General features: G+C 54.5%; 1 protein-coding gene across 3 annotated transcripts; it reads right to left on the bottom strand.

Moving 5' to 3' along the window:
• Positions 1-16,091: 16,091 nt before the first annotated feature.
• GYPC (glycophorin C (Gerbich blood group)) lies at positions 16,092-52,637 on the bottom strand. Of its 3 annotated transcripts, none has more exons than XM_008159445.3 (3): positions 52,148-52,637; positions 18,160-18,210; positions 16,092-16,738 (listed from the first exon to the last, which is right to left on the bottom strand). In XM_008159445.3, the coding sequence occupies exons 1-3, from the start codon at positions 52,182-52,184 to the stop codon at positions 16,542-16,544; spliced, it is 285 nt and encodes a 94-aa protein (XP_008157667.3). In that variant the 5' UTR covers positions 52,185-52,637; the 3' UTR covers positions 16,092-16,541. The 3 variants fall into 3 exon arrangements, with proteins under 3 accessions (XP_008157667.3, XP_054579077.1, XP_054579078.1); XM_054723102.1 differs by lacking the exon at positions 52,148-52,637 and adding an exon at positions 47,273-47,277 and having other exon boundaries at positions 18,160-18,211; XM_054723103.1 differs by lacking the exon at positions 52,148-52,637 and adding an exon at positions 24,554-24,588.
• Positions 52,638-70,171: the final 17,534 nt, after the last annotated feature.

The following is a 70,171-nucleotide window of genomic DNA, read 5'->3' as shown; positions in this document are numbered from 1 at the left end:
GGCAGCCGGGAGAAGGAAGGCCTACTCTTGCATGAATTTTGTGCATCTGGCCTCTAGTTTACAAAATAAAAATACCAGCCTTTGCTGTCAGATTCCCAGTATCTAAATCCCAAGCACAGCCACTTACTAGCTGTGTGTCTGTGGGCAAGTTACTTAACCTCTCTGGGCCTCAACTTCCCCATTTGTAACATGCAGATAGTAACAGCGCTGTCCTCAGGTTGCAATGATATTACAGGGTTCATGCATGTAAAGCACTTAAGAGTGCCTGGCACACGGCACACACTGGCCGGGTGCTGGCTCCTGCTGTTCGTGTCTAGAAGATGAGATCATAGCAACTAAGCAGGTGAGATAGGGAAATTCTCCTGGAGGCGCTCCGAGCCAGGACGCCTGTGGGATGTGAGCCGTGCCGGGAAGGCACCCGGTGCCGGGCCCCAGGCCCCACCTACACTCAGCACTCATCTGGGAGTGAAGGTGCAAGGGTAGCAGGACCAACGTCCTACTTACTGCAGTTCTGCCGAGACCCTGTGTCTGTTTCGGACCAGGACAGAGGCCAGCCAGCTGGCGCATGCTGGTCAGGAAGGTGCTCCCCCAGCCCGCGGGGGCGAGCACGGCCCCTTTGCCAGGCCTGAGATGCAGGTGATGCGTTTGGCATCTGAGGGCACGCGTGGCACTATCAGATGCCCGGCTAGCCACTCGTCCCTGGGCAGCGCAGAATGGAGCCTGCACTGTCTTTGGGTCTGCACCATCTAGCTGGCGACCCCAGCTTCAATTTCACCACTGAGGGGGACCAAAGTTTGCCACCCCCAAATATGTCTTTTAGATTGATTAAGAAACAAAAGACTCAGAAAGGACCTTTGACACCCCCCCCCCCACACACACACACACATGCACACACACCTGCCTAAAGGGATTCAGGTAGAAGAACCTGCTGCAGGAAGGGAGCAGTGCCCGCACACTGCCCTCCGCACATGGGAACCGAGCGCAGGCGGGGAATCCAGCAGCGCCGGTCCCTCCGTGGCCCATGTGCCTGGCGGCCAGCGGGGTTGTTTGCCACGTGACGGCTCTTTCTCACCTGCCTGGCACGGCCGGCTTTCCCCTTGGAGCCCCAGCCCCGCCTCCCCTCCCTCCTTAGTCCAGAATGGCACGCGAGCCTCATGCCAGTGTGTGCTGGGGTCTCCTTTCCTCGTGGAACCCCGTGTGCACATACGTAGTAACTTCGGGCATTTCCTCCTGTTAAGCTGTCTCGTGTTAATGCGCTTGTTAATTTCTAGAAAGGTGGGAGGTAGTTGCTTTTTGCACGCCCACGGTCGGAAGGTGCTGCTTGCAGTGAGGCCTGTGGAGGCATTGTCGGTGCGTGGCAGGGAGGAAGGGCAAGCCTGTCCGTCAGTGTGGGGGTGGGTGGGAGCGCACCTGAGCCCTGGACACCTGCAGCCCTCGGCTCCCCGATCTAGGGCTGCTCCCAGAGCACGTGGTGCCAAGGGCCTGCCAGCCGGAACTGCCATCCCGCCCCGGTCTGCTCAGCTCTGCCGCCTGCTTGTCTGGATTTGGGGATGGAAGAACCAGGCCTCATGCCCTCAGGTGAGTCAGCAAAACTGGCGCCCTTCCCGCAGGTGCTCGGTGGACCTCAGAAGTTACACTACTGCCAGGCTTATCTCTGAGGGGAGGGGAGGGGAGGGGAGTGGGGAGGGGAGGGGAGGGGAGGGGCAGCTTGGGTCTGGGCTGAGAGCCTCCAGGTTGTCCGTCTCCAACCTGCCACCTACCTTGCAGAGGTGAGGCCACACGACACTCAGCACGCATGCTGGCCCACCGGACTGGTGGTCAGTCCTTCCTGGCCCTGCAGCACTCACCAGCAGGCCAGGGTGAGGCCAAATGGAACCACTTGTGTACTTTGTGGCCTCAAAAGAGTAACTAACCTCTCTGGGAACTTTTTCTCTAAAAAGAAAATAAAAAGGGGAAAAAGGAAAAGAAAGAGGTGGGATAAAAATATTCAGAAATGAGGAAAGGGTTATTATCAGTAATAAGAGCCTAGTCGTTATCCCCACAGGCCTGGGTTGCATCCTGTCACCTCTTACTGGCTGTGTGACCTTGGGCAATTTAATTAACTCCTCTGGCCTCAAGGGCCTGTGTCTAAAATTGTATTACAGCCCTGATTGCAGGAGGTGTGGGGTCAGAAATGAATACTTCTCCTGCCTCGTAAGTTTTTCTGGCTGGACTAACAATCACATTAACACGAAACAGCTTAACAGGAGGAAATGTCCGAAGTTACTACATATGTACACACGGGTTCCATGTTCCAGGAGGAAAGGAGACCCCAGCACACACTGGCGTGAGGCTCGCGTGCCATTCTGGACTAAGGAGGGGAGGCGGGGCTGGGGCTCCAAGGGGAAAGCCGGCCGTGCCAGGCAGGTGAGAAAGAGCCGTCACGTGGCTAACAACCCCGCTGGCCGCCAGGCACATGGGCCACGGAGGGACCGGCGCTGCTGGATTCCCCGCCTGCGCTCGGTTCCCATGTGCGGAGGGCAGTGTGCGGGCGCTGCTCCCTTCCTGCAGCAGGTTCTTCTACCTGAATCCCTTTAGGCAGGTGTGTGTGGGGAGGGAGGGAGGGAGTCAAAGGTTTTTTTGGAGTCTTTGCTCCTTAATCAATATCCCACATTTGGGGTGGCAAAGCTCTGGAACTCCTCACTACTTTCAGTGTGGCCGGGAACAGGTGCTGCTCTCCTGGGGTCATCGTCCTCATCACCTGTGGGGATGGGCCACGCGGGAGGTCTGCCCACCAGGACCAGGGCGCCTGGCCTGCCCCCATGCAGACCGCCCTGCTCCCACTCCCCTGCACTTCCCCTGGGTCCTGCTGCTAAGAGACAGCTCGTCCTGGTCAGGGCCAGGGAAAAACGGGCCCCAACCGGTAGGAAAATTGCCCATTTACTTGAAGACTTTGGAGATACAGTAGAACCTCATTTCTTGAACTTAATTTGTTCCAGAAGGCTGTTCGAAAACCAAATCATTTATTCCCATTAGAAACAATGTAAATTAAATTAATCTGTTCCAGATCCCCAAATGATTCCCTGTTTTAACCTTTCTTGTATACGGGACATGTCTATTGTACTGTTAATCTATAAATAAACATTTTAAAAACAAAAAGGACATGAAATGTAAATGAAAATTTAACAAAAAATAAATGTGCAGTAAAAAATGAAAAATTTACAATAATTATAAGCAGCAACTAAAGCAAAAAAACACGAAAATATTCACACCACAGTATCCTGAGATTGGAACAGCGGTGAACTGCCTCATCTTTGAGCATTCTCTGTTGTTTGTCACCGGGAGACGTGTGACTGATCATACAGTATCAGCATGAAAGGGTTGTCAAATTGAGAAGCAAAGTGTTCGAGGTGCGAGATGTTCGAGAAATGAGGCTCCACTGTATTTCTTAAGGGTGAAGTGATTGACACTCAATCAAGCAATCAAGCCAGGGGAGCAAGCCCTTGTGGACTGTCAAGCTGCTTACTCCTCCAGTCTTACCTAGGAGGAAACTGAGGCTTGGGCACATTAAGTGGTCTGCCCACAGCCATCCATTAGTAAGGGGACCCCAAAGTCTATGCTCTTTCTGTGGGGTGTAGGTAGTTAGCTAGTGATTAACAAAGAGGGGGAGCAAACAGATCTAGACATTATTAAGCATAATCAACTGGGGAGCATGAGCCTGCTTGCTTCCCCGGCAGCTGCAGCTCTCCATGGGACACACTCCAGGGCCCCATCGGCCCATTCCCTGCAGACCCCGGGGAAGGGAAAGAACAATAAAGGGGCAGGTAGGCGCATGCGCAGTAGGAGCCAAGATGGTGACACAGAGGCCTGTTGTTCTAGCCTTGGAAAAAGGATTCAATTGGATAAGAGACACAACCCCGGAAGGTCTAGGACAGTGGTCGGCAAACTCATTAGTCAACAGAGCCAAATATCAACAGTACAATGATTGAAATTTCTTTTGAGAGCCAAATTTTTTAAACTTAAACTTCTTCTAACGCCACTTCTTCAAAATACACTCGCCCAGGCCGTGGTATTTTGTGGAAGAGCCACACTCAAGGGGCCAAGGAGCCGCATGTGGCTCGTGAGTTGCAGTTTGCCGACCACGGATCTAGGAAGTAGGCTGGTGGGGTGGGCCCATCAGAAGCCCATGGAAGCCTGAAAAAGTGCCTGTCAGGACCAAAGCCTGAGGCAATGTAATCAGCTTAACAGCGGACTCGCTTCTCTCCCCCTGAGTAACAGGTCTGGCCCTGGTCACCGTCCATGTTCATCGGGTGTCCGCTCTGCAGCAGCCATGTGGCCTGAGCAGCCGCCGGGGCCTGAGGCAGCGCCAGCCCGGAGCCGACCACGCCAGCCGGAGGGGACAGGAGCACGGACTGACCCTGGTGCCAAGTGTCTGGACACTGGCCCTGTTTCTGGGCCTGATGAAGAAGGCTGGACTGTTCCCATGGCGGCGGGATGGCAATGGGCACTGGGGACTCAGGGGCACGCCTTTGTCTTTGCATCTGGCGCCGCAAGTAAATCTTATCACCAGCCCTTATCCTTCCTTGCGGCTCTCCGGGAATGCTTTCCTGGCCACACCACCAGGTCTCCACTTCCCCCGGCAACATTTCCACATGGCCTAGCAGGCATTGGCTGGGGAGCTGGGAGGGGTGGAGAGAAGGTACCCGCATCCTCCGCCACATCTGAGCCCAGCAGGAGGCCCAGGAGGGGGCCGGAGCTCAGCTGGCCGCGAGGAAGATGCTCCCACACGTAGAACTTCCCACAGCAGTGACCTCCCTCACTGGATGACCTGCGCAGCGGCCAGCCGGCCAGGTGTGAGGGATCTACAAGGAGCCGCACCCACAGAAGCCCCTGGGTTGGAGAGGTGGCGTGCCCGTCCTTTATATTCTTGTGAGAACTCGCTTATCAGGCTGCTGCTGGCTTTCCCTCCTCAGTACCTCTTGCGTCTGTCCTCCTTTTCATCTCCACGCTCTGCTCTGCGTGGAGCGCCTCCCCGCGGTGAGGGTTAGTCTCCTGCCTTCTGAGTGGCCCTCTCCTTCCCCATCGTTCTCCAGCCGCAGCCGCTGTGATGCTCCTGAATGTGTAACTACGCATGTCCCTCTGCCTTCCCTGCACAGCCTCCTTGCTTGGCTTTTGTCACTCCAGCCCGGACTACAGGCTCCTGAGGCCTCATCCCCTGCCCTCGCTCACCCCGCACCTCCTGCCGTGCCGGCGGGACAGCTGGTCTGGTGCCATCTCCCGCGGCGACCGTGTACGTGCTGGCCCTCCGTCTAGAGCGGCGGTCGCCAGCCGGTGGTCCGCGGACCACTGGTGGTCTGTGAGGTCCGAAAGGTTGGCGACCACTGGTCTGGAGAACTCTCCACCACCTGCTCCCCTTCCACTTCTCTTAGTTAAGTCCTGCCTAACCCTCAGCCCTTAGCTCAGGCACCACTTTCTAGCGAAACCCTTCTTGATGCCCGGCCCCATTCTGTCCTTACTAGTAATCACGCTCTGTTTTGATCACACACTGTTTATACGACAGTTCCTCCCTCGCACGTCTGCTCTTCCTCGGGTGTGAGCTCCGTGAGCGCAGGCACCAAGTTTGCTTTGCTCACTGCCATCTCCAGATGCCAAAGCTTAGTCCCCCCCCACCCCTCCCCGCCACTTACCGCAGGATTACCTGGCGGGTCCTGACAATGGGCCCAGGAGCGGGGATGCGGATGCGGAGCGCCGGCCGGCCAGCTGCCCCTGCTGGCAGGAAGCTGTCCGGGGGTCTTGGGGTGGCCTGCCCCAGCCCGTGACGGCAGGAGGCCAGAGGGACAGCTCTTCCCCTGGGTGCCTGGTTCCCTGGAGACGGCTCTCACCTCTCTTCAGTGGAGGGTTTGTGACCTGTTTGGGGTGAAGTCACAAAAGAGAGGGGTGGGTTCAGGGGCCAGGCAGGTGCTCCGGACTCGGCACCCCTCAAGTGGCTCAGGCCCTGGAAGCAGTGTTTGTTGACCCCCGAGGGGCTTTCACTCTCCCCTGGTGTCCTGTGTGTGTAACCACGACGGCCCTCACGTGCTTGGCCGCAGTTCATTCCTTCCTGAGCACCACGCATGCGGAGGAGGGAAGAGCTGTGTCAATTGAGACAACTACTCTGTAGGTAACATTAATTTGGGTGAATGTTCTTGTTTTCTCATAAGAATAAAGTAATCGTTTACTTTTTCTGAAGCTGGTTTGATCCGAAGCCATAGGAGAAACCAGAGAGCTTGCTCACTTGTCCCCGTAACTCCGATTACAATCTAGTCCCAACCCTTTTTCATTAAAGGGCTTTCCTACAGAGCAGAATGCGGGGTGGATTAAGTAATAAATGCAGGGCAGTGCTTCTCAGCGCTGTCAGCCCCAATACTCCTTCCTGGGACATGTTTTGTAACACTCCTCACGGTACCGGAATAAAATTCAAAGAGAATGACTCACCTGTACACATGGTTTTGTAAAAAGTCAGTAAAGCCCTGACCATAATAACTGGAGAAATAAAAGGAAAGCAATCTATATTAAAGTGCTATCTATTAGACTATGTAAATGTCAGGCCCAACTCTATTAGAAAATATAATGAAGTTATCGGATGTTTGCACCTACTTAAAACGAATATATGTGGATGGAGAGAAAAGATTTTGTTAAAGGTTTTTCTCAGTGTTTGATGTTTTGAAGTAAGGTCTATAGAATACTTATTCATGGAACATGCTTATCCACGGGTTGCCGTGACAGCCACAAATGCAGATGTATCCAGATGTTTGTGCTGGAGATGACTGGAACACCTCCAAGGGCATTGCCATTGTGAGAGGATTTTTCTGGAAGAAGAGCAATTTCACTTGATTCACAGGACTTTGCATTTAAATGTTCAGTATACATATATGACACTGGGTAATATACTCTGTGTTCATATGTAAAGTGACATGAAGTTCAAATAGAAACAGGTCTGTCACCTCCCCAGTGCTGTGAGTGGTGGAACCTCCCCCAGTGCTGTGAGTGGTGGAGCCTCCCCCAGTGCTGTGAGTGGTGGAGCCCCCCCCAGTGCTGTGAGTGGTGGAGCCCCCCCCCAGTGCTGTGAGTGGTGAAGCCCCCCCAGTGCTGTGAGTGGTGGAACCCCCCCAGTGCTGTGAGTGGTGGAACCCCCCCCAGTGCTGTGAGTGGTGGAACCTCCCCCAGTGCTGTGAGTGGTGGAGCCCCCTCCCCCCCAGTGCTGTGAGTGGTGGAACCTCCCCCAGTGCTGTGGGTGGTGGAGCCCCCCCCAGTGCTGTGAGTGGTGGAGCCCCCCCCAGTGCTGTGAGTGGTGGAGCCCCCCCCAGTGCTGTGGGTGGTGGAGCCTCCCCCCCCAGTGCTGTGAGTGGTGGAGCCTCCCCCCCCAGTGCTGTGAGTGGTGGAGCCCCCCCCCAGTGCTGTGAGTGGTGGAGCCCCCCCCCCCAGTGCTGTGAGTGGTGAAGCCCCCCCAGTGCTGTGAGTGGTGGAGCCCCCCCAGTGCTGTGAGTGGTGGAGGCCGCCCCAGTGCTGTGAGTGGTGGAGCCCCCCCAGTGCTGTGGGTGGTGGAGCCTCCCCCCCCAGTGCTGTGAGTGGTGGAGCCTCCCCCCCCAGTGCTGTGAGTGGTGGAGCCCCCCCCAGTGCTGTGAGTGGTGGAGCCCCCCCCGCCCCAGTGCTGTGAGTGGTGGAGCCCCCCCCCAGTGCTGTGAGTGGTGGAGCCCCCCCCAGTGCTGTGAGTGGTGGAGCCCCCCCCCAGTGCTGTGAGTGTTGGAGCCCCTCCCCCAGTGCTGTGAGTGGTGGAGCCCCCCCCAGTGCTGTGAGTGGTGGAGCCCCCCCCCCAGTGCTGTGAGTGGTGGAGCCTCCCCCAGTGCTGTGAGTGGTGGAGGCCGCCCCAGTGCTGTGAGTGGTGGAGCCCCCCCCCCAGTGCTGTGAGTGGTGGAGCCCCTCCCCCAGTGCTGTGAGTGGTGGAGCCCCCCCCAGTGCTGTGAGTGGTGGAGCCCCCCCCAGTGCTGTGAGTGGTGGAGCCCCCCCCAGTGCTGTGAGTGGTGGAACCCCCCCCAGTGCTGTGGATGGTGGAGCCTCCCCCCAGTGCTGTGAGTGGTGGAGCCTCCTCCCCCCCCAGTACTGTGAGTGGTGGAGCCCCCCCCAGTGCTGTGAGTGGTGGAGCCTCCCCCAGTGCTGTGAGTGGTGGAGCCTCCTCCCACCCCTGTACTGTGAGTGGTGGAGCCTCCCCCAGTGCTGTGAGTGGTGGAGCCTCCCCCAGTGCTGTGAGTGGTGGAGCCTCCCCCAGTGCTGTGAGTGGTGGAGCCCCCCCCCCAGTGCTGTGAGTGGTGGAGCCCCCCCCCAGTGCTGTGAGTGGTGGAGCCTCCCCCAGTGCTGTGAGTGGTGGAGCCCCCCCCAGTGCTGTGAGTGGTGGAGCCTCCTCCCCCCCCAGTACTGTGAGTGGTGGAGCCCCCTCCCAGTGCTGTGAGTGATGGAGCCCCTCCCCCAGTGCTGTGAGTGGTGGAGCCCTCCCCCCAGTGCTGTGAGTGGTGGAGCCCCCCCCCAGTGCTGTGAGTGGTGGAGCCCCCCCCCAGTGCTGTGAGTGGTGGAGCCTCCCCCAGTGCTGTGGGTGGTGGAGCCTCCCCCCCAGTGCTGTGAGTGGTGAAGCCCCCCCAGTGCTGTGAGTGGTGGAGCCTCCCCCCCAGTGCTGTGAGTGGTGGAGCCCCCCCCCCCAGTGCTGTGAGTGGTGGAACCCACTCCCCCCCATCCCCCGAGCTGTGAGGGTAACCCCCGCCCAGGGTTACAGGCTGGCGTTCACCTCGCAGAAGAAACATCTCAGGGCCCACAGTTCCTGACAAGCTTGTGTCCTTGGTAAATTTCATATTCAAAACACCCTAAAATTCAACTATTGTATCTCCATTTGGCTGATGGAACTGAAGCTGAGAAGTTAAGTAACTCTTCCAGGGGCTCAGAGCTAGCCAGTGCCAGAGGGGGGCTGCTCAGCTCCGTCTGCTCCCAGGACCATTCTTTCCGATAACGTGGACGTGTTCACCGCAAGCACGGCGCTGTCCGCAGTTCTCGTTAAAAGAGGGCACACGCTCCTTTGCACTTACTTGAGTTGTGGCACGTGCCAGGTCACCCTTGTCTCCAGCCCTACCTTTTGGTTTCTGCTCATTGGAGCTTATGTATCTGTTAAAAGTGGAGCATTTCAGTCCGCCTTCGCCATTGGCTTTCTAAATGCAGCCAGCGCGTCCGGGCAGCAAGCCAGGCGTCATGAGAGCTGTTAATATCCCTCACGACAGAGCCTTATACATTTTATTTTTCAATTACAGTTCACATTCAATATTATTTTGGATTAGTTTCAGGTGTACAGCGTAGTGGTCAGACAATCATATACTTTACAAAGTGTTCCCCCCACTATTTCCAGTGCCCACCTGGCGCCATACAGTTAATACAATGTTACTGACTCTATTCCCTGGGCTGTACTCTACATCCCCATGACTTTCTGTAACTGCCTACTTGTATTTCTTAATCCCTTCACCTTTTCACCCAGTCCTCCAGCCCCCTCCCATCTGGCAACTATCGGTCTGATCTCTGTACCTGAGTCTGTTTCTGTTTTGTTTGTTCACTTATTTTGTTCTTTGGATTCAACATGTAAGTAAAATTGTACGTGGTTTGTCTTTATCTGACTTATTTGATGTAGCATAATACCCTCTAGGTCCATCTATGCTATTGCAAATTGTAGGATGTTATTCTTCTTTATGGCCAGGTAATACTCCATTGTGTCTGTGTATCACATCTTTATCCGCTCACCTATTAATGGGCACTTGAAAGTGCCTGTAGTTAGTTCTATTTTTGGAACTGGGCCGGTTAAAATCCTGTTGTCCTCTAAATCTTCCATGCTGCTATGATGATAAAAAAATCTCAGGAAAAAATGAAAACAGCTGAGCAGTGTCTCCTCCAAAGGAACATAAACAGGATACACTCATGAGCAGTTCCTTCCTCTGAAGGAAAAGTTCTCAAACACTCACAGAGCGGTCGGCGGGAGCCTGACCTACTGCCCTGCCTTCTGGAGAGGATGCGCTCTCTTCACAGCAAGCAGGAAGGGCGGGGTCATGGGAAATCCAGACTAAAGGATGCGGAAGCTACAGGGAGGGGCATCCCTGCACCCCAGGGTGAGCGATGTCTCTACCCCTTGGCAGGGGCCCCGCCATGGTAAGCCTTTAGAAGCCCCTGGTACATCCCCACATGCATTTCCATCTGTGTCTTCTTTAACTTGGCTGATGCATGCTTTTATGATAGAGATGGACCTGTTCCTCCGGTGGCTCCCGTGGGACAAAGTCCCATTTCTTAGTCTGGGGCCCAAGACCCTTGATGATGCCCTAGTCTCCTGTGGGATGACCCAGGCCTCCCTCGCCCTAAGTCCACCGCACCCCAGGTAGAACGCCTTTCTAAATGCAGCCAGCGCGTCTGGGTGCTCCCCACTGATCTGTTCTACTTCTCTCACTGCACCTGCACCCCTTTAGGGCCGTGAACTTGACATGTTTGCCTTTTCCACCAAGCACAGACCCCTTGAGGCAGGGCCTGTTCTAGTCAGTGAGGCTGTCCTGCCCTGGGGTAGGTACCTAATTCCTGTGTGTGGCCTGCAGTTGGATAATCCGACAAACATCTGTCTCTGGATCTGAAAATTCGTCATTAAACATTTTTATTTGGGGTCGAGCAATTTTAAAGCACAAATCACTCAAGAAGGGTCAGCATGTCAGCTAGCCAATCCTTTCCTCTTTGGTGAGAGTGAGTGGGCGGCCAGCTTCCTGGGTGCTTGAGGTGTGGATGAGGTGTGGATGAGGTGTGGATGAGGTGTGGATGAGGTGTGGATGAGGTGTGGAGGAGGTGTGGGTGAGGTGTGGGGGAGGTGTGGGGGAGGTGTGGGTGAGGTGTGGGTGAGGTGTGGGTGAGGTGTGGGTGAGGTGTGGGTGAGGTGTGGGTGAGGGTGAGGTGTGGGTGAGGGTGTGGGGTGAGGTGTGGGTGAGGTGCGGGGGAGGTGCGGGGGAGGTGCGGGGGAGGTTGCGGGGGAGGTGCGGGGGAGGTGCGGGAGAGGTTGCGGGGGAGGTGCGGGGGAGGTGCGGGGGAGGTTGCGGGGGAGGTGCGGGGGAGGTTGCGGGGGAGGTTGCGGGGGAGGTGCGGGGGAGGTGCGGGGGAGGTGCGGGGGGGGTGCGGGGGAGGTTGCGGGGGAGGTGCGGGGGAGGTTGCGGGGGAGGTTGCGGGGGAGGTGCGGGGGAGGTTGCGGGGGAGGTTGCGGGGGAGGTGCGGGGGAGGTGCGGGGGAGGTGCGGGGGGTGCGGGGGAGGTGCGGGGGAGGTGCGGGGGAGGTTGTGGGGGAAGTTGTGGGGGAGGTGCGGGGGAGGTGCGGGGGAGGTGCGGGGGAGGTGCGGGGGGGTGCGGGGGAGGTTGCGGGGAGGTGCGGGGGAGGTGCGGGGGAGGTGCGGGGGAGGTGCGGGTGAGGTGCGGGGGAGGTGCGGGTGAGGTGTGGCCCAACTGAAAGCATTTTACCTGCTAACCATCCCGAGGGCCAACTGCCCGGGACCCTACAAGGGCCCACTCAGAGCCGCCTCTGCCCCAGCCGGCCCTCACCGGGAACGGGGATGTTGGCGTGGGAGTCCAGGTCACCGCTAGCCGGGCCTGGGGTGCTGAGCCAGCACTGTCGTTCCGGCACCCCTGAGTCCTGGGGCGCCTGCTCTGCCCCACAAAGAGCTCCCACTGATTCACCTGCGCCCGGGGGAGGAAGAGGCTCCTCCCACGGGTCTCTTGGTCCCGAGAAGCTATGTGACCTCCAGAACCCACCAGTCTTTCTGAGCCTCAGTTTCTACGGGTCTGAAGGGAGGACGAGGCATCCGCCCATGAGGGCTACTGAGAGGGTGAAAGGGGACCAGGTGCGGGGAAGCTGGGGTTTCACACGGGTGTGCCAGTTCCCTTTCCTTCTTCCTCCAGCCTCCGTCCCTCCTCTCCCCTTCATCTCCCCTCCTCCTTTCCTCTCCTCTCACTCCCCTCCTCTCTCCCCCAGAGTCCTTGGAGCTTGGAGGTGTGGTTTGTGCATAGTTATGCATAGGTGCCCCTCCCCGGCCCCCCAACATCCATTGCAGGCATGCCGCTTAAAGACTTCAGCGCACTGTCAGGAGATTTCAAAGACGAGGAAAGTGTGCTTCCTGGCCTGAGGGGAGGGGCACCATTTATTTGCACACTAGTGTGTACTGCATGCCCGTGTGTGTGTGCATGTGTGTACGCATGCTCCTGTAGGAATGTGCGCATCTCACTAAGTTGCTTTACTGGCTGGCGTGCTGGCCTCGCCTCTGCAGCAGCCAGGGCCAGCGCCCTCCTGGTGGCATCGGGGCTGGTCACCTTGGACAGCCCAACCCTGCAGTGTCCATGTCACACTGCATCTGACAGATGGGGCCTGGGGACCCAGTGGGCTGCAGCAGGCTGTTCTTCCCTAGATTCTCCAGGACAGTGGGCAGGCCAGGGGAGGACCAGGGCAGGTGAGGGAGGAGGCGAGGGCACAGAGCCCACCTCCTGGCCGGTGCTCAGCCAGCAGCCAGTGTGGAGGGCCGCTGACCAGCAGAGGGAGGGGAGAGTGACCAGCGCTCCTCCTCCCCACGCTCGCACCTGCCAGGGCTCCGGGCTCACCTCTCTCCCTAGAGCCTCTGTGAAGCAGGGCGCGCCTGCGTGTGGGTTCCGGGGCACTAGACGGCGACTGTGCTTACCACCCCGAAGACCAGGCCATGGGCCCACACGTTCTTCAAACCCTGAGGCGACGTCACAGCAGGAAGCAATGCTAGAAGTCGTCTAGTGCTTCCGAAACGGGTTCTGAGGAACTGTTGGTGCACTAAAGTGTGGGCACTGAACATGTGGGCATTGAACATGGGCACTGAATGTGTGGACACTAAGCGTGTGGGCACTGAATGTGAGGGCACTAAACGTGCGGGCACTGAACGTGCGGGCACTGAACGTGTGGGCACTGAACGTGTGGACACTAAGCGTGCGGGCACTGAACATGCGGGCACTAAACGTGCGGGCACTGAACATGCGGGCACTAAACGTGCGGGCACTAAACGTGCGGGCACTGAACGTGTGGGCACTGAACGTGTGGGCACTGAACATGTGGACACTAAGCGTGCGGGCACTGAACATGCGGGCACTAAACGTGCGGGCACTGAACGTGCGGGCACTGAACGTGCGGGCACTGAACGTGCGGGCACTAAACGTGCGGGCACTGAACATGCGGGCACTGAACGTGTGGGCACTGAACATGTGGGCACTGAACATGTGGACACTGAACGTGTGGGCAGTAAACGTGCGGGCACTGAACGTGCGGGCACTGAACGTGTGGGCACTGAACGTGCGGGCACTGAACGTGCGGGCACTGAACGTGCGGGCACTGAACATGCGGGCACTGAACATGTGGACACTAAGCGTGTGGGCACTGAACGTGTGGGCACTGAACATGTAGACACTAAACGTGCGGGCACTGAACGTGCGGGCACTGAACGTGCGGGCACTGAACATGCGGGCACTGAACATGTGGACACTAAGCGTGTGGGCACTGAACGTGTGGGCACTGAACGTGTGGGCAGTAAACGTGCGGGCACTGAACGTGCGGACACTGAACGTGTGGACACTAAGCGTGTGGGCACTGAACGTGTGGGCACTGAACGTGCGGACACTAAGCGTGTGGGCACTGAATGTGCGGGCACTGAACATGTGGACACTAAGCGTGTGGGCACTGAACGTGTGGGCACTGAACGTGCGGGCAGTAAACGTGCGGGCACTGAACGTGCGGGCAGTAAACGTGCGGGCACTGAACGTGCGGGCACTGAACGTGCGGACACTGAACGTGCGGACACTGAACGTGTGGGCACTGAACGTGTGGGCAGTAAACGTGCGGGCAATGAACGTGTGGGCACTGAACGTGTGGGCACTGAACGTGTGGGAATGTGTGGACACTGAACGTGTGGGAATGTGTGGGCACTGAACGTGTGGGCACTGAACGTGCGGGCACTGAACGTGCGGACACTGAACGTGCGGACACTGAACGTGTGGGCACTGAACGTGTGGGCAATGAACGTGTGGGCACTGAACGTGTGGGCACTGAACGTGTGGGAATGTGTGGGCACTGAACGTGTGGGAATGTGTGGGCACTGAACGTGCGGGCACTGAACGTGCGGGCACTGAACGTGCGGGCACTGAACGTGCGGGCACTGAACGTGCGGGCACTGAACGTGCGGGCACTGAACATGTGGACACTAAGCGTGTGGGCACTGAACGTGTGGGCACTGAACGTGTGGGCAGTAAACGTGCGGGCACTGAACATGTGGGCACTGAACATGTGGGCATTGAACATGGGCACTGAACATGTGGGCACTGAACATGTGGGCACTGAACGTGTGGGCACTGAACATGTGGGCACTGAACGTGTGGGCACTGAACGTGTGGGCACTGAACATGTGGACACTAAGCGTGTGGGCACTGAACGTGTGGGCACTGAACGTGTGGGCACTGAACGTGTGGGCACTGAACATGTGGACACTAAGCGTGTGGGCACTGAACGTGCGGGCACTGAACATGTGGACACTAAGCGTGTGGGCACTGAACGTGTGGGCACTGAACGTGTGGGCACTGAACGTGCGGGCACTGAACGTGTGGGCACTGAACGTGTGGGCACTGAACATGTGGGCACTGAACGTGCGGGCACTGAACGTGTGGGCACTGAACGTGCGGGCACTAAGCGTGTGGGCACTGAATGTGTGGGCACTAAGCGTGTGGGCACTAAATGTGCGGGCACTGAACGTGTGGGCACTGAACGTGTGGGCACTAAGCGTGTGGGCACTGAATGTGCGGGCACTGAACGTGTGGGCACTGAACGTGTGGGCACTGAACGTGTGGGCACTGAACGTGTGGGCACTGAACATGTGGGCACTGAACGTGTGGGCACTGAATGTGCGGGCACTGAACGTGCGGGCACTGAACATGCGGGCAGCCTGCACTGCTTCACTCGGCTCAATATGCCATTTCCCAAGCCTGTGTGCCCGGGCGCGCCCTCTGTGTGGCTGTCTGGCACCTGGTGCCAGTGGTGTTCTATCGGGCACAGTTTGGGACATAGAACTAGCCAACCCTCATTTCACAGCTGAGGCGGTGGAGGGCCAGGCGCTCGGGCCGCCCGGGGAGCGGTCGCACGGGGGGGGGGGGGCGCCAGGGTCCTCTTTTCTCTGCCTCTCCCCCACAGCCCTGGCTTCAGCTCCGAAGGTGGTGGCCGTTCCCCACTGCGTGGGCCCCATTAGCTGCTGGGGAGAGTGCCTGGGGCCCCGGCTGCACTGGTGCCGCCCTCCGGACCCTGGGCCCCGGAGCGCCCGGTAGCCAGGGAGCAGGCTTACGTGGAGCTGCTGGGTTTGGGGTGACTGCCGAGCTGCTGGGGTCTCAGAGGGATTCCTGGGAAAGAGGGTGGTTAGGATTCATCTTCCTTTCCTGCTGCTCACTAAGTGCTGACTACTGTTCAGGAAGCATTTAGAGGTGGTCAATGAGGCACTTTTGTTACCTTATCTGTACACACTATACCCCGGTACCACGTGTGCGCCAGGACACAGCACCGAGCACGTGGCATGTTTGTCATGGCGCTCAGCCCCCTGGCGGGAGGTCCTCTGGAGGGACAAGAACGGTGAGGCCAGAGGTCAAGCAAGCCGTCCACGTTCCCGGGCCGGGAAAGGGGAGCCAGGGCGCACACCCAGGAGCTTGTGCAGGGAGGACGGGTTCGCCCAGTGCCTATGGCCGTGTTTCCTAGGCCCCGCTTCAGAGAACAGGCCGTCAGCCAGGCGGTTCCACCCTCGGATTGGTTTCTGAAGCTGGCGCCCCTTGGGAAAGGAATGCTGGTAACTGGCCCAGGACCCAGGCCCCAGGCCCCAGGCCTGTCTGTGCTGGGGCCGCAGTGCAGCTGGAAGAGGGCGGCCCAGCCCCATGCACCCACCGGCACGCAGACTCTGACAGGGACACGGTCGCCGTGAAAAGCCGCCCTGGGTGGCATCTACGCTTCCCCAGACAGTGATGCTAATGCTGTTTGACTCTGGAAGGTCAGGTACGTTTCAAATTTATTTCCTGTCACTGAGAGGGGGATCGATGGAAGACAAAGCCGCTTCAGCTCAGTCACCTGCTGCTCCCCGAAATGTCAAGGACTGACATCGGATGCCATCGTCCCAGGCAGCACAGCCTGACTCTTCTTGCTTCCACAGCCCCCACCCCACTCACACCCAGCAGGGACTTACACGTGCCCTGATGACAATGGCACTGCCCAGAGGACCCCGAATTTCCCCTACAGACAAAGGCTGGCATCTGGGGGTCACCGTCCCCGGGAGGGGCCTCCCTGCTGGGCTCCTCCTCTCCTCCCAGCGCCCCAGCCCAGGGTTCCCAGGCCACGCGTGTGGCTTGGGCCGAGGGGGTGCCCCGGCGGTCTGCTTGGTGGCACGGGTGGCGGTGTGAAGTCCTGAGTAGGAGGAGGCGTGGGGGAGGGGAGGTGTGGTGCCCTCAGATGAAGTACTCCTTTCTGCTGCTGTCCCCAGCATCCTGGAGCGACGGGTCGCCCTGCAGGGCCGCGTCTGCGCTCTCAGCAAACTCCGTGCCCTTGTCCTCGTGCGTGCGGTACGTGCCCTTGTGCCGGTACATGTAGTGCAGAATGAGCAGGAGCAGGCCGACCAGGAAGACGGCCACGGCGGTGATCACTCCTGCAGGGGGCAGACACAGCTGTCTGAGAGCAGAGCGGGAGGTCCCAACACAGGGTCCTGGCAGGACCGAGCTGGCCCATTCCCGCCACTCTCCTCCCTGCCCCTGTCGCTCACCCCTCCTCTGTGCCCATCTGAGTTGACCCCTCTCTCCTCCCCGCACCCGCCCCCTCTGGGCACTTTGCAGACCTGTGGGCATGGTTTGTAATTCGTGTAAAACAACTCTGCGGGTTTGCCTGAAGCAGAGCGGTTCAGGGGATCAGAACTTTCCGTTTTAAACCAGGGCTCCTGGGGCTGGGACTTAGAGGCGCTGAAACCGTGGAGCTGGCTGCCCTCTGTGCACCATGGGGGTGGGGTATGGCCAAGGGGATGGACCGTGCGAGCTGGGGCCTCCGGGACACTTGGGCGAAGTGTGGTTTCACTGCTCCAGGCCCTGCCCACTTGCCCTGAGCCCCTGGGAGGTGGGATCTGGGAAGAGTCTGCAGGGAGCAGGGGTTGGCCAAGCAAAAGCCCGAAGGGGCGGGATCTTGGGGGACACGTGCGAGAGTGCGGGGTGTGAACCTCATTTGGAGTCAGGAGGGGAGAGAGGAGGTTTGAGGGCTGGTCAGCAGAGCCAGGTCACAGGGGTCGTGGGGTGACAGGTAAGCAGAGCTAATGGGGCCCCGGGGGTGTGAGTCAGGCATTTGTTCTGAGGCCACAGAGCAAGCCTCTGCTTGGCCTCAGAGGCAGGTTCATTCCTGCCCCTTGGGGGGTGTTAGAGGCTATGGGGAGGTTCCCACCTTGAGGAGCAATGTCCTAACCGCCCTGCTGCCCGCGGGACAGCGCTGCTGTGCGTGGAGCTGACAGCACTGTCCAAGGAGCGGGAGGGTCAGGGTCAGTGGGCGGGTTACTGGAACTGAGAGCAGCTGAGGGCGGCCTTCACGTCTTCCTACCTAGGTGTCAAGCCCCGAGCTGTTCACGAGCGGGAGATGTGTCAGGAGGAAACGGCACGCACCTCCCAAACCCAGTCCTTCCTGAAGCGGTTTGGGGTCACAACTGTGCCCAGTGGGTCACATCTTTTTAAGGATGGAGGGATGGGGTGTGGACCCAGGACAGGGACTGGGGGGAGATGAGGTCACAGAGAAGAGTTCAGGGAGCCCTGTCCAGACAACACCACCGCCCCCGCCCCTCAGAGAAGCTGTGTCCAGCCCCTGATCTCCGTGACTCTAGGGCCCTGTGAGCACCCTGCCACCGTGCCCTCCCGCCCTCATCTCCCCCTCACCACTGGACACCTGTTGGACATTTCCTGATGGGCCAGGCTCTCCCAGTCTCCACGCAGAGCCCCTGGGAGAGGGAGAGCGCTGCCCCGCCTGAACCCTCAGCTGGTTCTCCTGCAGACGCCGCCTCCTACCCTCCTGCCCTATGGGAGGGCCTGGGCCACTCACCTGCCATGATGGCTATGTCCATGGTGGTCCACGCCATCCAGGGGCCGGGCTCTGTGAACAGAACAGAGGAGCCCAAGTTGAGAGAGGAAGGTCCCCCACACCAGCGGCGTCTCAGCCCAGCCCGCACCCCCTGCCCACAACGCAGCAGCTCCGTGAAAGGCCGAGCGGACCGGAGACAGCATGTTGCACGGGCCTCCGGCCAGGGGCGCACAGAGCCATGCCAGGCTGTGCTTGGCCACTGACGGTGTGGAGAGCACAGCAGGAGCCATCGAGCCAGACCCAGGGAGGGCACCTCCAGGGCTGTGTGAGCGTGTGAGGGCTGTGTCTCTGACCGCAAGGGTGCCTGCACCTGCCGATGCTCAGCACACATCTGCAGGGGCGCGGAGGTTGGCCCCCTGCTGCATTCGGTACTTCAGCACCTCAGCTGTTCTCACAATGAGGTCAAACCAGACCATCTGCGGCGTGTCCGCACACACACAGCTCACCTGCACCGGTGCCCTTGAGCTGCTTTCTGTCTGTAATATAACGTGCTCCTCACAGCAGTCCCACACACATGTGGTGCTATGAGCCCACTTCCCAGGAAGGACACTGAGGCTCAGAAAGTGACCTGCCATGCTCGCACAGCTCGTCCAGTGGCAGCCGGGACTGCGGGCTCTCACCTCTGGGGTGCACTCCCTTTTCTCTCTCTGGAAGCCCTTCCCCGAGGCTCCCATCGGGAGATCCCTCCCTGAGACCCCTCTACAGGTCTGCACCCTCCCCCCCCTTCCAGGGGAAGGGCCCCCTGCGGCGCTCTCCTCGCTGCTAAGTGTGCTTCTCTGAAGCTCAGCATCCGCAGAGGGCTAGGAACCTGCGTGTGTCTCCAGCGGCTGCGCAGAGGTCTCCTCCCTCTTCCGGGCCACGAGCGAGAGGAAGATTCGTTAGAGCATGGAGATATCAGTGCTAACGTGGAAATCTCATCACAGCAATGACATACATCAAAACAGAAGGCTACGTCATAACAGTCATTTCCGCTCAGATCATCATTTTAATTCGAGTGCAATGAGGCCATTTGTTTGCTGGGCTTCTTTGATTATTGATTCAATTTCATTAGCAGCTATGGGTCTGTTCCATTCTGTTTCCTCCTGATTCAGTCTTGGAAGCATGTATATTCTAAAAATGTATCCTTTTTTTCCAAGTTGTCCAATTTGTTGGCATATAATTGTACGTAGTATTTTCTTATAATCCCTTGTATTTATAATCTCTTATAATCTCTTTCATGTCTTATTTTGTTTATTTGGGTCCTCTCTCTTCGTTTCTTGAGTTTCATTGAGGTTTCGTCAGTGTGATCCCGGGTGAGCTGGGTAAGCAAGCAGCAGAGGCATTTGGCTTGGATCATGTGGGAGACTTCTCCTGGCTCTGCTTAGGGGCCGAGTACTCAAACCGATGAACCGGAACACTAGCCCCCGGCAGGCCAGCCGGCTGCGGGCTGGAGGGATCGCCAAGTGAGCCTCCAACATGGGCTCCTGCGAGGTCTTGTCCAAGCGGCATGGTGGCAGGGGAGCCGCTCTCCGTGCCCTGCCCCTGCGGCTGCGCAGAGCTGAATTTGCTCCGGCTGCGTAATGTCACTGAGCCCCGGGTGGGGACACTTCAGCATGACCAGAACTGCCACAGGTCGGGACTGGCACAGGGAGGAAGCCGGCCCGTTGGGAGGGTGGGGATGGTGTAGGAGACAGTGGTTCCTAAAGTGCGGTCCCCGGAACAGCAGCATTTCCTGGGGGCCTGCAGACATGCACACTTTCGGCTCCACCTGCTCTACTCTATCAGAAGTGCTGGGCTGGGCCGCCCTCCCTCCGTGGGCACAGGCCTTCAGGTGCTTCTGACGCGCGCAGGGCTGAGACAGGCGCAGGGCTGAGACAGGCGCAGGGCTGAGACAGGCGCAGGGCTGAGACAGGTGCAGGGCTGAGACGGGCGCAGGACTGAGACAGGCGCAGGGCTGAGACAGGCGCAGGGCTGAGACAGGTGCGGGACTGAGACAGGCGCAGGGCTGAGACAGGCGCAGGGCTGAGACAGGCGCAGGGCTGAGACAGGCGCAGGGCTGAGACAGGCGCAGGACTGAGACAGGCGCGGGGCTGAGACAGGCGCAGGGCTGAGACAGGCGCAGGGCTGAGACAGGCGCAGGGCTGAGACAGGCGCAGGGCTGAGACGGCTGGTGGAAGAAAAGGCTTCCCGGGATTGCTAACAGATTGGCCCTGGAAGGACGAATGGGGGTTTGCTGCACAGACAAGAGTGTAAACAGGCCAGGCAGAGAGCTCGGCGCTCGCACCAGTGCTCACCGATACCTGCTTCTCAGCGTTCTCCTAATGCTGCCCACTGTCTGTGACACGCGGCGGAGGGGGTGGGGGGGGGGGGAGTCGGGGGTCGGGGGGGAATCACCCTTACTCAGCCGAGCACCCCTTGAAAGCCCGAGTGAAAGTCAAACCCCCTGGACTTGCACTGGGTGGAAGGTAGGTGTGTGCTTGGGATTAGAGTGGTACTGAGCTCAGGAACTCGGGCGGGTTCCAGGGGCGGCCGTGCGAGGTGCGTTTACAGTGGAGCAGGGTGTCATCTATGGCCAAGTGTGGGTCAGGCATCAGACTGAGGCACCGTCCAGCCCTGAGATTGGACAGGCACGAGACGCCTCACCCTGACCTTCTGCGGAGACCCACAGAGCCCTACATCTCTCCTTGCTGCCCCCCTCCCGCCCCCCAGAGTGGAACTCCACCAATCCCAGCACCACAGGAGCCTCGCCACAAACCCACACCCAGCGTCGCACAGGTGCCCCCGGACGGCAGTTGTTGACTGCTATTTGAAAGCTGTCCTTTCTGAAGAACTGAGGGTCAGATGGCGCCACGTCACCGTGGTGGCAGCTCGGGTTCAAACTCTGGCTCAACCAACGTAATCGTGGGGCAGTCAGCCAAGTGTTTACTGTCGACTGCCTTTAGCTTCTGTGTATGTGAAACAGGGCTAATGGCACCCTGCTTGTCCCAGGGACGAGAAATGAGCAATGCTTTGTATGCGATGTGGACATGAGAACCACATGGTACATGCCCAGAACAGGGGTGCTCAGTTGTGGGCACTGTGTCTTATGAATGCTCCTGGTTGCATCGCAAAGCCGTCACCTAAGCAGCCAGCTGACAGGTCTGTGCGTCCACACAGGGGCTGGACGCGGTCAGGTTCCCGCTGACCGTGAGACAGCACCTGGTGCCTGGGGCCCTGGGTCCCCACGTGGCTGCAGGGACCAGGGCAGGTCCCAAGGAATGGGCAGTGAGCCTTTGACCTCAGGGATATGCTCTCCCTGGCAGGTGCGACTGTGACATATGAGCTTTATTTAGGGCAGTGCTCTAAACCCACTCCTGGGTCATAGACAGAGAGAGAGAGAGAGAGAGAGAGAGAGAGAGAGAGAGAGAGAGAACGGGGAGGGAGAGGGACACAGAGAGAAAATAGCTTAGAAAGCGTGAGGACCCTCCCTGCGGCGGGGGACTGTTAGGTAGAGCTTTGATCTTACTTGCACACACACCTAGGGACCCGAGTCACAGTGTAAAGGGTGTTTCCCAGGGTCATGCTCACCATCGTGTTCGGGACATTAGCACTATAAGAGGAAATAAATCAAATCCTTAGCCCTTCAGTGTTTTGTTAAAAGAAAACTCAACTAAGAGATCAAATAACATGCAGGCAGGTGGGGAGCAAAGCAGAGGGAAGCTGATGTGGGTGACTGAGTTGTGCCACACTCTGGCTTCCGAACCCCCGAGGTGGACACCAGCGCAGCCTCGCCACACGGCCAGGGCTGGGCCACACGGCCAAGTGCAGGGACCCCCGAAGCTTCCCGCGAGCTGGTGGATGAGAGGGAAAGGGAAGGGCTGACCTGCTCCTACATGCACACCTCGCACAGGGCGCAGGGGAAGCGGAGGCAGGCCGTCAGTCATGGAGGCCTCGGGAAATCCCAGGTGTGGGAGAACATACCTAAACTATGGCCGTGATGGGACGGGTCCTGGAGGAAGAGGAGGAGGAGGAGAGAGAGGAAGAGGAGGAGGAGGATGAGGAGGAGGGAAGGAAGAGGAGGAAGAGGAGCAGGAGGAGGAGGAGAAGGAGGAGGAGGAGAAAGAGGAGGAGGAGCAGGAGGAGGAGGAGCAGGAGGAGGAACGGGAGAAAAAAAAGGAGGAGGAGAAGCAGGAAGAGGAGGAAGAGCAGGAGGAGGAGAAGGAGGAGGAAGAGGAGGAAGAGGAGCAGGAGGAGGAGGAAAAGGAAGAGGAGGAAGAGGAGCAGGAGGAGGAGCAGGAGGAGGAGAAGGAGGAGAAGGAGAAAGAGGAGGAGGAGCAGGAGGAGGAGGAGAAGGAGGAGGAACAGGAGAAAAAAAAGGAGGAGAAGCAGGAAGAGGAGGAAGAGCAGGAGGAGGAGAAGGAGGAGGAAGAGGAGCAGGAGGAGGAGCAGGAGGAGGAAGAGGAGCAGGAGGAGGAAGAGGAGCAGGAGGAGGAGCAGGAGGAGGAGGAGGAGGAACAGGAGGAGGAGGAGCACTGTCTTGGTTCTCTGTGTATTTCCTGGAGAAGGCCCTGGGTTCGGCTGCCTTTTAAGCTCCTCATTTAAACCTACAGCAAGCCAGCAGAGGCAGGGTAGTCCCGTCTCTAAGCTACAGATGATGAAGTGCTTGCCCAAAGAGCTCAAGCAACTTGTGGAAACCTCACGGCCACCGAAGGGCCGAGCCGCGGTCAGCCCCGGTTCCCCAGCACAGCAGCAGCGGGGCCGGGCACGCTCTCCCTGTGCAGCCTGCAGTTTGGCTGCAGCCCCACCCCTGCTGGCGCTCCCGTCCACAGGCGGCCACCGCCCATCCTCTGGTCAGAGGCAAGCAGTCCCTGGCGGCGGAGGCACACGGGGCTGCCCTCCGTGCAGGTGACAAACCGCTCTAGCGGGCAGCCTGGGCGCAGCGGACAGGATGCACTTTCGCAGCTGGATCCTGGGGGGAGGGGGTGCTGTTTCTCAGATGCTGACAGAGAGCAGTGGTCAGGCCTGCCCCAAGGACACAGCCTGACCCTTCCCTTGTGTTTCTATCCTCACACCCTCCCCCTCAAATGGCTTTTCCTTGGGCCTCAGGGGCAGCGGAGAAAGCGCCCACTCCCCTTTCCCAGCCCCTGGTCCTGAGCCAGGGCGAAGGCTCCGGCAGCGAGCGCCCGGGGGTTGAGAGTGAGGGGGGGCCTCAGTGAGGAGGTCTGGGGGTTCTGGGGAGAAGACACCCATTAGCCGTGAAACCATGAAGGGAAACAGGGTTGTGGTGGAACCCTTGGAGAGTGCCCGCCATGATGTGGTGCCCAGGAGGGCTGAGCGGCGGCCACCTGTCCGTGAGGCTCTGCGAGGAAGGGCCCGGGGTCTGTGTGGTTCGGGAGGACCATGGCTCTGGGGTCCGGGCCGGGGAAAGTCCTCCTGGACTCTCACTGAGTTTCTCGTTCCTGCTCTCGATTCTGGCCTTGAAGTTCTTATGAAAGTGAAGTAGAAATCACTTGACATTTGAAGTTTATTAACTGGCTTTTCTTCTTGGTAGAAAAAGGTCAAATACATTTTCTTTTCTTGCATGGTTTGTTGTTATCAGGCCCTGAAAAGAGGTAGCATTCAAGCTGCAACTGGGAAAATCGGCCTCAGGCTATAACGGTCCCAAAGAAAGAAGCAAATGGCTATTGTCCAGCCGGCCACCTCTCCGGCAAGCCAGCGGGAGTGGAGCGAGCAGGGCGCACGTGCCCGCCCCAGGCTCTGGGACGGGAGAGGACGGTCGGTCCTCAGGCAGCTATGACTCGTGGAAGGGACACAGCGTATCTACTGCCAGCACTCTCCTCCCTGGGTGATAAGGTGCCAAAGGAGCGGACAGAGCTACCTGGGTGTTGTGGGGGTCTCAGCCATCAGCCTGGGCTCCAGGAGGCCCGGGCTCTGGACAGTGAGGAGGCGCCTCGTTGTGCGCGTTCTGTCCTCGGCAGCTTTCTCCAGCACCTTCTCCGCCCCAGCAGTGTGCGCCCAAGGCCACAACGGCCCTGCCTTTGGGAGCTTACTGTGACGCAGACAGAGACCCAGATATCCCTGGAGAAGCTCCGAGGGGCGTTCTCCAATGTTCTCAGGAGAGGAAGGCTTCTCGGAGGAGGAGGTCCCAGGCTGGCCTGCTGAGAGCTGGGGTCAGCAATGTCAACAGGAGAGCCGGGAACCGTGTTAAGAGAAGGACGTGGAGGAGTCCATAGGGGAGTGGTCGGCAGGGCTCCTGGGCCTCACTGCCATGTGCCTGGTCATCTCTGCGGGGGCTGGGCTCCAGGCCGGGCCGGCTGGGCGCTGGGGAGCTTAACCATCTGCACCCTCCCGCACGGCCACCCACCCCTCCCTTCTGCAAAAGCGTGTGTCTGCTTACCTGGTTAGCTGACTGAATTCACAGGGCCAGGAGAATTTGACCGCCTTGGGCAGAGTGTGCCTTCCAGTCTCAAGGTCAAATGCTTGCCCTCATCATCACTATGTGTCACTTTGTAACCCGCCTTCCCGTTCCCGGGACCGACAGAGTGCTGTGCGACGTGATGCTGCTCCGACACCATGCAGTGCCCTCCCCCAGCCGTGCCCCGTCTTCCCTGCCGCGCCGTGCCTGCAGCTCCTGTGTGAACAGGACCGGTGTCTGGCAGGGACCAGAGCCTGGCAGGCTACCACCCACCCCACGTCAAAACGCCGAGGCCCGCGAGGCCAGGTGGCCAGGAGAGGTGCCTCTCTGCTCCGGGACAGAGAGCATCGGGGTGGGCAGTAGGGAGGGCAGGCACTCGGCACTGAGGAGTGGACTGTGGGCAGAGCCAGTGAGGGAACCTCTTCCCCGCGCGCACCCGGGCCTGCTCAGGAGGTTTTCACGTCTAGGAGCTTGTTCTGGGGGAGGGGGCCAGGGAGAGGGGAACTGGAAAGGAAGGTGAGGATGTGTGGTCACAGCCCGAGTGTCGGGTCCAGGTTTCTGCACCTGCATCTCCCTGCTTTTGTCCTGAACGTGTTTTTGTTTTGTTTTGTTTTGTTTTTGTTTTTAAGAGAGCCTTATTTAAGCACAAGGACCAGACTGCCTCATTTGAGCCACAGGGTCTACTGGGAAGTAAAGGAAGGAATGCTTCGTCTCCACTCTTGTTCAGAGTATAAAACAGCGGGGCCAGGGCGGCATCTGAAGCTTGTGCTGAACTACGGCTAAGGAAGAACAGATGAACGGATTTGCCTTCACTGAGCACAAGACGCAAGGCCTAAGGAGCAAGAATTAAATGCCCCTGAGCGGTCTCCTCAGGTGGCACGAGCTCCACCTTCCCCAGCTCGAGGCAGATTACACCTCTGGTGTCAGGGGAACTTCTCAGGCAAGTTACCTCCACTCTGGAGCCCCCTCTCCTCCGGTGCAAACAGAGAAAGAAACCTCCAGCCTCGTAGGGTCCCCGCGGGTTAGCGACTGAGCTCCACAGCACCCTGGACTGTCCTGGGGAATGCTCGGCCCGCAGACCTGAGCTTGGTGGCATGACCACTGGGTAGGCTCCCTGGGAGTATGTGTGGGTGCCCAGCACGGTGGCCACGAAAGCTGGCTCTCTGAATATTACTTATTATCACTGTTGACATGGCCTCTGTCAAAGTGGGAGTCTCAAAAATGGGGACCTTTACTGCTCCTTACACTATTTGCCAAATGCGTCACCCTGAGAACCAAAAGCTCTATTTCTATTAATTGATCCTAGAGAAACAATCTGAAATGGGAAGACAAGTTCATGCTCAGGAAAGTATATCGCAAGATGGTTTGAAGTAGAAAATAAAAGGAGGAGAAGAATCTAAACGGCCCTCGTTAGGGCACTGGCCATGTAAATTACAATGCACCGACACGATAGAGTACTGTGCAGTTACTGAAGAGACGCACGGGCGTCAGTGACAGGAGAAAGTGCTTACAGTACAATTTGAGGGAAAGAAACAGGACCTTGTAAATATAAATTATGTCAATTACTAGTGTTTTTAAAAGCCTTAGAAAAAGGAATGAAAGGAGTACATTAAGATGTTGAGGTGGTTGCTTTTGCACAGTGGATGGGATTATGGTGGCATTGTTTTCTTCTAGGGTACAGCTTTATGCACATTTAAAACCATCTACAATCAACGTGTGTCACTTTAAAGGGCAAGGAGTGGGAGCGGGTCTTTGGAACTGGCTCTCAGAACTGACCTCAGACTAGAAGTCCATGAAGGTCCCTCCCGGCTGCACCTGTTGGTCCAACCCCGTGCCTCATTGGGTGTCTTGTGACCCTCCACAAACCAGCCCCCAATTCTAGCTCTTTCCAACCATGCTGGGCCATCATGGGCAGTGGGACTGTGGCTGCCTCCTCTCAATGACCTGAGTCTTGTGTTCCCACACCTGTGGCCTGACCTGGTAAAGAGGTGCTTCAAGTAGACGTTTTCAATTCCAACCACAGCGCGCACACGGGACAGAGCAGGTGCACTCACCGCCCGAGCTCCTCACCTGCTTCTGCCGGCTCGCCTGTGGGTGAGGAGCTGAGCGGTGGTCTGACTGCAGTAGTCCTCACCCAGATTCTCATTTCTGCGGGTGGAGCAGAGGGAGGCTCTGGCCTATCAGGGCCGGGTCCCCGGTGCATATTAGAAATCCCAGGGCTGGTGGCCACAGGCTGGCTTCTCTGTAGCTCCTGGAGGTCACCATGGCCTCTCTCCCCGCTGGCTTCTCAGGACCCCGGGATTGAGTATCTTCTACAGACACTTCCCAGACTGCTGAGACGCTCTGGCTAGAATTCTCTGAGGGGAAGCCTCATTTGTTTTGATTACATTCTCAGGGGAAAGAACCTTATCATGGAAATACACCGACTCAGTTTTTCTCCTCTTGGCCTCTTCCTTTTTTTTTTTTTTTAATCCATGTGACCATCTTCAATCTCTTCATCCTCATCCAGGTAGGGGTTCAGACTCAGTCATTCCAAGATGTGCCTTTTTGATGTGCAGATTATTACTGAGCCAAAGGCAACCCAGGCCCTGCAGGCTCGTGAGAAACTTCTGCCCCTCTTAATTACCCAGGAGATCTTAAATTAGGGGCCTTGCCCATAATAAGAGATTATCAGAGATAACCTATTTTTGACCTATCTATAGGGCAGGGCAAACTCCTCATTACTGAATATCTGCTAAATAATTGCAACGACTTCCTCCTCTTTAGCTCAGAGTGCCATGTACACCTAACTTTCCCTCTCTGTCTCTGAACCCCCCATGTAGGCGGGGTTCCCATATGTACATACGTAGTTAAAGTTGGTTGTTTTGTTTTGTTAATTTGTCTCAGGTAGATTTAATTTTTAGAAGGTCCAGGGGGACCTTGAGTGTAGAGAAACGTTTCTTCCTTCCCTATCCGTGATTTGCCCTACCCTTTGGAGTCTGTGTCCATGTCCATGCTTGTAGAGAAGTGGTTGGGTTTGGCCTCCTGGAGCAGTGATGTCCGGGTTTGCCTTGCAGAGAGTGCACTCAGCTGAGGGGGTGTCAGAGGGGTCAGGCTGGAAAGTCCTTCATTTCCGTCCTAGTCTCCTGCAGTCGTGCCTGCAGAGGGCGGTTCTCAGATGAGCAGGTGCAGAGAGGAGGGCTCTGTTAGAGGAGCAGCCGAGGAAGAGGAAAGGGAAGAGGAAGAGGCCCTGCAAGGGGGCATAGCTCCTCTCCACCTTCCTCGTGTCAGAACACTCGCTGTGTGTCTGTCCTCAGCAGGGACTGCATGGCGGGTGGATCCCTCACCTTCCAGTCCCTTCCAGAAAGAGAGAAGTGTAGTTGCAATAAAAGCTTTGGTCTCAGTCCATTTGCTAGCTCCTAAGTGACACAAGCGAGTCACAGAGGCCAACGCTGCAGGGCTGCACGCAGAGGGGAAGTCTAAAGTCGTCAAACCCACGGAAGCAGCGAGGGTGGTGGTGGCAGGGGCCGGAGGTGAGGGACAGGGTGCTGGTGGAGGGCGCAGAGCTCGGGAAGCCCGGTGAAGCTCTACAGACCGCTCCACACGCAGCCCATAGCCAAACACGGCGGACTGTGCAGTGACACAGGTAGGAGGGTGGATCGCACCGTAAGTGTTCGTACTGCAATGAAACAAAACCAAAGAACCACAGCGCCCCTTGTGCTCAGCCTGTCCAGCAGGGGGAGGGGGCCGGCCGGCTGTCCTCTCCTCATTCCTGCCTCCGCGCCAGCTCTGAGCGCAGGCCCCCCTGAGCAGCAGTGGGAAGGGGAAGCCAGGGGAGAGGAACCTCCTTTCCACTTAACTGGTGACGCGGTTGCTCACTGTGGTGGGAATGCCCCCGGGGTGCAAGCTCTTTCTAAGGGCCCAGGGGCAGCCTCGGGGAAGGACTGGCCTAGGAATGCCCACCCGCACCGTCCCCGACCAGGTGTCTGTCCTCCAGCTGCTGGTCCCTGCCCAGCCTGGTCGGGCCGTCGAGGGGGCTGCTTTGAAGATGGCTCACGCCGGGCCCTCTGGGCCTGGACCTGCATGGCGGGACTGCGTAGGGTGTGCAGCAGCCGCCTGACAGTCTCCTCGCATGTCCTGAGACCCTTTGCCACCTTCTCCCGGGAACTCCCGCGCAGCAGGGCTCTCCTCGGGGGTGACAGGAGCGAGTGCGCTGTGAGGGGAGCCCGGCTCCACAGACGGCACCATCCCTGCCTGCCCAGGGCTCTCCCGGGCCCTCTCACTTGGGCTGAGGTGGAGCGAGGGCCAGAGCGGCTGGAGAGGAACAATGCAGCACTGTCTTCTCCCACAGTTGAGCTCAGGGACGCCCGCGTGGCCGCTGTCTAGGACAGTTTTCGGCGGGATGGCCTCCCCCGGCCAGTGTGGACTCCACTGAGGACGTGCCTAGGGTCTGTTTTGAATGGGAGGGTACTTATTGCTCATTTTCCTCAACTTTGAGTCTTTCACTGATTTCCTACACCAGAGGAGACCCATTCACTCCCAGCCTGTTCACATACACATGCACACATGTGCACACACATCCATCCATCCATGAACACCATGGCCTTCCATGTCCTGCAGCCTTGGCCACCCCTGCCCGGCTGAGGCAGTGCTCCTCTAAGGCACAGCCCTGGCATGCCTGGTAGGACTCAGCGCCCCGGGTCCATGACTGCGGTGCCCAGCACAGGCAAGGGCAGGCGCGATGGAAGACACTTCTGCAAGGAGCAGCGGCGCCTCGCGGGGAGGTGTGGAGGCCCAGGAAGTGCGCGGGGCCCCGAGATGGGCTGCCGTGCTCTCCCCACACAGGGTGGGAGGAGCCAATCTCTCCAGCCTAGAACAGGTCAGTGTTGTTATGCCTCTTCCCGGGGTGACCCCGGGCATCTGGCCTCCTGAAGCTTACCCAGAGAGAACGTCACCTGCCCCAGACGACCACAGAGCAGGCCCTCCAGCCTCTGGGCCGCCGGGGTGGCCTTTGCTGCTCTCCCACTCACAATACCCGGAGGTCTGGGCCGCTCTCTGGCCTCCACTTCCCCTTATAGCCTGAGGCTCTCTCTTCCCACTGAACCCCCCTTTCCTCGTGTGGATAATGATGGAATTGCTACCATTTGGGGCTCACTTTGTAATTACATGTATTATTCCAATTTCTCAGAAGGATCGATGAGGTGGATGTTGTAGTTGCCTGTCACTTTACCGTTGAGGAAGCTAAGGCCCAGAGAGGTCGGGTCACTTGCCTGAGGTCACACACAGGCTGTGGGTAGGATTGGAATCAGGTCTGTCTGATTCCAAAGCTCATTCTAGAATCATCCCTTCAACAAAAGTTCGCCAGAGACCGCTTGTGTCCCGTGTTTTAGAGCCTGAAGATCTAACAATGGACAGTGCGAGGCCCTGCCCTCAGGGGCTTCATCTTTAATTTACTTTGTTCCATTCCTGAGGATATAAAATAAAATGTGGGATATAGTCAATTTGCAATAACTATGTAGGGGCTTCCATTTCTGGAGGAGGGGCAAGCGACAGGGAGCTCAAATGTGGGCCCATGCGGAAGGGCAGTGCTGACCCGGGCTGTGGCGCGTTAGGAGAAGGGCTGGTGGCTGGAGCGCCCATGCAGCACACGGCCGGGGTCCATTCCCGGTCAGGCACACACCTGCTGGGGATTCGCCCCTGGTTGGGGTGCTTACGAGAGGCAACCAGTAGATGTTCCTCCCTCATGTCGTCGGTGTTTTTCTCTCCCGCTCCCTCCCTCCCTCTCTCCCTCTCTAAGTATGAGTAAGAACATATCTTCGGGTGAAGATTAAAAAAAAAAGAGGGAGGAGAGGGGGCTTGCTCTTCAGAGGGCCAGGGGGGCCTCTTGGAGGAGGCAGCTTCCGGGCTGGGCTGCAGACTGAACATTTGTGTCCTCCCCAAGTTCACGGGCGGAAATCGAATCCCCAGTGGGATGGAGTTGGGCAGCCTTGGCGGGTGGTTAGGCCAGGAGGGTGGAGTCCTCATGAGCGGACTGTGGCCTAGAAGAGACTCTGGAGCCCCCCAGCCCTTCCACCCGCGACGACCTGTGAGACGACCCGCCCTGCACCGGCAGGAGGCCCCTCCCCAGACACCGACGCTGCTGGGCTCTGATGTGGATTTCCCAGCCTCCAAAACTGTGAGAAATAAATGTCTTCCCTTCCGCCGCCCAGACCACAGTGTTTTGTCACCGCAGCCGAAAGGACTAATGCGGGCTGAGCTAAGGGAGAGAATGAGCCCGGACCTGCGGAAGAGGAGCCTTCTGGGAGGCGGGGCGGGCGGGCTTGTGTTCCAGGGGAGCCAGGGCCCCGTGGCCGAGGCAGCCGCGAGGGGCAGCGTGCTCGGAGGGGCTTGAGAGCACAGCGGGCGGAGGCCATGGCTGGGCACGGCGGGTCAGCGCTTCACGCTCCGGGGGACGGAGGTGGGGGGTCCAGCTGCAGCAGCGCGAGCTGTGTGCCGGGGCGCATCCCGCCGGCTGCTGCGCAGAGACCAGTGGGGGTGCGGATGGGAGAGACTATGGCGTGGTCCAGGCCAGCGGCTGGACGGGGCTGTGGTGGTGCCGGTGATGAGGAGCGGCGAGGTGTGGGGTATCTGGAAAGCGGGCCAGTAGGAGTTGCTGGTGGATTAGACGTGAAGTGCGCAAAGAGAGCGTCAAGGTTTTGTCCCGAACAAGACGGATGGGGTTGCAGTTCACGAAGAGGGGAGGAGGTCCGCTGGGGACACGGTGGGAGTCACTGCCGGTGCAGGACATGTCACGCTGGGAGCCCATGAGATGCAAGCACAGGCACAACGCAGCCACTGGATACAGGGTCTGGAGCTGTGTGTGTGTGTGTGTGTGTGTGTGTGTGTGTGTGTGTGTGTGTGTGGCGGGGGAGTGGGGGGCAGGGCAGAGGGTCTCTAGCATCTTGATGGACCTCACAGCCTCGGGCGGGACAAGGCCCCGGCTACTGAGTGGAGAAGAGGCGCGGGGAGGCTGAGAGCTGGGCCTGTCACGCGGGGCCTGGAGAGGAGGAAGGACCAGGGAAAGAGGCAGCCACCCGGGAAGACAGGGGAACAGGCTGCGTCAGGGCCGCGCGGAGCACCCCACAGCACTGGGGGGCCGGCACAGCTTCACTGCCCGCTGCCTGTGCCGGGGCCTCTGTGCACGAGGCTCCACCTCCTCTCTCCAGCATGAACCTCGCCACTGAAGCGGCCCCTCTATCCTGCATCGTCATCACACTCGCCCCCCTGCAAGCAGGTGACCCGGATAGCATGCTATTCTCCCAAGTTAAAGAAAGGAAAGCCTCCCTCCACGACCTCCCTCCAACTCCTGGCCCCTCTCTCTGCTCCCCTTACAGCAAAGGCCCCCAATGATTCCTGCACCTGCTATTGTTTCACATGCTCCTGCAGTGAAAGGAGCTGACAGGATGCCTTCTCAGAATGCAGGTGCTTGAGAGAGGGGAGTGGGGAAGGCATCGAGCAGAGAGAATGGCGATTTGCTGGATGGCGTGTTTGGGTGTGTGATCATGGCACTGAGGTGGGACCCGTCAGTGAGTGTGTGCGCGCGAGTGTGCGTGGGGTGTGTTTCCAGCCACGGTCAGCTGTTTGAGTAAAGGTGCACAGGAGGAGAGAGATGCATTTACTTATCCAAGCCTGGGCCATGAGGAGAGAAGGAGAAATGGTTAAGTGAGTTCAACTACTTACTCTCCCTCTCTCTCTCTCTCTCTCTCTCTCTCTCTCTCTCTCTCACACACACACACACACACACACACACACACACACCCTGGCGAGATCTCAGAAAACAAAGAGCTGCACGCCGGTCCTCCTGCAGGTGACAACCTAGGGAGGGGATGCAGACAATAAAAGGAGAGACCCATGAGCTGTGGGCATGCTGGACAGAGCTCAGACAGGGCGCAGGGACTGTGGTGGGAGCTGTGCGAGCTGTCTGTGTGCTCTTCTCTCCCACCCCATTCAGTTCACAGAACACGCCACCTGCTGATTCAAGGGCTAAAGTCATCGACATCGAGGCCACCCGGTGCCTGACACGTGAGTTGTCTGTCCCTTCCCACGGCCTCGGAGTTTCGGGGCAGGGCAGCCACTCTGGCCGCAGGGCTGTTGGTCCTTCTGCTAAAGACCTAGTCCAAGTTCCAGAACCTTAGGACTCTCACAGCTGTCATTTCAGGCCTCCTCTAAGCTGCTCTGGTGTTGTTTCTCACGTGTGGGGCAGTTGGAGGAAGCTCCCGGCAGGCAGTGGTGCTTCGCCCTGCCACAGGGACTCTGGGCCTTTGCAAACTCCTGATCAGCCATCGCGTTCCGGTGACATCACCTCCTCCAATAAGCCTTCCCTGACTTGTGCAAAGGTTCTTCCCATATTCTTTCAGGAGCAGCAAGATTTTTCACAAATAATGTAGGCTTTACAGGCCACATATGGTCTCTGCTGTATATTCTTCTTTGTTTAACTGTTTGTTTGTCTTATACAATCCTTTAGAAATGTAAACAACATTCTTATCTAGTTGATTGTACCAAAACAGGCCAAAGGCTAGATTTAATCTGCAGGCTGCAGTTTGCTGAGCAACTTGTTCAAATCACCATTAAAATGCTTTGCACACTGATTTTTTAGCTACTAGAGGACAGGGACTGAATTTTATGCCTCAACACCTGACACGATGCGAGGGGCGTGAACTAGTGATGCGGGATAAAGGCCCTCTGACATGTCCCGATTAACTCTTTTACCATTATTCTTTTCTAGACACCTGCATCTCTCAAGTTCAATAAATCACCGCCCCACGACTTTCCAAGTCATCCGTCAGATGGTCACGTCTCAGATGTACACTGAGCTCCCAGCGATGTCAATGGCTCTCACTCATTAAGCCCCATATATAGCAGGTCTACTTAGAATGCCAAGGACACAGAGGTAAAGCTGACATCATGTGTGTGTGTTGCATACGTGCGTGCATGTGTGTGTGTGTGCATGCATACAAGCCTATGCATGTGTGCTCATACATGTGATTCAAGTGCACACCACTCGACCTCTGTGTAGCCAGGGTCACATTGACATGCCTTCTGTGATCCCTGCTCTCCAGTGGGATCACGTGGGTTAATCCTGACCTCTTCTCTGGAGGAGGGAATTCACTTAAACAATCATATAATTACATTTTCAGCACCATTAGGCACCTAATTACATGACTAACTGTCCTCGATCAGGCTGCACGTGTAAATAATGATGATTTAATTAGCCATGCTCTGTTATTGGATTTCCAGAAGGCTCATCAGTTGGCAAACAGGAGGCGGAAAATGTTTTCTTCTTCCTTCCCGAGTTTGACAGGCAGGCTCTGCAGAGCCCTGTGTCCTGCTGGGAGGCCAGCGTGGAGGTGAGGGAGTGGAGGTGGGTTCGGAGCCTCCGGGAGCCCAGGGAGGCCTGAGTGCTCGCATCCTGAAGACACAGCAGCAGCGCGTGCCCAGCGGAGGCCGTGACCCAGAGACCACAGCACCTCCCGTTTAGGAAGGACGGGGAAGGGTCCTGGCAGGGAGGAGAGCCACCGGGGCAGGGAGCCAGAGGGAGGCCACAGGGATGCTGCCGTCTCCCACCCGGGGCAGGGGTGCTGAGCCTCACTATTCCTTCCTGTGCAGGGGACCCCGAGGGGCCCACCCCACGGGCGGCTGTGAGGATGACATGGGAGGGTGCATAGAGACAGGGCAGCAGTTCATAAGCAACATGGGAGTGCTGACACTGTGAGGTACTACTATGACTTGGTTTTGCTGTTGGAGTCATGTTTGGAAAGGGTGCTAGCAAAGAGAGGGGGCATTTTAATGTGAATATTGGGGGTATATTGCTTGGGGGGGTGGTGACAAGAAGGGCAGATGCACATCAACCAGCTGCTCTTTATGGAAATCATCTTAGCCCACTCCAGGGCATCCTGCCGTGCAGCTCAGGGAGCCTGGGCTGTGACACAGAGACAGTGCGAGTCCTGGTGTCCCCAACCCCCTCCACACACCTCACACAATACACCCCACACATACACACCACACACATACACACCACACATCACACAATACACCCCACACATACACACCACACACATACACACCACACATCACACAATACACCCCACATGTACACACCACACACATACATACCACACATCACACAATACACCCCACACATACACACCACACACAAACATACCACACACAAACACACCACACACATACACACCCCACACATACACACCACACACATACACACCACACATCACACAATACACCCCACATGTACACACCACACACATACACACCACACAATACACCTCACACACCCCACACATACACACCACACACATACACGCTACACACCATATGCCACACACCACACACATACACACCACACACCACACACCACACACATACACTACACACAGCAACATCACGACACACAGCACACACACACGGCACATCCCGCCGTCACCACCACCTTTCCTCACACAGGGCCTCAGGTGGGGAGGTGCCTGAGGCCAGTTCCTGGGACTTGGGTGAGGGACGTGCTTGCTCATTGCTGGGCAGTTGGGCTTCCTGAGCACCCCCTCTGTGCTGTTAGCCTCCCCTGTTCTCTGGGTGTCAGCACAGGGAAGGAGCGTCAGGAAATCACAGATTCACCTCATCTTGCATCAGACAACAGAGCCAGGAAGTGGCCTGACCCTGGCGCCAGGCCCTGTGCTGCCTCTGAGCTTGGGGAGGAAAAGCCATGTCTCTTTCACTACTCTGCCCCAGGACCCTTTGACCCCCCCCTTCCCTGTTTTCCTGGACAGCAGCTTCTCTATGACACCCATGTCCCAACATCACCCAGGCACACTGCTGCTCCATCTCCCCAACCCCAAGCCCCAGCCCCCAGCTCAGGTCTAATGAGGGATACTTCCCCCACATTAATATTTCAAAAGCAAAGACGCCACAAACACATTCATAACTCTTCCTCTGTCAGTTTGAAATCCCTTGATGCAAATCCACTGCCATCTAAATTAAATGTTTCTTTCATCGAACACGACAAACGCCCTGGTGACTAATCGGAAAAAGCCAACAAGCTCAGACTTGTTTCACCTTAGAATTCTGTAGGGGCGTGGTTGAAGCTGGACAGCTGGTGGGTGTGCAGTGACCAGCAGGATGGTGAACTGGCTCATCACGCCCCAGGTTTCGGTGAGTCCTATACCCAGGAGGCTTTGCCCACCTTCCTCATCATGATCTCAGCACTTCAAGAGCAGGTCTGAAACCTAACACACAATTTTAGGGGCAGGAGGGTAAGTACAAACACGGTTTTCTATTCTGTCAGACTGGTGTCTAATTGCTTAAGCAGGTCAAGTAACAGAGTGAAAACAGAGTGAACAAATAGACATTTGCCAGCTGTAGGGTTAGTTCCATTTGAGTATCAGGATTAAGGTCTGCCAGATAAACCACATAGTCTAACAGATTTCAAATAATCTTATTATTTTTAGTATGAATGCTTTTATATTGAAACAAATGCAGGTTTTCTTTTAATTTTACACCTTTCAGATAACTATTTTGAATTGTGTTTTGGGAAATAGAAAAGCTACAGTTTCAGTTAAAGGAAGGAAAAAAAAAAGAATAACTAAATCCAGTAGCTATCTTGAGTTTATTTCCCTCTCTTTTTTTTTTCTCTTGTCTTATTACTTCTCCTACCATCACTACCTCATTCAATATCATTAATAAACTTTACTATTTATCTGCTTGGTGAATAATGGGCAATGAAGAGTCTTAAAGATCAGGTTAGAGAATCTGGGTCTTCTCCTGTGGGAAGTGAGCAGGTGAGAGATTACAGAAAAAGAAAAAAAAAGGATTCTCTAGAAATTCAGGGATGAAGAGAAGGAAGGCTTCTCTCTTCCAAGATTAAAAAAACATTTGAGACCTGCCAAGAATGAGAGACCAACAGAACTGCGGATAGTAGACATGGCAAGGGAGGTATGGCGTGAGGTCAGGGTTCCAGGAAGGCACACCTGGTAAGGCTGGTAGTCTTGAGGTTTAGAGAATTCGAGGTTCTGGCAAGAGTATAATTACAAGTTGATGAAAGACATCAGTGTGATGGGAGTGATAGAAGGGTTATGAATAATGATTTATTATTTTGTATTTAAATATATTCAGTTATTAAATTACACACATTATTTAAAGTAATTTTCAAATTATTTAACAATTAATGTTTCAGATTTTCAAATTTATGTAAAAATCGGTTTTCAACCATCGTGGGAGACCTCTGTGAGAGGGGTGGAAGGGATGAGTGAGCAGGCAGTCACGCAAGCTTCCCGGGAAGGCTTTGTGAGACTAGCAATGCCCCATCCAAGCAGAAGTTTTTGCCGCTGGGCGCCTGCATGAGACTCAGGGGGGTGGGCCGGCTACGGCAGCAGGAGCCACTTGCTCATGGCTCTCAGCTCCGGCTGTCCATTCGCATCACATGGGACCCTTTAAAAAACACCCGTGCCCCGGGCCCCTCTTCCTGGTGCTACCACATAAAATGCAGGAACCCAGTTCTATCTGAGGTGGAGAGAAACAACAACACTTTAAAATTTATTTATTTTTTAGTATAAATATGTCCTAAAATTTACATGCCAACTCCACAGACTGTTCAGTCCTTTCGTCAACTCACCAGATAGACTGCGAGTTTCCCAGTAGGGGCACACCAGAGGACAGCACTCCCGGGCAGGAGCCAAAGCCACAGGCACAGCCAGTCTGATTCCCACATGTCATCTCACATGTTCCCATCCCATCTGCCCCCCAGGAGCCCCTGTGGGTCACACCCATGTAGATCACCTGGACTCCCTCTATTTCACATTCCCGGCTGCTGGCTCATGCCGTTCCCTTGGCCTGAAATGCCCACTCCGGTCTGTCTGGTGGATGCACACACATCAACCCACACTGGCCCAGTTCCCACCCACAGGGGGTGTTTGTTCTGACCTTCCAGGAGGAGTGACCTCCTGTCACTGCGGACAGACTCATCCAACATGTGTGGACGAAAGGAGCCACATGCTAACCTGACAAGCTCAGGGGAGGCCTGCGTGGCAGTCTTGCAAACTCAGAGACCTGAAATAACCACAAAGGATGGTCTGAAAATTAAATATTTAACTACAAACAGGTTATAGTGGGTAGTCATGTCCTAGGCCAGTATCTTCTCTGACAAAGATCAACTTAGATCTTTACTGAGCCCGTTTGCCTTTTTGCCTCTAAGATAACATATCTGTGAGATGTCTGGGTAACTTGTAACTTCCCTTTTTTCCAGACCCCTCAGGGCACAACAAATGGCACCTGGACATTCCCTCATGGTTATTGTTATCAAGTTAATTATCAGCTGTTAATTATGTAAAGCTAACCTGTATCCATCTCTGTAAAAGAAGCACATGTCCACCATTTCCCTTTTTACCCTATCCCAGAGGTTTCCCCGCTTTGCTTTATCCCACCTCCTTAATCTATCACCAATGGATTTCATGTAACTCCCCTACATCCCTTTCCTTTGATTGCAATGTACAAATACAGATGTAACCCTCCATTCTCCGGAGCATTATCTCAATTCATTGAGGTTCTGCTTCCCGGCATATGTCGACAGTTTGGCTCAAATAAACTCACAAAAATTCTTCACAGGTTTCAATGTTTTTTTTACGTTAACACATGTCAGAGCGGACTCCTGTCATTGCGGGAAAGGCAGTGGCATCTTCCTCCCGATGTCCTAGCATTTTGCAGTGTGGCCGGCACATAGTAGGTCGTCATCAAAAGCTTACTGAGTGAAAGCTCCCTCAGTTCAGGAAAATGCAGCAGAAAAGTCATCCAGACATCTGCCGTCATCGCTAGACCAATGCACTTGAGCACCTAGTAGGTGCTAGGTGGTCAAAACCACCTCCGGTGCTTACCTCGCACACTGCAGTGTGTTACACGCGCTACTCCCGCGACTCTCATGACTCAACGACGCTCTTACTGATTTCAGGGAAGGGATGTGAGAAGCCCCCTTCTGCCTTCCCAGCCACCAGCTCACCTGAGCAGCGCCCTGGCTGCCCTCTTGCCCGCCCTCAGTCGGCCCTTTCTCTGGCTTCTGCATTTGCCAGCCTTGGTGCCTGGGAGAGTCACATTTCTCGTTATTTCAGTTGCAACCACAGGCCTGGAGATCAGTCTCCTTCTCAGGGCAGACCGCCTGCGTGGTGCTGTTTGGGGGTTTGAGTCAGAGATGCCGCCCTGGCATGCCGCTGGCTTTTCCCGCAAGGTCTGGGCCCTCCAGCAGGTCCTCTGAAGGCAGGACTCAGTCCCGGCACCATCCTGTGGTCACCTCTGGGTGGCAGCACCTTCCAGGAAAGGCTCCAGTCACTGGCCAGGGTGCCCTGCGGCCCTGCCTGCCCTGCCCTGTGGGAAGGTTGCTGTCTGGAGGCCCGTGGCCTCTGTATGCATCTGTGTGCTGGGCGGAGGGCAGCCAGGCGTCGCTGGGCTCATGCTGGCTGCTTTTCATGGGTCTGCTCCATGCTGGGGCTTCCCTGCACCTTATCACACTGATGATGCTTCTCAGCAAACCTGCTCCCGTGGGGCAACGCGGTCTGTGGTGCCTCTCATTAGCTGAAATCCCAGGCAGCCCTGCCAGCAGGTCCTTCCACCCCTGCTTTTTACAGGAGAAGAGTCAGGCTCGGAGAGAGCATCACTTTCCCAGGACAGAGTGAGGATGCAACCCACACCCGAACCCAGGCCCGCTGCTGCCCACTGCGGCCCAGCCCTGCCCTGCCCCCCGGGGTGAGCTGAGCTGGTGATGGCGTCCTGCTGGCCAGCGGTGATGTGCCCTCCACCTGTGGTTTCTGGGGTGCACTGGGCACAGCTCTGTGAAGCAGGGATGAACAGCCCATTGTACAGACGGGATAACTAAGGTCAGAGAGGCCCATTGTACAGATGGGATAACTAAGGTCAGAGAGGCCCATTGTACAGACGGGATAACTAAGGTCAGAGAGGCCCATTGTACAGATTGGATAACTAAGGTCAGAGAGGCCCATTGTACAGACGGGATAACTAAGGTCAGAGAGGCCCATTGTACAGATTGGATAACTAAGGTCAGAGAGGTCCATTGTACAGATTGGATAACTAAGGTCAGAGAGGCCCATTGTACAGACGGGATAACTAAGGTCAGAGAGGCCCATTGTACAGATTGGATAACTAAGGTCAGAGAGGCCCATTGTACAGATTGGATAACTAAGGTCAGAGAGGCCCATTGTACAGACGGGATAACTAAGGTCAGAGAGGCCCATTGTACAGATGGGATAACTAAGGTCAGAGAGGCCCATTGTACAGATGGGATAACTAAGGTCAGAGAGGCCCATTGTACAGATGGGATAACTAAGGTCAGAGAGGCCCATTGTACAGATGGGATAACTAAGGTCAGAGAGGCCCATTGTACAGACGGGATAACTAAGGTCAGAGAGGCCCATTGTACAGACGGGATAACTAAGGTCAGAGAGGCCCATTGTACAGATTGGATAACTAAGGTCAGAGAGGCCCATTGTACAGATTGGATAACTAAGGTCAGAGAGGCCCATTGTACAGATTGGATAACTAAGGTCAGAGAGGCCCATTGTACAGATTGGATAACTAAGGTCAGAGAGGCCCATTGTACAGACGGGATAACTAAGGTCAGAGAGGCCCATTGTACAGATGGGATAACTAAGGTCAGAGAGGCCCATTGTACAGACGGGATAACTAAGGTCAGAGAGGCCCATTGTACAGATGGGATAACTAAGGTCAGAGAGGCCCATTGTACAGACGGGATAACTAAGGTCAGAGAGGCCCATTGTACAGATTGGATAACTAAGGTCAGAGAGGCCCATTGTACAGATTGGATAACTAAGGTCAGAGAGGCCCATTGTACAGATGGGATAACCTAGCACCTACTAGGTGCTCAAGCGCCCGCTAACCCAGTCTGTCCTACTCTAAGGGGAGGAAGTTCACAGTGACCCAGGCCTAAAGGAAAAGGAGTTAACTTTTGAAGGTAGGATTTCTGCCTTTAAGTAGGGTGTGTGTGGTGTGCATGGTGGCGAGCGGGGGATCAGTTCTTTGATCTCCTTCCAATCGGAGCTCCCAGGAGGGAGGGAGGCAGCCAAGGGGCCAGCAAACCTGGCTGCAAACCTGGCCACACGTCGGACAAAACGCCCGAAGCCCTACCATTTCCGAGTCGCAGCGTCCTGCCCATAAAACGCAGTGGGTGCCTCGCAGGGCACCTGAGCGGGTGCAGAGCCCACAGGAGTCCCGATACACGGTGGGGTGGGAGGCTCAGCGCCCCGCCGCGCTGCCAGCCCGAAGGCCCCTGTAGAGACCGCTGCCCCATCAGCCCTCCCTGCCAAACCGTTGTCCCCAGTGACTCCGCAGTCCTATCGCTATGGCCACCAGAAGCCTGTCTTGGTGTCCCAGGCAGTGAAGCTCCCTGGTCTCCCGGTCCCTATTCTGAGGGCTGGGCTCCAGGTGCGGGCCTCAGAAATCAGCTGTGAGTGGCTGGGCCCAGGACCCCCTTATCAGCACCTGACCTGCCAGCGGGCCCGGGTCCCCTGCAGCTGCCTGATAAGAGGTTTAGCTCTGCCCTCGTCACTCCTGGGCCTTATCAGAGGCAGGCCCGGGGGAAAGCCATTTCCAGCCGCGGAACGAAGGGGAGGGAAGAAATACAACGCCCTTGCACCCGGACAGTCAAGCCGGGCGGCCGCCTGTGAGGCAAAGGGCTGACCTCAGCCAGCGCTCAGGGCAGGCACCCATGCACCCCCCATCCCCCCAGCACGTGGAGACCCTCCACGTGGGCCTGAAGGGCACAGCTGAGCTGAAAGTGAAGGCTGGCTTTTTAAGGGCGCTGACATTCGGGCTGACATTGGGGCGCCTCCGTGTGTGTGTGTGTGTGTGTGTGTGTGTGTGTGTGTGTGTCCATACCCACGGCTAAGCCATCTCTCAGGCACTCCTCAGGAGTCCTCCACCATCTCTTCCTCCCCCTCCGCTCCCACCACAAGGCGGGCCCAGGGCCCAGCTCGCAGCCCCTCGCTAGAGGTTAGCTGAGATGCTGAGGGGCTCCTCTCTCAGGGTCACGAGCCTCCCAGAGGTCATGAACAGGGGCGTGGAGGACCCACAGCGCAGGAGGAGGATGGAATCCCAGCAGCTCCAGCAGCTGAATGAGCTCTCTGCCACCTCACTTGTCTGACTTCATCTCCTGGTTTCCTCTTTCCCCCTGCTCCCCCGCCACATGGCCTCCTCCTGACTCAGGGCCTGTGCGCTGGCTGTGCTCTCTGCTCCCATGTCTTCTCTCAGAAAGCCTGGTGTTGGCTCCTGGCTTCCTTCCGGTTTTTCTAAAACATCACGTCCCCGAATGGAGGCTTCTGTGGCCGTGCTCTGAAAATGAGACCCCTCGCCCCCCGTGGCCTCCTCTGTCTCCCTTCCTCGCTTGATTAGCACCAGCTGACAAGTGCGCATTACACCCACATCTCTGTGTCCACCTGTCCCTCCCACCAGAACGTGCGCTCCCCTTCGGGACCTCAACCAGGACTGACACGCAGTTGGTGCTCAATAGATGTGCATGGGCTGTGACTCCTGGGCCACTAGCTTGCTGGTGCCAGGGGCAGAGGCAAAGGACGGGGCACAGATGCAGATACACCAGGGTCGGACTCAGGGCCCACCATTTTATAACTGGTCAAATCGGACACACTTCTTCCCACGAGTCTCCATCTCCAAACCCGAGAAGAGGGGGGAGGGCCCAGTGGTTAGGTGCGGTGCCCTGGCCTGACAGCGCCATGTGGGGTGGGATATCCCCTTGCCTGGACTCCGGGTGAGAGGCCCGGCTCTTTGAAGGCACGGTGAGCAGGCTGGCTCTCTAGCTGAAGGCCAGGGAGAGCCTGTCCCATGAGTGGCTATTCTTCCCACCCTGCCCGGCTGAGGTGAGGGCTCTCTGCTGGTCAGCAGTGGGGCCCCAAGTGCCTGTATTGCAGAGGCAGTGACAGGAGGTCAAGAGAGAGACTACAAGGAGGACCCTCCCCTTTGGCCATCTGGGAAGATCAAGTCACGGGAACCAAGGCGCATCACCTGTGCCCGGCCGGACCCAAGTGGGCCTCCCTGCCTCTGCCGGGTCCCTGACCTCGGCGGCGGGTCTTTCCCATGGCTTCTTGTCCATCCATGAAGCCATGGTGTTCCCAAAGAGAGGTGCAACGGGGCCAGGTGGGCTCAGGCCAGAAGTGGAACCATGAGAATTCTCCTGTTGGTTTAAGTCAGAAGTTGGCAAACTTTTTTTTGTTGTTAATCCTCACTGGATGGTATTTTTTCCATTGATTTTTAGGGAGAGTGGAGGGAGAGGGAGAGACAGAGAGAAACATTGATGTGAGAGAGACACATCGATTGGTTGCTTCCTGCAACCTAGGACTGGGGATTAAGCCTGCAACTGAGGTACGTGCCCTTGACCGGAATCAAACCTACGACACTACAGTCTGCAGGCCGTCACTCTGACCACTGAGCAAACTGGCTAGGGCAGTCAGAAATGTTTTTCATAAAGGGCACATAGTAAACAGTTTATGCGTGGTGGCACATAAGTTCTTTGTGACAACTCTGCCTTTCTTACATGAAAGCAGTCATAGACACATAAACAATGGGTGCAACTGTGTCCAATAAAACTTTATTTATAAAAGGAGGTTGCAGGCTGAATTCGGCCTGTGGGCCTTAGTTGCAGGCCCCCATGTAAGTCTCTGTGTAAGTGGGTCTCTCTCCTCTCAGGCTAACATTTGCTGAGTGCTTGCCCCAGCGAGGCCTGGGCCTTCACCTACACCAGGGGTGGGGAACCTTTTTCCTGCCAAGGGCCATTTGGATATTTATAACATCATTCAAAGGCCATACAAATTATCAACTTAAAAATTAGCCTGATATATTTGGCCAAACATTTAATTAACTCACCCCTAATGCCTTGGCAGGGCCAGACCAAATTATTTCAAGGGCCTTATATGGCCCTCGGGCCAGAGGTTCCCCAGCCCTGACCTGCACCTTCGCATTTAAGGGCCAGAAGCTCGGGACCACCGAGTGGCTTATGTGCACCTTGAACACAGGTCTGTCATACCCGAAACCTGCACTTTTAACCCACGTGACGTTAGAACACAGGACACTGTCCATGTCCGCGCCCACCTGCTACGGGTTGAAGTCCAGCTGCACCTGGGCCCACTGCAGCCCATGAGGCTGTGAGGACCCCAGGGTCGTAGAGGCCAACGTGGGTGAAGTCAATCCCGAGGCCACCCTCACTGGTTAGTGCTGGAGCTGACACAGCAGCTGGCAAGGCGGCCTGGTGAGTCTGCCTCTGACCTAAAGCCTGTGCAATGTCCAGGCCATCTGTGCTGGTGCAGCCTGTGGCCCCAGCCCCTGGGACGTCTCAGCCAACCCCACTGATGGGTGTGGCCCTGTCACAGAGGGACTGCCCAGGAAATCCCGAGCTCCAGGCCGTCAAGTCCCAGAAGAGGACAAGTGGTCTGGCCCAGGGAGGCTGGAGGGGATCCGGGCAGCGCTTTTGCAGCAGGATGGAGCCCGATGGAGGCTGTTGGCTCAGAAAACACACCAGGAACTAAGGCCAAGGCGAACACCACCCTCTGCTCATTAACCCGTGGGGTCGGCCCCACTGGGAGCTCAAAGAGCCCCGAGGACCCAGAGGCAGGAGGCAGGGCATTGAGAGGTCAGACAGTAACCCTCTGTCCCCCCAGCCAAGGGGCAAGGAGGGCAAGATATGGGGGATGGGGCAGGGGAAGACAGTGAAGAGGTGGGGGCAGAGAGCAAATGAGGAAATGAGTGGCCCAGGAGCGCCCTGAAGGGGAGCAGCCTCAAGGGCCGTGGACTCTGAAGGAAACCACGGATCTCATCTCTGCCTTGGACTGAAATGTCTTAAAGACAAGCTTGGACTGTCTCAGCCTTGTTTGTTTTCTCAGTGAGCAACCAACACCTTTTCACGCAAATGAGTTGCTTTGAAATAGCATGTTCTAGAAGGTCTTTCAGAAGCTCCACTACTCTTAACAGGCGATGGCCTGGGGGTGATCCCCAAAGCCTGGTGTGAATGGAAGGAGTTAAAACGCTCTTACTCCTCCTGTGAAAGGAGACTGCTCCATGCTGAAACTCCCCATTTCCTGCCCACTCCCCATTTCCTGCCCACTCCCCAATTCCTGCCCACTCCCCATCTCCTGCCCACTCCCCAATTCCTGCCCACTCCCCATTTCCTGCCCACGTGAAAGGTGGGTGTGCAGGGCTAAGAGATGGCCAAGGGGTTGACCACTTGGGCTCAAGTCACAGCCCTGCCATTCACAACCAAATCCTGTGTCCTGAGGCAGAGGCGTGGCCTGCAGACCCAGCTCACAGGGACAGGGACAGGGACAGGGCAGGGATGGCTGGCGGCCAGGGCCTGCCCAGCTCACATTTCCTGGCACCTGTGACAGGCCAGCCCAGCCCCGTCCATAGTGAGCACCCGTGCATGCCCACAGTTTGTCCTATTTTTACATCCTTGCCACTTGCTCTACTTAGTCATTCCCTGGTGTTAGGCCATTCTCCACAGCAGCCCTGATCACTGTCTGCTCCTTCAGCACAGAATCTCAGCCCAACAAGAGAAAACTCCATCTAGCTGAGGAGAAACCCACCACCATTTAAAACTAGCCATCAGTATCAGCTAGCATTAGGTCTCGGTTTATATTTGGAGGTTACATTATCTGAACTTGTTCTTTAAACACGTGGATATCTCTTTAGCTCTTTCAGTGAACAATCACATGACTCGGGCATTTCGATCTGGAAGCTGAAATCATTCGCTAGGAAATTTCCCACCTGGAGGACTGGATGCTTTTGATCCCTGCCATGGTGTGCGCCTTGGTGCCCAAGAGCCCAGCGATGCTTCGAGGGCAGGGGTCCTGCGGTCCGCTGTCTCCTCCTCCACCCCCGGGTCGGAGGACGGGGGGCACACTGTAACACTCTGCGTGTCCACTGACGGGCCTGGGAGGTACATGGTGGATAGTAAGCATGTGTAGGGAGATGGTTTCATGGTAAAATTTTCCATCCAGTTTCCTTTCCAACTTCTCAGATTGCCTTCCTGGAGCCTTAGGGTTCCCGAAGTTTGGTAAGAGCTTTTCTCATGGGATTAGCTGCTAAAGATGGACAGCGGGGTGCACACTGCGAGCTGGCTACGGCACACGCTGCACCCCAATGAGAGAGCACGCGGTGGCCTCACAGGATGGAATGTCCAGTGCGGAGGGTCCTTGAGGTCCAAGCCCCAGAGCACCATCTCGGGCAGCAGAACAGAGCGACGGGGCCTCGGGCAGCCATTCCAGAAGGCGCCCGGCAGGAGCTCGCAAACATGGTGCCGTGAAAGCCCGTGTCCAGAGGTGACGGTAGGGGAGCCAGGACGGGGCCCTGGGAGTGCGGTCACCTGGCGCTCACTCCCACGCAGCCGCGTCAGAGGGGCTTCTGTCGCCTGTATTTGCAGACTTTATCCGAGAATTTATTTAGTAGAAATGTCATTTCTGATTAAAATCACTGCAGTGGAAACCTGTAGCTGTGACACCATTTTGGTGGAGTGGGGACCCCAGGAGGGAAGCCATTCTTCTGGAGGTGCCTTCATTCCTGAGGGGACCAGCCAGCTGTGGCCCCTGGCCCGGAGGACCAAGTGGCTGTGAATGGTGCTTGCACCCCTTCGCCTCTGCTGTTCCTGGTTTTGCTGCCGCCCCATGAGGCCGCAGACCCTGTGAAGGCACAGCCTGTGCCCGGGTCTCCTCTGCAGCCCTGCTCACAGGAGGCACTCACTGGTCACACTCAAAGGCACCAGCCTGGATGTGGGGTGGCCCTGCTCACAGGAGGCACTCACTGGTCACACTCAAAGGCACCAGCCTGGATGTGGGGTGGCCCTGCTCACAACAGGAGGCACTCACTGGTCACACTCAAAGGCACCAGCCTGGATGTGGGGTGGCCCTGCTCACAACAGGAGGCACTCACTGGTCACACTCAAAGGCACCAGCCTGGATGTGGGGTCGCCCTGCTCACAACAGGAGGCACTCACTGGTCGCACTCAAAGGCACCAGCCTGGATGTGGGGTCGAAGGCGGCCCTCTGCACTGGGTTCCCCAGAAGTGCACGGAGAGCTGTGGGCTCCTGGCTTGTGTCACCTGCTACCCAAGGGGTCACTGGAAACTTGGGACTTACGAAAGGACCCCTGTCGTGTGATGGGCTGGGAGTGAAGAGGGGTGTGTATAGGGTCAAATCTGGAAAGTGCCCCAGAATTTAACTCCTGGCACCCGGTCGTGCTTCAAGGTTCCCTGCCAGAGGGAAGGCCGACTGAGTAACAGCCTCACTAACAGATCACTGTCTTCGTGAATAGACTTGGGGTGGGTTCAAGGAGGGAATGGAAGGGAGAGGCAATGCTGAGCCCCACCCTAAAATAACCCAAACTACCTCGCTGAACCCCCAACCTGTGTGCGTGCCCCTGTCTGCCACGCGGCTGTGGGGTCTGGCTCAGGTGAGATCAGACAGAGGGGCTTGGAGAACGCAGCGCCGACAGCCGGGCACACTGCGGACGCCCCAGACTGAGGTAGAGACGGGTGGTGCCTGGGAAATGATGCTGCAGAGAGAAGCTGAAAAGCATACCTAAGGCCAATGACGCTGTAGGCAGCAGTCCCTCCATTGCTTCCGTTGCCTCTGGGGGGCGGGGGTCGGCGATGGTGGGGGGGGGGTCAGTAGGCCCCATAGACCTGCCTGCTGTGCTCCAGAGCAAACTAGACTCCTAAGAGAGCGCTGCTCTGCCTTGAACATGGGCTCACGGTCTGTCACTGAGAAATGCAAGGAAGTGGTAAGGGGCATATGGGTGTGCATTCCCGTGTGTGTGTGTGTGTGCATGTGTGTGTATGTGAGTGCCTGTGTGCATGTATGTGCCGTGCCTGTATGTCTGTGTCCATGCCTGTATGTGTGCACGTGTGTCTGCATGTGTGTGCACGTATGTGTGAGTGCCCATGTGCATGTGTGTATGTACCCATGTCCGTATATGTGCGTGCGTGCATGTGCACATGTCCACGTCCGTGTGTATGTGCACATGTGTGTGTGCTGGTGCACATGTATGTACCCGGCGCGTACACACGTGTGTATAAGTGCCAGTATGCGTGTCGGTGCACATACATGCATGCATCCATACATGTATGTGTGCATGCATGCATATGCATGTATGTGCACATGTGTGCATGTGTGAGTGCCTTGCATGCATGTGTGTGTCCATGACTGTATGTGTGTGCGGTGAGTGCCTGTGTGCATGTGTGTATGAGTATGTGTCTGTGCCTGTATGTGTGAATGCCTGTGCACATGTGTGGGTGTGTGTAGGGCAGAGAGGTACGGGTAACGTAGGGTTAATGTCACAGTTTCTTCTCTTTGGTGACAGGCAGTCCCAGCATCCTCAGCGTCATTCCATCCTGAACCCCACTAACAGCCTGATGACTGAGTTTCTGTGGCACAAACAGTGCCCCCAAGGTTACCAGAGCCCCGTCCAGTCTTGCCCACCTCCTACGCCTGGCTGTGTGACTCTCACACGTAAAGTTACTCGTCTGAGCTCCACTTTATTGCCCTGTCAGAGGCGGGTAGCTCCTGAATGAAGGCAGGAAACCGACTTGAAAGTGTCAGCGAAGTGTAACGCGCCTCCAGGCCCAGGCCCCGCGTGGGAGATCTCAACAACAGACAGAGCTCCCAGGGCGGCTCTGTGGAGGCGGCCCCACAACTGTGGGGCATTATTCCCTGCTGTGGCCCTGTGTGCCCCTGAGGGGCAGCTACCCACCGCCTGCCCAGCGGAGAGGAACTGCGTGGGGGGTGGCCTCAGCTGGCAGGACCCGCAGGCACAGCGGCCCCGGGCCTCTCTGAGCATCTCAATGGCAGCTGCGAGGCCCACAGGTGGGGCTGGCGGAGGGCAGGACCAGCACAAGTGGCAGAGGCGGGGGAACAAAGAAGGGTTGTTTGTTCTGAGGCCAGAGAGTGACCTCAGGGCTGCATGGAGCTGGGCAGAGGGACAGGGACATGGCCAGCCCCCCCCCCCGTCATGGTGCGCCATGTCCCGGAGGCGGAGGGACAGCTCAGGGCTGACAGTGCCGGGGATGCAGCGAGGCCCTGGGAAATGAGCTCTTTGAACGTCAGTTTCAGTATTGCCACCGGCATTAACAGTATCGCATCCCTGTCCCATGTGCAGCCCCGTGGGTGTGGAGTAGCCCCACACTACTCACCAGCCTGCCCCGGCGCCTGGGCGAAGACCCACACCACGGCCTGCACCCCAATCCAGAGCGACCAGTGCCGCTCCAGCAGGCTCTGCACGGCTCCCCTCGGCGCCCTCTGCGGGGCCTCTTTCCACTGAGGCCCCGTCTCTATCTCTGCCCAGGCCTCCCTCTGAATGGTCTCCACGCCCTCACCTGAGTACCCGAAATCACCCTGCTCTGGAAAGCATCTTCCTTCATCCTTCCCCTTGTCTCGTATGCGTCTTTCTACAAGGAGCATGAATTGCTTCCATAGTAATGACACCGGCAAAGAAAACTTGTTTTTAACCTTTTAATTGATGAGCAGCCCAATTTCCTACCTTAAAAAGCCGAGAGTAAGAGAAAGAAAGAGACAGAGATAAAGACAGAGAGAGAAACAGAGGTAGAGATAGGGACAGAGGCAGAGGCAGAGAGAGAGAGAGAGAGAGTCCTGGGTGTCCTGGAGCATTTACTTTGACTCCGTGACTCTTTCTAGGGCAGGAGAGGCAGGAACAAGAGCAGCCACCACATATGGCCAGCCCAGGAGTCACATGTACTGGGCAGGCCTGCCAGGGAAGGAGTGTGAGCAGGCCTGCCGGGGAAGGAGTGTGAGCAGGACTGCTGGGGAAGGAGTGTGAGCAGGCTTCCCGGGGAAGGAGTGTGAGCAGGCCTGCTGGGGAAGGAGTGTGAGCAGGCCTGCCGGGGAAGGAGTGTGAGCAGGCTTCCCGGGGAAGGAGTGTGAGCAGGCCTGCTGGGGAAGGAGTGTGAGCAGGCCTGCTGGGGAAGGAGTGTGAGCAGGCCTGCTGGGGAAGGAGTGTGAGGGCTGGAGGAGGGGCAGCCCGCGGAGGCAGCAGAGCCCAAGGAGCAGGCAGGGTCCGGTGGGAGAGCGACAGTCTGGGGACCAACAGGCATCCAGCTCTTTGGCCTTGATGGACCGCAAGTGTGACCTTCATCAGCCTGGGTGCTTTGCCTTCACCGGTCCCTTCTCTCCCCAGTTATTAAAAGTTGTTTCTTACAGTGGCATTGGTATAAAAAATGTAACGCTTAGTCCTAAAAGTTCACTTTTTCCTTTTCGAGTTTAAAGGAAACACATATTTTTGTGGGTCTCTCTAACAGCACCGAAGGCCCTAGCAAGGCGCCTGGCATGCAGGCGGAGCGGGGCTGAGCCCGGGAAACCTGCCTCTGTGAGCGGCTCCCCGTCGCCCGGCCTTGGCTCCCAGCAACCACATCACCGCTCCAGTTTCAGTCATCACGTGCAGAATGGAGATAAGAATGCCTCCCGCGAGGCTGCTCAGGGTGAAGTGAGATAATATCCTGAGAGTTTCCCAACCTTTCTGCTCTGTCTGAGGCAGCACATTCTCCACGGGCTGCCAAACCTGGCCATCTCCTTACTGAGCGTTGACCTCTTTCATCCAAGGGCAAGGCAATGGAGTTCCGCACAGAACTCATTTGCAATACTGTGGCCTCTGAGCTGCCGGGAGCCCAGCTGGGTAGGGCAGGCATGGCCTGAGGGGCGGGGTGCGGGGTGCGAGGGGGTAGCGGGTCCTCTCCATTCTAACCTCCAGTTCTGAGGAATAGTGATGTAAACTGAGACATCCTGCCCGAGTTAGCAGCAAGAAATAGGGCCCCAGGGTTCTCCCACAGCAGACAGCCTGCCAGCAAACAAGTCCTGAGGGAAATCTGGAATGGTGTGCAAGTAGGGGCTGCATCCCCATCCGTTCCAGAAGGGCGGTGTTTGCAGCCATTGGTCAAGGTCTGAAACTTGAATTCCAGAAAACTGCTGGGGGCGGGCCGGGCTGAGCTCGGGGGCAGGCCAGCCTGGCCTCTGCCGACAGGGCCTGTCTGTCCGCGGGTCTGCACTTCGGCAGCACCTGACCGGGATGATTACGGTTGTTCTGTCCCCTAAATCCTAGCGCGCCGCCCTCCCCCCCACCCCCCCACGAGCTCAGTAGTGTCTTTCTTGACATACACACACTCTACAGTTTCAACACGAACAAAGATGCCTGACATTTATCTCACACTTCGTATGCGCCCGTCTCTGTGCTGAGCCACTGACACACACTGAATTCTCACAACCCAATGAGGAATATTTTATGTTCCCATTTTGCAGATGATAAAACTGTGGCTAAGAAGGTGGCTTGCCTCGGGTCTGTCCTTGGCTACGAAGTGGCACACGTGATGCTAATACAGGCACCCAGGCTCCCACTGTGACCCCACTCTGTGCGTGCCCGGACCCAGCTGAGCCAGCCACGTGCACACAGAGGCCACAGTACACAGACACAGACCTGGCCACACACCCACCTGGGCTGGCCCCTAAGCCTTCACAGCCACCTGGGTTTTAAAATGAGCGGGTGTCACCAATACCCGTATCGTTACCATATCAATGACCCGACATGATTACATTATAGACTCAGAATGTTTATTCCCTCACAGTTTCTAATGACTTGGCCAGGGTTGGGGTAAGAGGGATACACATTCATTCTTTTTATAAATACACGTGTAGTTTTTATTGCACAGCCCACAAATGTTTCTGAACAGCCTCCCAGTGAATTGCAGGGTGTATGATTTCCTGTCAGCAACAAAACGCGCGGGTCTCTAAAAGAAACAGGCCGTGCGTGGGACATGACAAACCACTGAAGTCATGGTGGAGGCGAGCGCTCCCCTCGCCATCTCTCAGTCCGGCCCCAAACCAGACAGGACCTGAGAGCAAGTACAGGGATGGTGGGCTGGCCCGGGGTTTCCTCCAAACGAGCCCACGTCCGGCCTGGGCGGCCTAGCAACAGCTTGTGACTTTCTTAACCTCCGCCTCTTCGCCTAGGAAGGCACTTACTTACTCTTTTAGGGGCAAGTTCCCGCCAGATACTTCCCCACCAGCACGCGAAGAAATAAACCGAGCAGACGCGATGGCGGGGCGTGCGGAGGCCTCTCCAGGCCCGGGGCGCACAGTCCGCGCGCCAAGGTCGGGGCTCGAGGCGGGACCCCGCGCGCCGGGGTGTGTGTTGGGGGGCGGGGTGCACACTGCCGGGCGTCAGGGTGGAGCGGAGGCGCAGAGCCCGCGCAAGGGTCCGGGAGCTCCGAGTCCCCCTCCAGGGTGGGGGTAGGGGCGGGGGCAGGGTCCCTCCGGGCGCGGGACTGGGAACTCCTCCGTGCGACCGGGCGCCGCGAGCCTCGGGACGGCGCGGGGTTCGGCCTGAACCCGGCGGGCACCTCGTCCACCGAGTCCGGCAGGGAACGGCCGTGCCCCGCGTCCTGGGCCGCGGCTCGGCCCCTGCGCCCCGGTCCGGCCCGGGCTGGAGTTGGGCCGGACCCCGCGGACCCCGCCCGCGGCGGGTACTCACCGGGGGGGTCAGGCGAAGTGGCGTTGAGGCTGCTCATCGGCGATGGCCGGGGAGGGTCCCGTCGCGGCGCGCAGGGGCCGAGGGGCCGGCGGAGCGGTGCGGGGTCGCGGGGCCTGCGCTGACCCTCCGCAGCCAGAGGAAGCGGCCCTGGGTCGGCTCCTGTGCGCGGGCCGAGGGGAGGGGCTCCGGCCCAGATAGGCAGACTTCATTTACTTTTTCTGCAGACTTGGCTGGTGGGGTTTCCACCCTTTTTTAAAAAAATGCGCTCCCGCCCACTTCTGAACTCTTCCCAGCGCCAACTTTCCTGCGCCGGAGTCCGGGTTTTCTAAGTGCTGTGTCCCCTGCACCGGCAGGCGCCGGGCTGTGGCGGAGAGGCCCCCGTGGGCGGAGACGCTCCCAGATGTGAGCAGGCCTGCCCGGCCTGGGTCGGGACGGTGACCAAGTAGGGACAGACCTGCGCGTGCATTTTGGCTGCTCTGCCCCCGAGGGCGGCCCCTCGCAGCCTAGGCGTTCCGGCCAGGAGCGTTCTTGCCTGCTGGCCCGTTGGGGGCGCTGTCCCAATTCACCGACTAACGTTTGGGAAGGATTCGCAGCAAAAAGGATGGCTGGGCAAAGGCCATGGGCTTTCATTGGATCACTTTCGTCTGGGCTTCCAGGCAGAGTGGAAGTTTGTGGGAAATTCACTTTACTTAGACAATGAAACACTCCCCTTGGATTTCGGCACACTGGTTGGTTTAATGGAGCCCCCCAAGAATGTTGTGTTAAATGCAGCGGTATTCTCCAACGCCCAGAGAAAGAGGAAGGGGCCTTACACGTGTCGCCCTGGTGTTAAATCGCAGCCCCAGGAGACACCCTGTACTTCTCCCTTCTGACGTCTGAGCCTCCCTGTGTGTGGGGATTTCCATGCGGTTTACCCAGCAGTCCTCCACGCACTGCTGGGAACCCCTTTCCCTCTGCAACCCCGGGGACGGTTCCAGCTGTCGGCACAAGGTGTGCGTCCCTCCGTCCGTGGGAGGACCGTCCTTGTTGAACACAGCAGGCTGCCCCTGGAGGTGTGCCGCGCAGATGCCTGCCCAGCGCCCCCCGGGCGGGCCAGCTCCAGCATCACTGTGAGGACTGTCTGACAGTGGGGGCGTGGTCATAAGTCTCTTTAGTTCTATAAGGAAGCACCGCAACTGCTGATAAATCTTCCGTGCAGGCCATGCCCATGTGGACTCCAGGGAACCGTGCAGAACGCCCCTGGCCAGGTGTGGGCACCTTGGATTTGTGCATGGAGGTGTCTGTGTTCCTTGTCTCTGACATGGAGACAAGAACCTGCCATTCCAGAGTTTTACAGAGACAGTGCCTCTAAATAGCGGTGTGTGTGTGTGTGGGGGGGGGGGGGGGGGGGGGCGGGGAGGGGAGGGAAGTGGGGATGGGTAGGTAGGAAAGCCGCTTGAAGAAGCCAGCAACAATGACTGTAATAGTTTCACATTTTGCTTTGTAATGCATGTAGGTCTGTGTTGGATAAGAATATCCCTTGGGTCAGAGTTCACAAATTAAACAACTTCAGTGATCAGAAACACAGCTGGGGAGCTGGAAGGCAGGCAAAGACCCGCAGGGTGACCAAGAACAAGTCCCCAGGGGTCACGGCTCACATTGGGAGGACTTCTCAGAGGCTCACAGCCCGCTGGCCTTTAGACAATCAGAAGAAACGTGCTTAGTTAATTTCTCAGACTAGGACAGGTTAAAAACACCAAAACGTAACGAGAATTCCTTAGAGAGGGGACGCCAAAAACCAAAGTAACTAACTGACCACAGTCTAAAGCTCGACAAACCGTAGAGATGGGAGGTCAGAGCCAAGTAACATTCACTACCCGCCAGAGCCTCTGGGCCCCCGCCAGGAATGGGGGTGCGATGGCGCCGGGCAGTCCAGGAGCCCAGGCGCCGGGCTCCATGGGCTCCGTCTGGGTTTAGCTTCACTGCCTTGGAGCTGGGTACCCTTCAGCATTTTACTTAACTTCTCTGAGCCTCCATTTTCTCCTCTGTGAAACCGGAGCCCGCTGCCAGGTGAGGGTGAGGTGAGTAGCAGTTGATCAGATGGCAGTTAATTATTGGGATAATACACTGCTTCCCTGGCACCTGGGGCTCATGGTATTATGCAGTGGGTCCCCTTCTTCACCAGGGCCGCCCTGGGGTTACAGCAAGGACCTCAGGCCGTCTGAAAAGAAGGTAAGTACCGCTGAGTGAGTAGTTTAACTAGTAGGGAAATGTTGGATGTATTTTAGGAGATTTAACCATGGAAGTGTCTAATTTTACAGAAATGAAGGCTATTTTAAAAAGGTAAGTAATTCTAAGAAAAATTAGATTATATTTATCTGAAATGCGTTTTTAGTGTGTTTCTGTGTTGGGTATTTATTAATGGAGTAGAAAGAACTCAGCTCTATTTTGTAACAATAAAACAGTTCTTGTCTCATTGAATTCCCATAAAGACCGTCAAAGAGGATACTGTCAAGGCCCATTTTTAAAAGTGAGGAGACTGGGTGGCAGCAGAGACAACCTGACGAGGCTGCAGGGAGGGCTGGACAGCGCTGGCGGCTCTGTGGGGCCACAGGACGGCGGGGAGGAGCTGCGGAGCCCTCCAAGGGGTGAGAGGTGTGGTGGAGCCCCGGGAACTGTGTGCTCCTCCCCAGCACTGCCGGCAGGGGCTGCCCAGGGGCGGGGTCTCACCCTGCCTTATCCCCACCCAAACCAACACGCCCAGGGCTGCCCCTCTTGGGAGGGGCTCTGTCCTCTGGCTGTGAGCTCTCCAGGCGGGGGTGGGTTCTCTAAAACTTTTGCCCTTCATCAAAGTAACAGGTGCTCTCTGTGTAGAAAATCAAGTGGAGAGAAGAAAAACAAACCCCAACAACTGCTCATAACCTCCAGCACAATAAGGGATGTTTATCTCAAGCTGGCGTACGTGTTTGGGACATTTGCTTTATACAACTGAGATTTTCCTGAACGTACGCTTTTGAGTGCTGAGCTTTTGCTACCGAACATTATGCCACAACCATTCTCCCACATGGAAGGGTAGAAGCTCTTTAATTTGTTGTAATTACCTAGTTGTTTCCTTTCCTTTGCCAGTTAAACTGTGCCGTAATAAAGCATGTGAGCGTAAATATCTGTATTTCATGTTTTTTTTGTTAGCCTGTGTTCCAACAATGAAATTACTGGGTCAAAGGTTAGGAGTGTTTCAAACTTGGATGCATTCCTGGGTTGTGGCTGCAGCAATTTATATTCTCAGCAATCAACGATGAGATGTACCAAGGCTCACTTCAGAGCCTCTTGCCAGAATTAAGCATTAGATTTTAAGTAAAAAATAATTTATGTAGATGACAAACATTTGAAATTATTTGTTTGCACTTTCTTGATTACTAGCAAGGTTGAGTATACTGTCAGGCTCATTTATAAATTGCAAGTTCTTTTAGGTGAATATTTTGTTCCTGCTCTTTCCTCAGTCAGAGGGATGGTTAATGCTTTTCTTATTAATTTATTTGAACTCTTTATACACAAAAGACAACACCACCTTTTCATGTATATTGCGAACATATTTTTCTTGGGCCCTTTTCCTGTTCTTGTACATGTGTACAGAGGCATAGTTAGACTTATCCATTGGCAAGTCGGCAGCTTTTAAGAAAACCAAATTGTGGCCCTAGCCAGTTTGGTTCAGTGAATAGAGCATCATCCTGCGGACTGAAGGGTCCTGGGTTCGATTCCAGTCAAGAGGTCAAGGGCACGTGTCCAGGTTGTGGGCTCGATCAATAGTAGGGAGCATGCAGGAGGAAGCTGATCAATGATTCTTATCATTGATGTTTCTCTCTCTCTTTCCCTTCCTCTCTGAAATCAATCAAAATGTATTTAAAAAAAGAAAACCAAATCGTGGCTATGCATATTTTAAGAGGCGTGGAGAGAAGCAACAGCCTGTCACAGGCTGTGGGTGCGGAGGGTGTGATGGGGCATGGGGAGGCGGGTCCAGGGAAGCCAAGTGCAGAGATCTGGGCTCGGGGCTCAGGGCTTGGGCTCTGCAGCCTTGGCCTGGAGCCCCTCCGTCCCCGGCAGCACCAGGTCTCCCTGAGGAGAAGCTGTGAGTGAGGAGGGCTGAGGCTGAGAGGCAGCAGGCCTAGTGCTGCCGCCAGGACTGAACTGCCCGGCCCCTCTCCTCTGCACATTGCCCAAGGCTGGTGCTCAGCGTGCGGGGCACAGAGGAGGGCCAGGTTGATGAGGCTGTGAGAGCCAGAGCTACCCCGGGCCCTAACTTCCAGGGGCACCTCATCCGGGGGTACATCTTTGAGTCTCTGGCCACCTCCTAACCCACTGTCCCCCTGAGGAAAGAGGAGCAGCCTGGGGACCCGGGAGGACCTCCCGGCAGGGGGTCTGGGAAAGTCTGATGTGACCATGGGCAAAACGGCACACGTTGTTGACAGCACTAAAGCCGGCCTGCTATGGGCTAGACGGGAAAAGTGAGGAAGCGTCAGACTGGAAAAAAGGAAGAAGGGACGAAGGAAGCAAGAAAGGACAAATGTCAGGGGAAGGGCTGGCTTGAATCTCGGGCAGAGAAGAGGAGCGAGTCGGTAGAAGGACGCAGCCTGCTGCTCAGCCCAAGTGGTTCTGAACCTCAGGAGACGTGTGAGGTCAGCATCCCAGCAGGGGTTGGAGTGTACAGACAGCGAGCACCTAGAAGTGAGCACCTAGAAGGATCCAGGCCTGCCCTCACTGCCCACCCCCGTGTGCTTGTTGTGATGTCAGGGCATTCCATTGCCGGGAAGTGGGCTTTGTTTTGCTTGTCTGGTTTTCCTTTTTTCTCTTCTTCATTTTGTAAAAAAGGAAACTGAGGAACGGAGAGGTAAGGGAACGGCTCATGCTCCCCAGCTCCTCAGTGACAGCTCGAATTTGAGCCCGGGTTGTCCAAACCCAAAGCTCTGCCAGTTCTCCTCGCATCCCTCCCGCAGCCTGGAGGCCCCGGAGCCGTCCCTGGTGCCACGCTCAGCCTGGGCTGCTCAGGCTGGAGGCCCTGAGCACAGGGGAGCAGGCAGGGAGCTGCTGAGCGAGCCCCTCCCCAATGTTCCCATCAACGTGTAGAGAAATGGAAATCTCATTAATTAGCGAATGCATTGCCAACTTCCAGGCAGGTGTGTTTGGATCACAGCCCTTCTCCTTTGGGTACAAGTTGTTGGTGTGAAAACTGAACTAAAATTCGAATTTCAGCTGCTACCAACTGCAGGAAGGAGGCCACTTCCTCCCGAGAGCTTTGCTGTGGCTTTTGTCCTCTTTCCCTGAGGAGAGAGGAAGAGTGGTGTGTAGGTCTGTGACCAAGAAGGGGGAGCTGGAACAGTAATTACATTTGCCAGACTTTTCTGTGAGTTCCACATATTTTATCTTATTTAGTCCCCAGAACAATTTGAGCAAGGAAAGAGCAGGGGTGGGAATGTGGCCTGCACGACTGCTCATTCCTGGCTCACCACTCGCCACTTTGCTAAGGGACTTTGCCTCCACATACTCTCAGGTGCCAATGAGGTTCACTGAGATGTGCTCTGCAGGGTGGTGCAGGTGCCCATGGAGGCCCACTCATTCGTTAAAGTGATAAAGACTAAGTCTTCCCAGCACTCAGAAAACGGTAAAACTATGCTGTGAACCACACACACACACACACACACACACACACACACACACACACACACACAGTGTGCCACGGTCACAACCAGATGTAACTGTGCCACCTACAGATGGGGCTGGCCATGCACAGGCCACAGGATCATGGGTGTGTTCATGTAGTGTTCTCTTGTATCGGTTCCTTCAAATGTATACCTCAAGTCAATAGACTTAGCCTATTTTGTGCTTTCTGCCTTTTAACAGGCCATTACAATTATGTTTTAAATGGATAGATAATAAAAGAAAAAACTCACAAAGTGAAGAGGCTCAGTATGCGGGATATTTCAAGAATTCCTGGAGGCTGGATGGGGTGGAGAGCAGGTTAAAGAGAAGAAATAAAGAGATGGAGGCTCCAGCCTAGAGGAAGCCTGGCGAGGCTGGCTGCAGGGTAGCCTTGGTGTATGTGTGTGTGTGGGTGGAGGTGAGGCGGGGAGGAGGGGTGGTGGAGGGTGGAGAGTGGAAAGGCTAAGCCCCTCAGAGCCACAGGGCTCTGGGCTCAGAGGTGGCAGGTGGGAGGTCGGGGGTTGAAAGTGGGGATGAATATAAGGAGGTTGGCTGAAGACCCATTTGGGGTGGGAACAACTCATCCCCACTTCCCCACCTTTGGGTACGAAATGTCAAGCTGGCCACAGAAGTTGCCTCTAGGGACAAAAACGTGTGGATGTCTCTAAGGTAATGAAGAAGCTGCAAGAGAATCAAGGCTGCTGGTGCTGGGCGGAGCCTCTTTCAGCAAAGCCCTCCTCTTGCTGGGATCCGGCGGTCAGGAAGCCCCTCCCACTCCCCCTAAAGCAGGAACAATGTCATCCTGAAACACAGGCCCCAGGTGAAGGGCTGACCCGGAGACGGTGGGTTCAGGCCGCTGAAGAGGAAGCCCCTCAGCTTCTTTAGATGATCAGCAGGTGTGGAGAGGTGATTGTATATGACAAGTCAGGCAGGAGAATCAGAGCGTGGAAGAAAAGGGCCAGGGTGAAAAAAAGGGCACACTAACCTAGTCAAGAAACAAACAATTAAGAAGGGAACTTAAAAGAAACAAAGGAACAAGGCAAAACTTTAATATGCTCAGAGACTTGAGAAAATATTAAAACCATAAAATCAGAGTAGTGTGCTGTGAAAAAGAAAAAGAGAAGAATAAGAAAGAATTCCTGAAACAATACAGTGGCTGAAATGAAAATTCAATCCAAAGGTTGAAAATGAAGGCTAAAGGAACTACAAGAGAAGAGCACAACAAGACAGAGGGAAAAAGTGAAGGATGATATAGAAAGGCCAACTACTATGAATTTCTCAAAGAGGGAACAGAAAAGAAGGAAGGTAGAAAATTATGTATAAATTTTATGAAGAAGAAAGGAAGAACAAAGAGGAGAAGGAAACAGCAGAGCTGCAGAAGACCGCAGGACTGCGGACTGGAAGGGCTGACCTTAAAAACGGTGTTTACATATTATGTAATTTCAGAACATGATAAAGTGAAGATTTTTAAAGGCTTTCAGAGCCTGGTGGGTGGTGGGCTGGCGGCGGGGTGCCTTCCACCAGAAGAATGAAGTCGGACAGCCTCAGAGCCCACACCGCTCATTGAATGCCATGAGACAGGAGTGGTCCAGGGGGTGGGGGTGACTTTGAACCTCAGATCTTGTACTTGGCTAAAAGATCAATGGTTTTAGGGGGGGAAAAAAGATATCTTTGGATATGTAAAAACTAAAAACGTTTACTTCTTACAGAGAAGAAAGCTGTTGGAGAATAAAAATCTGTCAGAACAAGGCAGATGCTTAGCCAGAGGAGCCGTGGGTCCCAGGACAGTAGGTGTGGTGGGAGGGCAGGCAGGGGGGTCCCAGGGCTTTCCCTTAGTTCTGGAGGACGGAGAACGGCAGGAGGGATGATATGCTGCAGGAGGCAAGAGGGTTGAGCAACTAAATACTCCTGAACATGTGGTGAGAATGCATACTTTGCTACCCCTCCAGGAAAAAAGAAATGTTGACTAAAAGCCCAATAAAGCAAACAAAGAACTGCACAAATAAGTCATGGTCTGAATAGGAAGCATGATTTTGAGCTACTGATGAAGTACTAGTATGAGAAATGATCATTCATTTCACCACAAGTCGGGGTGCATTTTCCTTTGGGAAATGGAGACCCCAAGAACAGGAGACACAACCCTCCCACACCACTGGGCTCTGCAATGGGAACGGTTCCTTAGCGACCACACAAAACCATGGTTAGCTGGTATTCCGGTTCTGAATAAGCCTGTAGAAAACAAACAATGACAGCTAGGATCACTGGCTGCAGCTTTTGATAACATTGACATTTTACAAATCCTGGTCCGCAAGTCCAGGCTGACAGAGCGGGGAGGGGGATATGGAGGGAAGAGGAGAATGTGGATATTCTCACTTCACACAGAGGGCATTGAGATATCGATGGCATCAAGGTTGTCTGCCCTAAGGATCGTGCTGAGTTACAAAGACAATCAACTGAGAGAAGAACCAAATATAATAATGCAACTCTCCAACATTTGGAGAAAGAGGGAAAAGGAAGTGGGGAGTGGTGTCCAATGCTAATGTGCTGTCATTTCTTGTGAAGGGAGGTTAGTCAGGACCCTGGAGGGACAATGATAAATAGCCTGGTTGGGTGGAGCATCGTCCTGTACAGGTTGTAGGTTCGATTCCCAGTCAGGGCATATACCAAGGTTGCGAGTTCGATCCTTGGTGTGTGTGTGTACAGGAGGTAACAGATCAATGTTTATCTCTCACATTAATGTTTTTCTCTCTCTCATCAATAAAAACATATCCTTGGGTGAGGATTTAAAGAAAAGGATGACCGTAAGAGTTTAGAGGGGCTGGTCTGGTATCCTAGGATGAACAACAGGCTCAGGGTTAGAAGTGCAGGGGAGGAACACATTATGAGGGCTGGGCCTGGGCCCAGTGTGGGGCCTCCTGACAGTGGCTGCGTTGGAGGAATATGGCCCCACAGAGCCACAGAGGGAGGCGGCAGCAGGGGAGGCTGTGGAGCAGCTACCCAGCTTCTCTGTCCACCTGTCTGGTGCGGGGCCTTCTTTGGTCTAATGGTTAGACCTTTCTCTTCAGCCACCACCCAAGTTCAAGACTTATATCCAGGAAGGACAGAAAACACCTGGAGACTCTAACCCATCTGGACGCTCTGCTGATGAGCCCTTACCAGGTGAAATCAGGACACTTCGTTAACAAGTCAAAAACTAAAATATCAAGAAGACAGCTGGCTAAGAAAATGGGCTTGACTTAGGAAGATGAAATTAGCAGCAACTCATTTATATCCCTGACTTGGTTTCAAAAGAGTACACAGGGGCAGTACCAAGGAGACGTAACTGAGCTCCGTCTCAGCCCAGTTCTGCCTACAGCATGATTTAAGGGGGAGGCTCTCAGTGTCTGTGATCGGTTCATAGCTGGCTCTGAGCACTGCCTCCAGGCAAGTCCAGCTGAAGCTCTGAGTACAAATGATACCTGCCTTCTCCTGGTTTACCTTAGAGAATACTACCCGTGGGCACCCCTTTCTCTTCAGCCACCACCCAAGTTCAAGCTTCCCAGTTCCCTCATCCCACCCAGCTCCTAAATCCTTACTGGAAGACTATCACCCATTCCCCCCGACTTCCCAAAACCTTCCACAGGTGCTCCAAAACTCACAGTCCTACCAGCCAATGTCTCTGTGTCCGTGACCTTTTTGTTAAATGTTACTTCCATGTTCCTGCTCTTCCAAGAGCCTGGTTTTCCCTAGTGACATTCCTTCCTCTTTAGTCCTCTCAAGTGGAGATTGTTTGGTTTTAATTGTTGTTTGTCTGTATGTCAGTGTCTACATTGAAGTCAAAATCTATGCACATCATACACTACTCAGGAGGAGTGGACTAGCTGGGCTGTAACAGAGCATGCTTTCGACTTAGAAGATGCCAAATTGTTCTCCAAAGTGCCAAATTCCATCGCCACCAGTGGTGTGTGGAGTTTTTTTTTTATACACCTTCCAAACACTTGGTATTTTGGAGTCTTTCAGATTTACTTACTCTGTTTGCTGTGAGGAGCGTTTCATTGTGCTGTTAATTGGCATAAATAAATAAATAATAAATCAGATGAGATGACAGTTGGTTTCGTACTCTAAAAAACTAGAAAGTGCTTATGGGCAGTTAGATGAGCTGCTGGAAAGGCCTTTCGTTCATCTTTGGTCTGAACTTGGTGACACTGGACTAGATACTTTCTCTCGTTGATTTGTAGCTTCTAATATATAATGTGAGCATACCAACTCTCACCTTAGATTTGTGGTGAAAATTCAAAATAGTAGTGACTTGGAGAAGGAGGAAAATGGTGGTTGATTAGGCAGAACTGCTGTGCACATCCTCCTAGGGCTAGGCTGGAAATACGCCTAAATTGGAGAACATGCACCTGGAATAACAGCTGAGGTCCAGCTGAGGAGGAGACATATCCAGGAAGGACAGAAAACACCTGGAGACCATAGAAGGGCAAGGTCAGGGGAGGAGCTGACCCAGCTTCCAGGGGGCAGGTCGCAGGTGGAGAGTGAGGCAGGAGCGCTGGGCTATGGGAGGGTCTGCTCCCTCAGAAGATAAAGGCCCAGAACGCAGGCTGGGCTCCACAGCCCAGAGCCCCAGAACAGAGACCCCGCCCCCGTAACATCCAGCCATGAAAGGCGGCAGGGCTGCTGGCCATGGCGGAGTCTGGAGCCAGCAGACCAGAGCTGGTCAGAGAGAAAGCCAGTTTCCTTTCATCTGTTTTTTTGTTTTTGTTTTTAACCCAGGGGACAGGAGTGTTCATTGGCAGATACTCATCATGCATGGCTTTGGTGCAGGGAGGGAGATGTGGACTCGGTGCCTAAGGAGAACGGGTGGGAAGCATTGTGGGGAGACCTGGAAAAGCAGCAGCCAGGAGGATGCAGTCACAGGCCCCCAAACCGAAATGGCCATTTTTCCTGAGAGAGGCTAGCTGCTCCCCATAGCCACAGGGCAGGAGAAGGGAAAAACCGCCCCCTAAGGGATACAGCCCACCCCTCCCTCAGGAGGCCTCATGCCACACCCTGCATTTGAGTTTTTCAGAGGAAACAAAAACAGAGGCCAAGCCTAAGGGTTGAAAGGTCTCAGGAGCATCACTGCCTGGATGGGGGGAGGGGCTGTCTGTCCCACTGTCCTGGGCACCAGGCTGGGGCTTCCCCACACGGGGAGCTGATAGGAACTCCAGGTCTCCAGCCGGCCCCACTGGTCCCCACACAGGACCTCTGCCCTCTTGCAGAGGAGTAGCTCTGGGACAGGGAAACACATCCGCCACATCCCCTGAAAGCTAAACAGCACCTCCCCGCCTAAGGCCCTTTCAGAAACAGACTTTGGGTGATGAAGATTGACAGCTGGCTTCCAGGCAAAGCTGGGCAGAGGCAGAGCCCAGGGAACCAGGGAAGTCTGCTGAGCAGCCCTGGCCCATGCTGCTAACAAGCCTGCCTTAGAGGGAAGACTGGTCCCTCCTGCTGCAGCCAAGGCCTGTGGGGACCCACACAAAAGGTGGACCAGTGGGCCGCTTGGGGTTTCCAGCAGATTGCTGGAAGCCAAAGGAAGGCAGGTCCTGACTGGTCAGCATGAAAGTTACTCTCAGGAAGCCCAGGAGAGTAGGTCCCAAAGGGAGAAGCACTGGGGCACGCAAACCTCCAAAAGGAACACACCTTCACTTTTCCTGTTCTCTTTTTCCTCCCCTTTTCCTTTCTTTTTCCCCATTACAGCTTTTTTCTCTTTCATTTCTTTTTCCCTTTTTAAATCTTCTTTATCTGTCTGTTTTATTGATTTGTTACTATTCTAGTCTCTGTTGTTTTGTTCATATATCTAATTTTCCTCTTCCCATTTCCTACTCAATTTTTTTCTCTTTTTTCTGTTTGTCAATACTCATTTTCCCCCCCACTTTACTTTCTCTCCTGCATTCTCATCTTTTTTCCTTTTCAAAATGTTTTTTCCTTTATTTTCTTCCTCCTTTATTGTAAACCATTTCCTTTTCACATTTCCCAATTTCTTTATTATTTTCTTTATTTCTGATCTGCATCTACATATTTCACCCCCCTTTTTTGTTTGTGCTTTTGTTTGTCTGTTTGTATTGCTTTGTTTCCACCTCACTTTTTTTTTTCTTTTTACTATCATTCTTGCTCTCTTTTCTCTTTCCTAATTCTCTCTTCTCTGGTGGTTACTTATGTTTGTGCTCTCAGGGTCTTTTCTATGCTTTTGTGCTGTTTCTTTTGTTTCATGTTTTGTTGTGTGGCATTTTGTCCTGTTCAGTCAGCACCTCTACAACAGCTCTCACGATGTGGTCGGGGGTGAGCCACATAGTCAAACAGCCTGAGAGGAGACTCCATCCACAGAGGGACAATAATATTCAAGGTATAACTACAACAGAAGAACCCAAAACACTCAAGTAAGGGGCTTTCCTAGGGCACCCAGCTAAGGAGATCTAAGAGGCTGCATCACTGGGTCCCGTAAAACACCTACTATATGAGCCCACCACAAAGTCTGCGAGGCATAGCAGTTTGATCAAATACAAATACAAGGGACAGCAAAAATGGAAAGGCAAATAAACAACCCCAAATGAAATAAAAGAAATTGTCAGAAAAGAAAATACATGAGATGGAGGCGAGCAATTTGTCAGATAAAGAATTCAGAGAAATAGTAATAAGGCTGCTCAAAAATCAGTGAGAACTACAAGCAACTTAATGAGAATTATAAGGGACTTAATGAGAGCTGCACCAACATGAAAAGAGAGCTTGAAACAATAAATAAGAATCAATTGGAAATGATGAATGACATAGCTGAAATAAAGAACACCTTGGAAAGATTCAACAGTACATGAGAAGAAGCTGAGGAACAAATCAGCGAATTAGAAGAAAAGGTAGAAAAAAACACCCATTCAGAGCAGCAAATGGAGAAAGAAAAAAAATCAGGAGGAGAGTCTAAGGGAGCTTTGGGACAACATGAAAGTTAACAACACTTGCATTATAAGGGAACCAGAAGGAGCAGACACTGAGACAGGAATAGAGAATCTCTTTGTAGAAATAATGGCGAAAATTTCTCTAACCTGGTGATGGAAAAAGTCACTCAGTTCAGGAATCAGAGAGAGCCCCAATCAAGAAGCCCAAATGACCCACACCTAGGCACATAATATTTAAAATGGCAAACAATAAAGACACAGAAATGACCCTAAAGACTGCAAGACACACAGAGAGAAAGTTACTTACAAGGGAACTCCTATTAGACAGTCAGCTGACTTCTCAATAGAAACACTTCAGGCCACAAGGGAATGGCATGAAGTATACAAAGTAATGAAAACCAAACCAAGGGACTGAACTGAAGACTACTCTATCTAGCATGACTATCATTCAAAATTGAAAGTAAAATAAAGTGGTTTTCTGAACAAAAAACCCAGCTAAAATACTTTATTACTACCAAAGCTGCTCTGTAAGAAAGCCTAAAGGGACTGTTGTAAGAGGAAGAAATAGAGGGAAAGAGAAGGACACAGGGGGAGGGGGGAATGAGAGATCAACCAAAGGACTTGTATGCATGCATATAAGCATAACACATGGACACAGGCAGTAGCAGGGTGAGGGCATGTGGTTAGGGGGTGGTAATAGCTGGGGAGAGGTCTATGGGGGAAAAAGGAGACTTATGTAATACTTTAAACAATAAAGAATTAAAAAAAGAAGAACACAGGCATAAAGAATAAGAATGGTGAGGAAGAGAAAATGGCCACCGAATAGGCAGCAGTGCACCTCCTCCTAGGGCCAGGCCAGAAAAGCAACTAAATTGGAGAACATACACCCTGAATTAACAAATTAGACACAGTTGAGGAGACAATTTTCAATAAGGAAGGGCAGAGAACACCTAGAGAATACCGCTTGCCAGCCATAACATGTGTGGAACCACCACCGTGCCCTGGCAGTGAGTGGCAGGCTCCCAGACGTCTGCAAGGAGCATGTGCCACCAGAGTGAGGTCCTGCACCAGGCCTCCTCACCAGCCTGCTGGGACCCAGCATCCTAGAATCCAGCTCCAAGACTCCCGCAGTGAGTGCAAGCCAGGGGGAACCCTGTGCCCCAACCCACACCCTGGAACCCAGAACAGTGTTGCCAACATGACTTGGAGCCACCCAGTGCCCGGTCTACCCCAAACCCCAGGACCTGCTGCTGGGGCAACCCAGAGCAATCCAGAGCACGTCCCACTCCAGGATAGTACAGACTGTGCAACCCAAAGCAACTGGTGTCTGCTCTACCCTGGTCCCCTGGACAGCCCTGCTGGGGTGACCTGGAGCAATCCATGCCCACTTTATTCCAGCCTGGAGGGGCGACCCAGAGCTACCCAGTGCATGCCTCACTCAGGGCCACAAGGAAGCTCTGACTGTGTGACCCAGAGCAACCCATGCCCGCTTCCCACTGGCCCCCGGGATAGTCCTGCCAGGGCCATCCAGAGCAACCCAATGTGCACCTCACTTTGGGCTACAGGAGAGCTTGGACTGAGCTACCCAGGGCAACCTGCCCCTGCTCCACACTGAGAAGGGGCAAACTGGAGCAACCCAGTGCACGTCTCACTCCGGGCTACAAGAAAGTGAGGACTGTGACTCAGAGCCCACTCTATCCTGAGCCCAGGGTCTTGCTGCCAGGGCAACCTGGAGTAACCCAGTGCACACCCCTCTCAGGCCATAGGGGAGCTCTGACTGTGCGACCCAGAGCAACCTGCACTCACTTCTCCCAAGTCCATGGGAAGGTCACCCAGGAGTGACCTGGAACAAGTTGGTGGCCCAGCCAGGGGCCACAGGACCATGCTGCAAGTGCACTTTCAGGAGGACCTAGGGTGTCACCCTGCCACAGGTACTGGGGTCACACAGCTAATTGGCTGCCAGAGGGCTCTGGGTCCTCACAGGAAGTCGCACACCAGAGGCACTATGCACATGCTCCCAACAGCCTGAGCATCTGAAGCAGACAACTGAGGGACCAGATCTGTGGGATAAGGAGATACAACTCAGAGCAGAGATGATAAAGGCATGAGACTGAAGGCAGTCCCATCCTCTGGGCTAATGATTTCTGGACCATTGCCCTGATAGAATCTTCCATCTCTCAAACTCCAAGCAGGGTGCCCAGGGCCAGAAAGAGACAGCAAAAATGCAGAGACAAAGAAACAACTCCCGTCCCCCCACCCCCCGAAAAAAGAAAAGGAGGAATCACCAGAAAAGAAACTAAATGAAACAGATGCATGCAATATGTGAGAAAAAGAATTCAGAGTAAGGGTCATATAGTTCATAAACCTGATGAATGAGAAAATAAAAAACTTATGTAATAATTAAAAGGAAATAAAAAATGATATTGCAACAATAAAAAACACAATTGAAGGTTTCAACAACAGACTAGAAGAAGCAGTGGACTGAATTAGTGAGTTAGAAGATAGGGCAGAAAAACACACCCAATCTGAATAGCAATTGGAGAAAAAAATTAGAAAGCAGGAGGAGAGCCTAAGGGAGCTTTGAGACAGCATGAAAAGAAGTAACATACATATAATAGGGGTGTCAGAAGGACAAGAAGAAGAGCAAGGGTTAGAAAACTTATTTGATGAAATAATTACAGAAAAATTCCCTGATTTGGGGAAGAAAAAGTCACACGAACACAGAGAGCCCCAAACAAGATTAACCCAAAAAGACCCACATCAAGACCATCATAATTACAATGGCAAAAATTAATGATAAAGAGAGAATCTTAAAGGCTACAAGATAGAGACAGAGAGTTACCTACAAAGGCTCTCCCATTAGATTATCAAATGATTTCTCAATAGAAACACATCAGGCCAGAAGAGAATGGAACAAAGTATACAAAGTGATGCAAAGCAAATGACTAAATCCAAGAATACACTATCCAGCAAGGCTATCATTCAAAATTGAAGGAGAAATCAAGAGCTTTGCAAACAAAAAAAGGCTAAGGGAGTTTATCACTACCAAGCCAGCAATGCAAGAAATACTAAAGGGACTGTTGTAAAAAGAAGAAATAGAAAGGGAAGAAGGAACACAGGCATAAAGAATAAAAATGGCTACAAACAGGTACCTATCAATAATAACCTTAAACGTTAATGGACTAAATGCTCCAATCAAAAGACATTGAGTGGCTGAATGGATAAGAAGAGATGACCCATATATATGCTGTCTACAAGAGACCCACCTCAGAACAAGGGGCTCAAACAGACTGAAAGTGAAGGGATGGAAAAATATTTTTCAGGCAAATAGAAATGGAAAAAAAAAAAAGTTGGAGTAGCAATACTTACATCTGACAAAATAGACCTCAAAGTGAAGGCCATAACAAGAGATAAGGAAGGCCACTTCCTAATACTAAAGGGATTGATACAACAAGAGGATATAACTCTGGTAAACATATATGTACCCAATGGAGGAGCACCTAAATAAAAAAAACTCCTGGAAGATATCAAGGGAGAGATTGACAGTAATAAAATCATAGTAGGGGATTTTAATACCCTATTAAATGACTAATTAGATCAGATGGACTTAATTGACATCTTCAGAACATTTCACCCCAAAGCTACAGAATGTACATTCTTCTCAAGTGCACATGGGACATTTTCAAAGATAGACCACGTATTGGGACATAGGCAAAGTCTCTTCAAATTCAATAAGATTAAAATCATATCAAGCATCTTCTCAGATCACAATGGCATAATATTAGAAATAAAGCACAATAAAAACAATAAAAAAATTCAAACACTTTGAGGCCAAATAGCATGTTATTAGACAATGATTGGGTTACCAAAGAGATCAAAGAAGAAATAAAAAGCATCCTGGAAACAAATGACAATGAAAACATAACAATCCAAAATCTATGGGACCAGTGAAAGCAGTCCTAAGAGGGAAGTTCATAGCATTACAGGCCTACCTCAAAAACAAGAAAAAATGGGAATAAATTATGTAACTCTACAACTTAAAAAATTAGAAAGAGATCTATAAGAAAAGCTCAGAGAGAGCAGAAGGAAATAATAAAGATCAGAGTGGAAATAAATGACATAGAGACAAAAAAAAAATACAAAAGCTCAATGAAACTGAGAGCTGGTTCTTTGAAAGGGTAAGCAAAATTGATGAACCTCTAGCCAGGCTCACCAAGAAGCAACAAGAGAGGACCCAATAAACAAAATCAGAAATAAAAGAGGCAAAATAACAACAGACCCAACAGAAATACAAAGGATTGTAAAAAAAAATACTGTGAACAACTCTGTTCCAACAAATTGGTCAACCTAAAAGAAATGGACATATTCCTAGAAAAATACTACCTTCCAAAACTCAATCAGGAAGAATTAGGCCAATAACTATGGAGGAAATTGAAGCAGTAATAAAAAAACTTCCAACAAACAAAAGCCCAGGGACAGATAGCTGCCCAGGGGAGTTTTAGCAAACATTCAATGAAGAACTATCCTCCTCAGACTATTCCAAAAATTAAACAGCAAGGAACACTTCCAAGCTCTTTCTATGAAGCCAGCATTACAGTAATCCTAAAATCAGATAAAGACACTACAAAGAAGAGAATTACAGGCCAATATCTCTGATGAACATAGATGCTAAAATCCTCAACAAAATCCTAGCAAATTGGATCCAACATTACATTAAAACTATCATACACCATGACCCAGTGGGATTTATTCTCAGGAATGCAAGGATGGTACAACATCTGCAAATCAATAAATGTGATACATCACATAAAAAAATTGAGAGAAAAAAATCTTATAATCATATCTATTGATGCAGAAAAAGCATTTGACAAAATCCAACACCATTTCCTGATAAAACTTCTCATCAAATTGGGAAAAGAGGGATCACACTTCAACATAATAAAAGTCTTATATGACAAACCTACTGCCAACAGCATACTGAATGGGCAAAAACTAAAATCATTCCTCCTAAGAACAGGAACAAGACAAGGATTCCCACTCTCACAACTCCTGTTCAACATAATACTGGAAGTGATAGTCATAGCGATCAGAAAAGAAAAAAATTAAAGGCATCCGAACTGGAAAAGTAGAAGTAAAACTGTCATTATTTGCAGGTGTCATGATATTGTACACAGAAAACCCTAAAGACTCCATGAAAAACTACTAGATTTAATAAATGGCAATGTAATAGGATACAAAATTAACACCCAGAAATCTATGGCTTTTTTATACACCAATAATGAACTCACTGAAAGAGAAACAAACAAACAAGAAAACAATCCCATATACCACTGCAACTACAACAAAAAATTAAGATACCTAGGTATAAACTTAACTAAGGAGGTAACATATCTATATTCAGAAAACTACAGGACATTGATAAAGAGATAGAGGAAGACAT

Source organism: Eptesicus fuscus, chromosome 11 (assembly GCF_027574615.1).
Source record: "Eptesicus fuscus isolate TK198812 chromosome 11, DD_ASM_mEF_20220401, whole genome shotgun sequence".
Classification (NCBI taxonomy): Eukaryota; Metazoa; Chordata; class Mammalia; order Chiroptera; family Vespertilionidae; genus Eptesicus; species Eptesicus fuscus.
Note: the sequence above shows the minus strand (reverse complement) of the source record. Positions and strands in the feature narration are given on the sequence as shown.

Bases quoted from the DNA above. Each gene is read 5' to 3' on its own strand.
- GYPC (XM_008159445.3), bottom strand. From the start codon at position 52,184: ATGAGCAGCCTCAACGCCACTTCGCCTGACCCCCCCG. The intron at 18,211-52,147 runs GTGAGTACCCGC...TTCTGTTCACAG, and splicing joins CACTTCGCCTGACCCCCCCG to AGCCCGGCCCCTGGATGGCG. The intron at 16,739-18,159 runs GTGAGTGGCCCA...TGCCCCCTGCAG, and splicing joins GGACATAGCCATCATGGCAG to GAGTGATCACCGCCGTGGCC.